Source organism: Vulpes lagopus, chromosome 17 (genome assembly GCF_018345385.1).
Source record: "Vulpes lagopus strain Blue_001 chromosome 17, ASM1834538v1, whole genome shotgun sequence".
Lineage (NCBI taxonomy): Eukaryota > Metazoa > Chordata > Mammalia > Carnivora > Canidae > Vulpes > Vulpes lagopus.
In genome coordinates, this window is record NC_054840.1 from 31,946,231 (window position 1) to 32,017,236 (window position 71,006).

The window sequence follows — 71,006 nt, forward strand, 5'->3', positions numbered from 1 at the left end:
TCTCTGAACTCCTCCTAGTTAACCACATAACTTGAGCAGCCCATCATAAACTAACCCACAAACCCATAAAGCTTGGTATTGACAGCAACTTGCCATCATGAAATGGAATCAATATATACAAAATCAGGCTCAAGTAGGTGCTGAAGACACACCAGACTGCATGAACAAGTGCCCACTCTTTTTGCACAAATACCACCCTTTAACCCCCACCTCTAGCTTCATAGCTGCCTGAGGAAGCATATGGATCCCATATGTTGTACACTGTATGCTGACCCCACCAGGGGGTAGCAGGCTGTAGCCTTTCAGGGGCACTCAGAAGGCACAGGTAGGGGAAATGTTCTCAGTGGGCAGATAATCAAGCAGTGCATCAGGCTATTACTTTGCTAAGAGGGAGAGAGGTCTCAATGGACTCACAGGCATTGGCTAATGGTTTGGCTATATAGTAAGAGACTTCAAAGGAAATTAAGAAATTGATGAGAAAATCTTAATTGAAAGATAGCATAATTATGCAGAAAATCTTAAGGAATCCTCAAAACAATTACTAGAATTAACAAGTGAATTTGTCAAGGTCATAGGATGTAACAAAATTCAATTATATTTTTCTATACCAGCAGCAATCAACTATAAAATACAATTTAATTTCATTTATAGTACACCTGAAACAAAATGCTTAGGGGTAAAATATGTGCAAGACGTGTGCGTGGAAAACTAGAATACATTGATGGAGAAACTACAAAGGCCTAAATAAGTGGAGAGGTATACTATATTCATGGTTGAAAGGCTCACTATTAAGATGTTATTTCTTCTCAAATTGATATACAGATTCAACTCAATCCTAACTAGAATTCTAACTTGCTTTAAAAAAAAAATTTTTTTTTTTTCTTAGAGAGATAGCAAGTGTGCATGCACGAGTGGGAGGGGCAGAAGGAGAGGGAGAGAGAAAATCTTAGGCAGGTTCCATACCCAGCATGGAGCCCAATGTGGGGCTTGATCTCACAACCCTGAGATCATGACCTGAGCCAAAATCAAGAGTTGGACACCTAACTGGCTGAGCCACCCAAGTGCCCTGATGTGTTCTCTTTTTAAAGATGATTAGTTCATTTATTGAACTATATATATATAATCAGATGATTAGTTCATTTATTGAACTGTAAATGACCTACAACACATATTTCAGGTGTACAGTTTAATGCATTATTTGTGTGGCTGTGGAAACATGTGCATAAACAGGATGATGAATATATTCATCCTTCTCAAACTGCCTCCTGCCCCTTGGTGATCCATCTTTACCCCACCCCATCCCCACGTAGCCATTGATGTGGTAGCTATATATTCATTTATTTTCCTAGAATCTTATATACGTGGAACTATACAGTAAGTATTGTTTTTTTGAATCTGTTCTCTTCCACTCAGCATATCTGAGATGACTATGTCTTTCTGTGAACCATTAGTTAATTCCTTGTATTGCTGAGTAGTGTGCCGGTGTATACTTAGAACATCATCCATTCATCCTTCGCTTGTTGATGGACATTTGGCTGTTACAGATAAAACCACTATGAACATTTGTGAACAAGTCTATGTAGGGACATATGCTTTCATGTCTCTTGGGTAGGTACTTAGTCATGGAATGGCCGAGTCATCTGGTAAATTGTGTTTAACTTTTTAAAAACTGACAGTGTTGAAGTGGTCATACCATTTTATGTTCCCATGAACAGTGTATGAGTTTCAGTTGCTCCACAGCCTTGCAACACTTGGTATAGCCAGTCATTTTCATTTTGGCCATTCTAATAGGTGCGTACTGGCATCTCATATCATTTCTCTAGTGGCGGAGATGCTTTAGCAGTCTTCCCAGGGTGGTTGCCATCAAGGTTCTTGTCTGTGTCTGTTCAAGTATTTTGCATGCTGGATTGTTACATTAGTCTTGAGTTTTGAGAGTTCTTTACATGCTTCAAATGTTCTTTGAGTTCTTTATCGGATGGGTACTTTGCACATACTTCCCCATCTTGGATTGTGTTTTCATTCTCTTTTGTAGGCTTCCAAAGAAGAAGTCATTAATTTTGATGAACCCTGTCATCACTTTTTTCTTTTTAGATCTTGCTCTTTAGTGCTGAGTTTGAGAAATCTTTACTAACCCAAGATCACAAAATTTTCTACCAAGTTCTCCTTTAAAATGTTTATAATTTCAGGTTGTGCATTTGGGAATATGACACATTTTAAGTTAACATGGTCTGAGGTATGGACCGAAGTTCATCATTTTACAGGTGGACACCCAGCTGTTTCTGCTCCATTGTGGAAAAGGCATCTTTTCTCCACTGCACCTTTGTTGAAGAATCAGTTGGCCTATATGTGTGGGTTAATTTCTGGGCTGTTTCCTTGATCTGTTCCTTTATTTTTTTTTTTTTTAAAGATTTATTTATTTGAGAGAGACAGAGAGAAAGCATGAGCAGGGGGAGGGGCAGAGGGAGTAGCAGACTCCTTGCTGAGCAGGGAGCCTAGTGCGGGACTCAGTCCCAGGATCCTGAGATCACGACCTGAGCCGAGGGCAGACACTCCACTGACGGAACCACCCAGGTGACCCTATACCTCTATTTCTTTTTATTATTTATTTATGATAGTCACACACACACACACACAGAGGCAGAGACATAGGCAGAGGGAGAAGCAGGCTCCATGTACCGGGAGCCCGATGTGGGATTCGATCCCGGGTCTTCAGGATCGTGCCCTGGGCCAAAGGCAGGTGCTAAACCGCTGCGCCACCCAGGGATCCTTTTTTTTTTTAAAATATATATTTTTTTATACCTCTATTTTGATGTCGGTTCCACTCTTGCTATGGATGAATTGTGTTGATCCCCCCCCCCCCCCCCCCGCCTGCCAAAAATGCCCTAACTGCAGGGTGACTGTATCAGAGATGGGGTCTTTGGGAGGCAAAGCTAAATGAGGTCATCAGGGTAGGGCCCTAATCTGGTAGGACTGTGGCCTCATGGGAAGGGGATGCTCCCTCTCCCCGCCTGCCATGTGAAGATATGGCCAAATAGCGGCCCTCTGCGAGCCACCAAGAGAGCTCCCACCAGGGACCGAATTGCATGACACTATGGTCTTGGACTTTCCAGCCTCCAGAGCCAGGAGAAGATTATTTGCTGTAGTTTGACCCATGCAGTCTATGGTATTTTTGTTATGGTGGCTCAGCTGATTAGTATAGTGCTATCTTGCTTACTATTGTCCTGTAATGCATTTTTAAGTCAGGTGATGTAAGTCATATAACTTTGTTCTTTTTCAAAGTTGTTTTGTCTATTCTAGGTCCTTTGCATTTTTATATGAATTTTAGAATCAAGTTTCCAATTTCTATAAAAAGCCTGCTGGGGTGCTTTAGGTGGAAGCTGTCATTGATTTGTGGCCTTTATTCCTTTCAAATCTAGGCATTCAGGGCTATAAATTTCCTTCTAGGTTCTACCTTAGTTGAATTTCCTAAAGTTTCACATGTGTTTGTTTACATTCAGTTCACAATATATCCTCATTTCCCTTTTGATTTCCTTTTTGAACCATTATTTTTATACCATGTCCATTAGTTTCTAAATATTTGAGGATTTTCTGTATATGTTTTATTCTTTTCTGGGCATATTTCTTGTATTGGTACCTAATTTACTTGCTTCCTCATTGGAGAACACGCTTGAATCCCAAGTATATTAGGATTTGAATCCCAGTTTATATTCCAGAATATGGTTGACCTTGTGGGTGTTTCACGTGCATTTGAAAAGAGTACGTATTCTGCTATGACTGGGTGATATGTCAACGTCAAATAGGTCAAGTTAGTTGTACTGTTTTCAGGTTGTCTGTATCCTTATGCACTTTGGCGCCCTTGTCTAATCAGGGTTTGGAGACAGGTGCCGAGAATCCCTGGTGTGATAGTGTGAACCGGCCCATTTTTCCTGGGGCTCCATGCGTCTTTGCCGCATGGATTGTGGAGCTCAGTGTGGGGTGCACTCACACATAGGACTGGTCCGTCCTCCTGGAGAGCTGAATCCTAATAACCCATGCTCTGAAATCGACTTTGATGTTAGAACCACCAGTCCACCTTCTCTCGTGTGGAGTTGGCATCCATCCTTTCCCCTCTAACTCGTTATTTCAAGGGTGTTTCTTATAGGCATCATGTTGGGTCACACCTTTGTACCCGATCTGGCGGTCTCTGCTGTTATGGTGGGGAGAGGTGTTTAGATCATTTACATTTAATGTAAATGCTGCTATGGTCCTCTGCTGTCTGTTTTCTATTTTCTTTTTCTTTTTTATTTAAAGATTTTATTTTTTCATGAGAGACACACACAGAGACAGAGAGAGAGGCAGAGACATTGCTAGAGGGAGAAGCAGGCTCCATGCAGGGAGCCCGACGTGGGACTCGATCCCGGGTCTCCAGGATCACACCCTGGGCTAAAGGCGGCACTAAACTGCTGAGCCATCCGGGCTGCCCTGTTTTCTATTTTCCCAGTGTATTCTCTGTTCCCTATTTTTTCCTGGATTGAGTAGTTCTGTGAAATTCAATTTCCCCCTATTTGGTTGGATCATTAGCTACATCTTGCTGCTGTGTCACTTTAGTTGTTGCTTTAGTGCTTGTCGTCTGCACCTTGCACCTGACTTGGTCTGCCCTCAGCGACTTGCTGCCACCGGCCACATCCTATGAGGACTCTACCCTCCTCTTGCTGTGGTGGTGCTGCCTCTGCATGCTGTGAACCCAAGAATCTGGAATCAATTTTGCTTTAGACAGCCAATCACCTTTTACAAAGATTTCAATAATAGGAAGGTATTTCCCATTTCTGGTCCTCCCTCTCTGTGTAGATCGTCTTTCAAAAATGGTAGTTTTTCTTCTGTTGTAAGTACTTATTTTGGGTGCCTGGGAGGCTCAGCGGTTGAGTGTCTGCCTTAAGCTCAGGGCGTGATCCTGGGGTCCTGGGATTGAGTCTTGCGTTGGGCTCCCTGTGAGGAACCTGCTTCTCACTCTGCCTGTGTCTCTGCCCCTCTGTCTCTCATGAATAAATGAAATCTTTTTTAAAAAGTACTTATTTTAATATTTCTTGGAGTTAGGGTCTGCCAGTGATGAATTCTTTCAGCTTTTGTAAACCTAAAGGCATCTTTATTTCTGTTTTGAAGGATATTTTTGCTGAGTAAAGAATTCTAGGTTGGCAGTCTTCTGTTTCTTTCTCTATTTTAAAGATGTTGCTCCACTGTCTTTTAGCTTGTATTGTTTTTAACGAGAAATCTGCTCTTCTGCATATCTTTGCTCTTTTGTATGAAATGTATCTCCCCACCCCTTTGGCTGCTGACTTTCTCTTTATCACTCGTGTTTAGCATTTGATTATGAGGCGCCTGGTATGGTTTCCATCATGGTTCCGGTGCTGAGAGCTCACTGGGCATGTTGGATCTGTAGGTTTATGGTTTGTATCAAATCTGGGAAGTTATTACTTAGAATATTTTTTCTTTGCCATTTCCTTTGGGGACCCCAGGGCATGTATGTCAGGCAGCTTGAGGTCCCACTGCTCACTGATGCAAAGTTCAATTTTTTCTTTTCTATTTCATTTTGAAGAATTTGCACGGTTTTATCTTCAAGATCACTTGCCATGTCTTCTGCCCGTATCAAATCCCCCCTAATCCCAACTTGTGCATTTGCACTTTAAACCCTATAGTTTTCATCTCTAGAGTTCAGATGCGTGTCTTTTAAAAGATCTTTTTCATTTCTCTGCCGGGCACATTGCACGTTGGCTCTGCAGTTTCTGAGCAGGTGATACAGCTGTGTCCTGAAACAAACTGTCAACTCCTGGTCTACAGATTCCCTCACTCCAGTCATGGCCGGGGCTGGTCCTGCTGATCGGAGATCTCTTTCTACCTTCTTGCATCCTGGTGATTTCTGATTGGGTGCCAGGCATTGTGAATTTTACCCTGTTGGGTGCTGGATAGTTTTGCATTCTTGAGACTATTCTGGAACTTTGGGGCTACTGGTAACTAATGTAAACCCATCTGGTCATTCTTCCAGGTCTCAGTTTTGAGCTGTGTTTGGCTGGATAAGAGCAGTTTTTTGTCCAGGGCTGAGATTCCTCACTGCTGAGGCCAAACCCATCAGTGTTTCCTACTTGATGGCCTGTTCCAGGACGGAGGGTAACCCCAGTCTCCGTTTCTTCTGACTAGAAGCAAAATTGTGGACTCATTAACTTCCATTAAGTTTAAAATAATGAGAACCTAACCGGCTGTTGACAGCATCACAGGCAGAGCCTGGCCCGGCTTGTCGTGCAGGAGCTCCTGCTCGGCTCTGCGGTGGACGCTGGTCTCTGGTGCAGGCAGGTGGGCTCCCAAGCCCAGTTCTGCTCCCGCAACGTGGGCAGAGTTCATGTTACGCCGCTTCATTTTGATGAGGGTACAAACTCCGTGCGATTTAAATATTTTGAAGTTTCCTGAGATGTACTCTGTAGCCGAGGGTGTAGTCTATTTTGTTAACTGCTTCTTGTGCACTTGAAAGAGCAATTAAGTCAATTTGGTAAATGGGGTTCAAATTTTCTACATAATTATGTTTCTTTTCCTGCTGGCTCTATTGATTACCCAGAGAACTGTGTTAAAGTCTCCACCTGTAGTTGCTGATTTGTTTATTTCTCCTTTTAATTGTCAGTGCTTGTGAAATACACTTTACGCTGTGTCCTCAGGTTCTTAGACTCTGGGACTCTCTTGTCTTCCAGTGGAACGGAGCCGTCGGTGGTCGTGCGAGGGGATCCCCTTGTCTCTATGTTCATCGGTGGACGTCCTCATGGTCATGTTTGCATGTTGTGTATATGTCCCATTTAAAATATTTTTCAATAGGACTTTAAACAGCATTATAGTTAGTTTTCTAAAAAAATTCGGTCTAGTAACTTATTAAGTTTTTTAGTCTCTATTTGGTGGAATTACTAGGATGGTTGGATTGAAATTTACAATGGGCTACTCATTTTCTGTGATGCCTGTCCTTTGTTGCTTTTTCTCACTTTCCTGCTTACTTTGGATAAATTTTTTATTTTATTTTATTTTATTTTATTTTATTTTATTTTATTTATTTTATTTTATGTTATTTTATTTTATTTTATTTTTTTTAAAAGATTTTATTTATTCATGAGAGAGAGAGAGAGAGAGGATGAGAGAGAGAGAGAGACAGGCAGAGCTCCAAGCAGGCTCCATGCAGGGAACCCAATGTGGGACTGGATTCCGGGACTCCGGGATCACACCCTGAGCTGAAGGCAGATGGGCAACTGCTGAGCTACCCAGGCCTCCCACTTTGGATAAATTATTACCTAAAAAATATCCTATTTTGTTTCTTGTATTGGCTGCTTATTTCGATGTTGTGTTTTCTGTGGGGGGCTTTCTGCACCTGTCAGAGTCTCCTTCACATCCCCCGGACCCTGTGCAGAGCATCTCCATGTGTGCGGTTCTCTGTTCCATGATGATGTTTCCTTTTTCTCTGGCTGCTTATAGAGCCATCTCTTTAGAAGTGGCTCTCAGAGTTTGTGTTTTTTTTTTTTTTTTTTGGAGTTTTTTTTTTTTTTAATTTATTTTTTTATTTTATGATAGTCACAGAGAGAGAGAGAGAGAGAGAGGCAGAGACATAGGCAGAGGGAGAAGCAGGCTCCATGCACCGGGAGCCTGACGTGGGATTCGATCCCGGGTCTCCAGGATCGCGCCCTGGGCCAAAGGCAGGCGCCAAACCGCTGCGCCACCCAGGGATCCCATCAGAGTTTGTGTTTTTATAATGTGCCTTGCTCTCTCTTCGTTATAGTTAATTTGCTTGTGGCTTATTGAGTTCTCGGATGTCTAAGTTTATTAGATTTGTCCTGACCTTACCCTTTCTGGGGCCTGGTCATGTGCGAGGGACACAGAATCTCTCCTCTGGTCAAGTCTCCTTCCGGCCTGGGTTTCACCGGGACCACTCACGGCTGTTTCCTTATGGACACATTCCTTGAAGCGCCTGGTCTCTGGAGCCCGGTCTGGGGCAGGACGCACGGGCTGGAGGTCAGCCGCCTCTGCTTCTAGCCAGCCCAGTGCATGCTGGAGGATGCTCGTTCCCAGGGGCGCTGGAGGGGGGTGTGAGCTGAGGCTCACAGGTCACCACCGCAGGAGTGCCCCAGGCCGGGGGGGTCACCCTGGGTCCCCCCTCGAGAGAAGCAGGTCGGGGACACAGCCCCCTGGGCGGTGCCAATCCCCGGGTGTTGGGATGATTATGCTGGATCCTCCCTCACCGAGGGGGGATGTGTCCTCGTTTTCATTTGCTCCTTCTAGAAATGGACTTGTCTCCTCTGCCCTCAGCAACTCTGCCAGCACCATCTGCAGACTTAATGAGGGGTTCCTTCCCCACTGCCCGTCGTGGATGACACTGCGAAGGGCCGTAACAGGCATGCGCTGGAGTCGGCCGCTCTTAGCGAGCTCCCCCGGCCCCGGGGTGGCACCTGCGCGCGTGGCGTGGCCGAGGGTGGTGCCCGCTGCGGCAGGCTGGGCTTTGAGCTGTGCACCAGCACATGCGTGAGGTCCCACAGCGCAGCGCACGTCTGACACAGGCTGGCTCTGCTGACACCCGGTAGTTACTGCCGGGCGGCCGGTGCTGCTGTCTTTAAAACGTTCCCTGGCTTCCGGGCGGTCCCTCCTCCGCAGGACACATCTCCCTGTCTGTTGAGCCCAGCTGCCCGCGGTCCCCTCGCCAGTGAACCAGGAGCAGGGCTGCTGTTATTTCCGTGGACCCTCAGCCCCTAGCACGCGGTGTCACCACCCTCCCGGGGGCGGAGGAGGGCTGAGCTCTGGGGGCAGCGCCAAGAGGATGCCCCGTGTGGCGCGGCGAGGACCTGCCCCAGGTCGGCCTGCTGCCCCTGCATCTGAGCAGCTCCCCCTCCTCATCAGGAGCCTGTTTCTGCTTCTCTATGAAGCTTCGGGTTTTCCCACATTGTCATGACTCCCAAGGGTGGACCCCACCCATGTGGGGACACAACTGGCCCCTTGTTCTGAAGCCCTGATGGTCAGCGGCTATTTGGGGCTGCCCCTGCTGCTGACCCACAGGACGTGGAGAGAAGGCGGGAAACAATGCTGTTCTCTTTGGAGCCTGGTGAGTCCCCCGGGCATTCCGTCACTAAGGTTGTGGCTCATAAAGACCCAGACTCCTTGGAACGAAAATCCTCCACTAGGTGCAGAGCCCTCAGATCCCAGGGCCTGGCTGGAGCTGCGGACACCTGCAGCGGGGGACAGGGAGGGAAGTTGTACGGGTCCCAGGCCTGTAGGCAGGTGTAAGGGGAGGCCGGTGACACGCACAGGGTGGCTTCCTGGCTTGTGCATGTGGCGTCTGCACACGAGAGTGCACACATCAGCTGTCGACTGTTCACCCGCCTGCCCTGCATCTTGCCTCCCCCTCATCCTGTTCAGGAATACGAGCGGGGGCCAGTGGTGACTGTGGCTTACTCTCCACGTTGGAGAACAGTCAGCAGGGTGTGTGGCCGTAGCGGCATTAACTCTGTCCAGGATGGATGCGAAGATCCATGGGACAGAATGTTCTTGCAGAGGGTGAAGCACATGTTTGGAGCAGGGTGGGAACCAGAGGGGATGGGCGGTGCCCCCTTGTCTGGGGCCCTGCTCAAGAGCCAAGGGTTAGGGACAAGCTCCTACTGGGGCTCCTGGCTCCTGGGTTGCATGAGTGCAGGCAAGGGCGCAGCAGGGCCTGGTCGGGAGGCCAGGGATACCTCTTCTGCCTCCAGCCTCTGAGGGAATCCCAGGAGCACCTGGGGGGCCCTCCTCCTCCCACCTGCACGTGTCCTATGCACGCCTGTTCCCACCCGGATGCAGGGGAGCTGAGCAGGCCCAGAAGCCACGGCCGCGGGGTTGGTAGGCACATACCTCGTACCTCGTTACTGCACAGTGTGGCTGCAGTCCCCACACCGCCCCAAGCCCTTGGTGGCCGCCACCGCCTCCAGCTCCACTGGGAAGCAGGTCCAGCTCTGAATGTCCCTGCGACCCCTGCAGAGGCGATGCACATTTAGGGCATCAAACAGCCAATATAAGCACAAAGCAAGAAGTAAAAAACCGCTGTGACGGTGGAACGTCCTTCGGGGGGCACCCTCCTCTCTGAGCAGCCGGCCAGGCCGTGCTCACAGGGCCTCTGCTCTCTCCGCGCTTCCCAACCAGCCAGTGGTGCTCCATCCTTGGAGGGAGCAGCTACCTCACTGCTTTGTTTCCTTTTGTTTGGGGGATTGTAATACTTCAACCCTATTTCTTCTAATTCTGAGCCTTTTACTGTCCTGTTGAGAGAAGTGCATGCAAGACCCTGTCTCATCTCTGCTTCACAAAGTGTGTTAAGGTGTGTTTGATAGAGAAATTCTAGAAATCAGCCCACCAGGCAGGCAAACAGCCACACATGTCTGAGCTCCTTAATGTCAGCCACTGTCCTGATAATGCGGAACTGCTCCAGACCTTCCCTGAGATCAAGGAAGCCTTTTTTTTTTGTTTTTTTTTTTTTAAGGAAGCCTTTTCTATAGAATTACAATTATTGCGTTTCCCAGACAAGCTGGACAAGTGCTGAAAACCGAATATATTTTTTTAAGATTTTATTTATTAATAAGAGACACAGAGAGGCAGAGACACAGGCAGAGGGAGAAGCAGGCTCCTTGTGGAGAGCCCGATGTGGGACTCGATCCCAGGACCTGGGATCACACCTGTGCTGAAGGCAGACTCTGCTCAACCCCTGAGCCACCAGGGACCCCCAAGAAACTCCATCCTGACTGGTTCTGTGTCACGGCCTAAGAGAGGTCTGCTGCTGTCTTTCCTTTTCTTTTTGATTTTATTTGTATTTTATTACTTATTTTGTATATTTATATATATATATTTTAAAAATTTTTATTTATTTATGATAGTCACAGAGAGAGAGAGAGAGAGAGAGAGAGGCAGACAGAGACACAGGCAGAGGGAGAAGCAGGCTCCATGCACCGGGAGCCAGATGTGGGATTCAATCCCGGGTCTCCAGGATCGCGCCCTGGGCCAAAGGCAGGCGCCAAACCGCTGCGCCACCCAGAGATCCCTATATTTATATCTTTTAAAGCCCCAACATGCGGCTGAACTCATGACCCTGAGATCTCAAGATTGGAGCTGAGACCGAGTCAGGTGATTACCCAACTGAACCTCCCAGACGTGCTTGCTGTTGTCGTTCTAATAAAAAGCCACACATAACAGAACACGCGTGTGAGACGGTAAGGTGTGTAAGACTATGTTTTATTCATTCCACTGAAAATCCAAAGCTGTTTCACGGCGCGCAGCCTGGACCCTCAGTCCCCGTGGGGCCCTCCCGTCCCACCTCACACAAAGGGGACTGAATCTAAGTCTATGTACATTCACAGTTCTGAGTGCCGCTGATGCTACATCACGACGCAGAGAAGAGGGTCAGGAGGAACAAACATCCATTCCAAGTCTGCTTATCAGAGATTTTTTTTCCTGAAAATGCACAGCAGCATTTCATTCAAAAAGCCCTTCATCCACAGACACAGAGGGCGGGAGCCGTGTGCCCAGGGCCCCTCCCTCAGAATATCTTAGTTTATTTACCTCCTTCATTGGTCACTTGTATGTTTTCTCTTTTAAAAATGAATCTTTACGCATTCTGCAGTGAAGAGCCGATCACGGTGAGCTACAAGGCTGCATCTGGGCTGCACGTCTGCCAACCCCGAGCCGAGAGGCCATTGAAATGGAGGCCATTGGAATGGAGGCCAGGGCTGGCCTTTACTACCGGCCATCGGCGGAGACGCACAGCGAGAACACCAGGAAGTTAGTAAACATTTTATCCCTGGACTTCTGGCCCTGGCGGTCACCTTTTATGGAGATGCCCAAGTATAAAATCAAATTCATTTAGAAATTCCCAAGAATTTCTTTCCCAAGCAAACCTGGAGGCCTTGCTTCAGGATGCACGAGAGCCTGTGCTTGTTGTGCTTTAGCAGCAGACAGACCTCTAACCATGTGGCAAGGACGCACTGATGCAGGCTGAGCTCGGGCCAGGGGGCAACAGCACAGTGTCCCTTCCCTGGGCTCGGAGGCCCCACTCCTCACCCGGCTCGGTGGCCTGGATACCTTCCTGGATGCCAGGCGGGTGCCATGCTTGTACTGGGGCGCGGGGAGGCCACAGGGCCGGCGGGGGTCCGTACACGTGGCCCCGGAGCCCTTCGCAGCCGTTCCCCTCTGTCTGCATTGTAGGTCTGGGTTACCCGGTTCCGCGCCCCGCAGGTGCAGGTCAGAGAAGGGCTATGCCGGCCTCTCCGGGCGTCCGCCTCCTGGAGGCTCAGCACACCAGCCAGGGCCTCCCTGCTTCCACCTCCTGCCTGACTTACCCACCTCACCTACACTCAGCGCTTCGGCTGGAGTTTGAGCTGCAGGGAAGGAGATCATGTCACGTTAAACAAATACCAAGCCGGTAACGTTTATAAAAGAGGGGGATTTGAAAAGGATTAATGAAGCAGAAAAGGCGCTCTGGGCCGGGTGCGTGTGGCGGACCCAGACGGAGGAATGTACCTGGTAGAGAGGCTGGGAAGAGATGTCAGTCAAAGCCCCAGACAGCCTCGGATTCTATCAAAAAAGGGCCTGTAAATAAATATCCTCTGGCCCTCAAAGGAAAGATGAAGTAGAAAAGAATTTTTTGTTTTTTTAAAAAAATGCTGAATGCTTCCTGGAGTATCTAAATGAAGTTTATAAAATACTTATGAGTTCCCACAAATATAGAAATGTTTAAAAATCAGACAGCGCTCTATCACGCCGTGACTCCACAGAGGTCGGCAGAGAATTTGTGCTGGAATCAGAACACCCGTGACACATCTCCGTCTCACGCGTGTGTGGTGTGTGTGCGTGTGGAGGCTGGTCCACCGTGCGAGCTGCCGAGAGCAGACCCACAGAAGGGGACTCGGGGAAAGACCACGGGGGAAAGTGAGCCCAGGGCAGTGCAGGTGGCCCTGGCCGGAGCGCCATGGGAGGGACAGCCCCCACCCCCTGCCCATGCGGTGTGGGTGCAAGCGTCACCCCCTCTACACACACACACACACACACACACACACACACACACACACAGGGCTCTCCACAAAGGAACAGAGTGAAACGACCCCGGGTGTTCAGGACTCGGCCTGAGGCCGGTGCATGCACAGCACACGCGGGAGCGAGGCCCAGGAGTGCCACAGCAAACAGGCTTGCAGCCCCGTGGAGGTGGGTGGCAGCAGGGCCACAGGGAGGCTGCGTCTCTCCCGCACCGCCTGTCCTAGTCCAGTTTCTTACGAAACGGTTTCCTTCCAATGTCCGAGTTTTCAGGGCTGAAGTCGGCACAGAAGCCGTTGGGGGTCAGGGTGGGCGGCGTCTGTGCGCAGGTGTCCGGGTGTGTCTGCTTGGGGTACAGATACTCCTCTGCGAAGTTGGGGAATGCTTCTGCAAACCTGCAGAAGTCAGCTGGAAAGACAGAGGCACCTGGGTTACCAGGGGGCAGATGTCTGGAATGTGGGGGCTCCTGTCCCTGGGCCTGTGTGGGGGACCCTGGATACCACCTGGACAGAGGGAAGGAGAGGAGAGGAGGGGGGAGGGGAGAAGGAAGAGAGAGGGATGGGAAGGGAGAGGTGGGGAGGAGGGGAGATGGGAAGGTGGCAGGGGGAGAGGAGAGAGGAGGGAGGGGAGGGGGGAGAGAAGAGGGCAGCAGGGAGGAGGGGGAGAGGAGAGGGAAGAGGGATGAGGAGAGGGGGAGGGGAGAAGGGAGGAGGAGAGAGTGATGGGGAGGAGGAGAGGAAGGGAAGGAGAAGGGAGAGTGAGCCTGGAGGGGAGAGAGAAGGAAAGGGGAAGGGGAGGAAGGGGGAGGGGAGAGCCAGCCTGGAGGGGAGATGGGAGGGTGGTAGGGGGAGGAGGAAGGGAGAGGAGGAGGGGGAAGGGAGAGGAGGAGGGGGAAGGGAAGAGTGACTGGGGAGGAGGAGAGGAGAGGGAGGAGGGATGAGGAGAGGGGGAAAGAAGGATGGGAGGGTGAGAGGTGGGGGTGGGTGAGGACGAGGGGAGGGGGAAAGAGTAGGGGGAGGGGAGAGAGCCTGGAGAAGAGATGGGAGGGGGAGGGGAGAGGGTGGCAGGGGACAGGGGCCACCCTCCTGTGTTCTCTCTTGTGCATAAACCACTCTGGGCGCACAGAGCTGAGTCCTCTCAGCTATCCTTGTTTTGGGGAAATCTACGGAAAACAGGATTCTGAATTCAGTGGTGCACTCTGGGTACACATCCTGTGGGAAGGAGATGCTGTTCATCAGGGGTCAAAGCCCCAGACAGCTTTGGATTCTGGTTTGGGGACCGGACAGAGCGTCCAGGTGGGGACCTGATGTCAGCCAGGGAGGTGCTGTCCAGGGATGCGTCCATGCTCTGGAGAGACCAGGTGTGCACACGGGAGGCAGGGCCACCCTCCGACTGGTCACAGGCCCTGAGTGGCTGCGAGCCCTGCATCTCCCAACGGCCCTGCGACAAGGTCCTGGGGCAGAGAGCGCCCTCCAAAAGCCCGGCAGCACCTATGGGCCGGGGTGCAGGAGGCCATGCTCCTCTGTGGTGCTCCTCTGCGGGACACAGAGCAACCATGTGTGCAGTTGGTCCCTGCTCACCGTGAGCATCCCCGCCCTCCTGGACGCACAGTCTCCTCTGAGCGTGGGCGGACACACACACACATACACTAAACCAACACACACACTCGTGTCTGACATTTGGATGCAATTTTAAAAATACATCCAAACAAGACATGAACAATGACCTTTCCTGAGCAAATGTCTACTGTTTTTTAGCGATAATACATTCATTTCCCGATGTGCCCGCTGGCTGGCCCCCGAGGGGGCTGGCCATCCTGGGATCCCACTGCCCCAACCCCCTCACCTCAGCCTGCAGGGGCTGCAGGTCTGAGTCCCTGAGCATCTGGGCTGTCCCACACTGCCTGGAGGTGAGGAGCCGCCCCCACCCTGCACCCCCAGGAGGACACACCCACGGAGGCCGGCCCTGGTGGGGCAGGCTTCACGCTTCCAGGGGCACCTGAATCATGGACCCATGGGGTCCTGTCCAGTTGCAGCACACACTGCCCACAGCCCCGGGGGACAGCACTGAACCAGGGCTCCAAGGTCGGCTTGGGAACTGGCTCGACGAATTAATTCCCTGTTCAAATCAGGTTCAAAATCCCCTAACCTGTCCCTGCCCAGCCTGGGGAAGAATCTTCCTCCCGAGAACTTCATGTTGTAGGAGACAACAGGGTGCCCTGGGGGTCATGGATGGCAGGGCTCCTGCCGGAGTCCCCGTGCCCATCTCCTGGGCACATCCCTGCTCACCGGGGCCCTCCGTCCCCCTGCCCCCAGGCCACTCACCAAACGTGATCTTCCCTGTCCCCTCCTGGTCAATGGCCCGGAAGAGGCTGGTCACACTGAGCTCTGTCACCCCCAAGGCAGTCTTGAGGATGCTGGACAGGGTTCCCTCGTGGATGTAGCCATCGTGTGACCCATACATCTGCAAGCAGAGGCCGGTGTCACCCCATGACCCCCTGGCTGTGCAGCCGTCCCCTCTCCTGCTCACTGGGTCCCGGGCGTCTGAGCATGCCCTGACCCCTCCGGTTTAGGACGGCCAGATCTCAGCTCACAAATGGACCCCCGAGGCCTACTGAGGTCTGAGCACACACCCTGCTCTCCCATGGGAGGGGCTCCAGGCAGCAGAAGTGTGTCCCTACATCAGGGAGGGAGCCCTTATCCTGGGCCTTGCCTGGCACATGGGGGTGCATCAACGAAATGATGAGCCACCACCTCATTCGGCCTTTAGGAGGTGGCTGACCCACTGACCCTCTTCCTAACAGCTTATGCTTAGGTTCTGGCAAGTGACTGAGTCACTGAAGAGTTGGTGAGTGCTGTTACCCTTGGTGTGAGTCCACGTAAGGCACTGTGCACCAACAGGGGTTCCCATGGTTGCTACGGAGAGGGTCTGCTGGGGTCATAAACAAGAAAAGGGAGATTCTCCAAGCAGTGAGAGAAAAGCAGCTGACTGGCTTATCCATGATGTTCTCAATGAGTCCAGCCAATGTAAGTTGCACCTGCAGGAAGGACCCCTTCTGAGACCCTGACAAAATTGTGTTTCTAGGTGAATAGAGCCAGCCCGGCTCTATCCTAGCTGAAATGTCATAGTGAGGCCGGCCAGGTGAATCTGCAGGTGAGTGAGGGTACTATTATGGGCACCCTGGACCTCACAACGACTCTACTCTGCCCTTGTGAGTGTGGATCTGAACTACAGGCAGAAATTGGTCCAAGGAGGTTCTGGAGCATTTATACAAATGATAGCTGATAGAAGCTTGCGAGGAGATAGGCACAAAGGAAGTCTGACCGTATGATAATGTCTGACGGGCCTGATGTGACCCGGTGCCTCCTGGATCCTACAGATTAAACTCCTGTAAATGCCACACTTGCCTTGAACGCCAGCTGGATGGTATCCAGAGTCTGGGACGGCCGGCAGACAACAGACAGGGCGACCACATACTCCCGAGGGTCCATCTTGCCGTCTCCACCCTGGGAAAGAGATAAGCCCTCAGGGGACTGCTCAGCCCCACAGACGGCAATGGGAGCTGGCTTTTAACGCCAATCGCTGGGTGGCATCTGCCTCCGTGAAATGAGTATCGTGAAACAACACTTTTAACCAACTGGCTTATGCAAGGGGACCACGCCACACCCCTTTGTAGGCCATTACGACCAATTTTCAAAGTCAATGAGAGCAGCGCAGCACGACGCTTCTCAAGAAAGTTCATGCCCCGCGAGGGTGGTCACCGGCTACGGCCTTACTTCGAGAAAACCCCTGGCAAACGGCAAGGTTCACATTGTGGTGAGAACCTAGTCGGCCTGTGGCAGAGCAGCGTGCTCAGCACGGAGGTGCATCCTGAGCTCCCATGTGGTGGGCACGCACGCCCAGCCCTCCGCACCCTCCCCGCGGCATTTCCTCAGGGATGCTGGGTTCGCCACGGGGCACCACAGTGAGCGGGACAAGCCAGGGGGCCGACTGGGAGGCGGGGAGATTTCTGGCACAGGGGGCGCCTGGGCATCGTCTGAGAGCAAGTGACAGGTGTCCCGCAGTCGCGCCTAGCCGGCCGTCGAGGTATCCAGTGCACATGGTGGTCTCTGGAGGGAAGGTGAGCGCTGGGCAGGTGGGTTCTCATCAGGCCCCTGCACCTACGTGCTCCTGGCTCTGGGAGGGTGTGTGGCCTCGGGGTCCAAGGCTGTGTGTGTGAACGGGGAGTATCTGCCTCGTGCACTTCAAGTGGTAAACCGACCCTAACGACCCACGTGCGGCAGTGAGAGGTCTGGTGCCCATGAGTACTGCCTGGTTATGCCCAGGCCATGCTCGCTGTTCCCCATCTCACACTTGTCAAACACCTATGTGAAGACACAGCGGCGCCAGGGCTCTGACAACAGGACCGTGCGGCCTAGACACAGGCTCAAGCAGCCTCTACAAAGGGCTTGTCTCCGGGTCAGCCCACCCGGTTTGAGCGGGAAGCACACGTGTCACTTGCAGAACACAAGATCCACGAGTCCACAAACGCACAGTCTCTCGTGCGTCTCAGTCACTTGGTTCTCCCTGGTTCTTCCACTCGCCAGACCATGACTACCCTGTTGCCACACAGGACACGCCACACTGTCACAGGAAACATGAACATGCTATGTTCACGCACAACATGCACGTCTGACAGAGCCCTTTGAGCCGCAGCCTGCCAGGTGCACACAGGCGTCCACGCTGCTGCATGAACATCCAGGGAACGGCAGGTATGGTGCGCGGTCTCCTGCCTCCCACGCCCCCCATAGGGCCATCCGTTTCCAGGCTGCCCAGGAGCAAACATGACCCCTCGTCCCGCCATGGCGGGTGACCGATTCTAACGCATGGTTGGCGCTGCGCGGGGAGAAGGCTGGTGGTGACCCTGCATGCCGACCGTTGGGAAAGAGGCCACGGGTCAGGAATTCTGTATTTCACTGGTATCACTAGGCTCTTTAGTGATCCCATTTTAAAACCCTAAACTACAGCTACGTTTATTAGCAAATGTTAACTTAAATGTCAAATTTCTATGTGCATTTGAAAGCACGGGAGAAGGCACTCAAGAGACAAGGGGGGCAGGGTGGAGCTGTTTTCTGTCTCTCCTTCCCAAATCCCCAAATGATGCTTGTAACGAGAATATACACTGAAAAGCTGGAGGTTCTGCTGCGGAGGCCACACCTCATCAAACAGGGAGAACATGTCCTCCAGCGTGTCCGAGACGGGGATGCCCAGGTACTCCGCGAACTCTGGGAGGCCCATCCTTCCTCCCCTCTGCATCCTAGCGCTCTCGGAGTACTTATCCAGATCTTTCTCAAGTGTTTCTGGCTTTAACCTACACAAAAAGAGGAAAAGATATTTTTCATTGAAATTACAGAAGGCTAGAAACCGGGTACCTGCTGTTTTAAGACTCAAGTTCTCAAGTTACTTACATAACAAGGAGCAAGTTCATTTTCAAAAAAAGGTGTTCTAATAATTTGAAGGCACACCACGTACTTTGCCTGAGCACCTACACAGGAGGAATGTGCTGTGTGCCCCTTGGGCTGGACCCACCCCTGGGGTGGCACCTACAGAGACTGCAGTGCTGAGCACTGAGGGTCATGAGACAGAGAACTGTGGACTCAAGCTGATACTTGGAAAAGTCTCAGAAAAACCTAAGAACAAGCACTTTGATTGGCCAGATAGCCCCCGCTGGCCCTCGGTACCCACTGCCATCTCCAGCTTGGTCACCGACAACTGCGGGGGTGGGGGCCCTGCGAGGGCCTGATGGAAGTTTCCAGAAGCTCCCTATTTTAGAAGCAGCATCTCAGCAGTGCTCTTCGGAATTCCCTGTTCCTGAGCAGACCATTAGAGTGCGAGAGGCCCCAGGAAGAAGCCTAGAACTCACCCCAGTGCCCTCACCAGCCTGGCAAATTCTAGAAGGCAGGTATCTGCGGGGAGGCGGAGCTGTCCTTCCGCCAGGGCCAGCTGGCAGTCCTCAAACGTATAGTCGGTGACAGAGATGCCCAAGGCCCTGCAAGGAGAGGAGGGTACCAGGTCAGTGTCCCTGGGGCAGCAGAGCGAGGAGGATGGCTCAGGATAACCAGGGAACGGCGAGGCCCCCTCACCCAGCCCCGCCCCTCGGAGTCCTGAGCTGGTCCACACAGTGGTGGCACCAGCCCACCTACCCGCCCACGTCCCATGGAGACCCCATCATCTGGGGGTTACGGTGGCCGTATGCATGCCGTATGCATGGGGACATGCACTGTGGTCGGCAAACCCCACCCCCACTGCCACCTCCGGGGTCCACAAGGCTCATCTCAAGTCATGCTGTTGCTGATGTGTCTGCATGTTCATTCTGTGGCCCCCGTAAAACGCATTTTAGTTAAAGAGGAAGAAGAAATCACTATGAATACAGGGGTGTCCAAGACACGCGGATGGCCGGCGGCAAAGCAGGACAGCCCCAGGGTGCGGCCAGAGCTCCAGGAAGCAAGGTGGACCGGCCAGCACCAAGGGAACCCAACATTTAAAACCTTTAAAACTGGATGAAAGCCCATGAATCTGGGACAGGGTCTGCAGAGGAGACCCTTCTCGAGCCGGTGTTCAGGGGCTTGTCAGGAGATGCGGCCTGTCCCTTCGGCTCCCGTGGGCACAGCAAGGCCACCCCAGCCATTCCAGCAGAGACGGCACCAGGTGATGGCACAGGCCCGCGCCACAGCCCGTGTTCTGGGACGTGAAGCCAGGGAAGGCCCCGTGGGACAGACACGCTGAGAACATTGGTGTAAACCTGACTCCAAACTTCCCCTGGGTCCCAACATGAGGAGGACGGGCTTCATCTCCCCAGGCTGCCTACAGACAGGAAAAGCCCCGTCCACTCCCACGTGTCCCTCCTGCGTGTCCCGTGCAAGACAGAATGACTGCCAGGGACCTGGAGAATGGCAGGGCAGGCGACGGGGGTGGAAGCAGGGGTGGGGTGGCCCCTATGGCTATGGCCCTTGCCCTGGGTGCTTGCCCAGCACCCTCCCACAAGCCCATAGGCACCCTGCTGCACAGAAGCCCAGAACCACAGCCACTGGATGGTGAGGGCTCTGAAAGCAGATGTGCAGAGGAAGGCGACGTTTCAGGTCCACTCTGGCACCAAACAGAAAGGCTTCCTAGTGGACCCCAAATCCCAGTGATGTGTAACCTGGGCTGCCCCAAGCTGGGCAGTTAGCTGAGCATTACAGAGGTTTGCAACCTGCGAGAATGTGAGCACGCAGCCTTGAGAACACCGCCTCACCAGGTGCCTCATCCACAAGCTCAACTTGTCCTACGGGGCCAGGGTGGCTTTCGTCAGGGTGGGCAGCGCCCTCGGATCCCACGGTCAGGGCTCAGCCATGATGCAGAGCTGCATCACATTTCATGTAGGGTGACCTTCTTCTATTAAAGGAAACTCACATGTGACGGGCTGAGCACTGGCTGTTATACTACATGATGGATAACTGAATTTAAATTTAAAAAATGTAAAAAAAAAAATAAGGAAACTTGGTAGAATTTGCCACATATTTCAAATGAAGCCCTCTCCCCTCCCCACCCCTCCATAACTGAAGGGAATTCCTTGTTGCCACGACGACACAGCATGCAAAGGTGGACAGGAAACAGGGGCTTCCGAGTCTGTCTCCTATAGCGATGACAATCCCCATGGCAAACATGGGCACAGTCGTGTGGGGACAGAGCGAGGTTGTCCCAGGAGCGCCCAGGGTTACCCCACAGGGAAGCGGGAGGAGGCATGCTCAGGGGCCGTGGGTGACACTCTCCGTGGGTCCAAGGACCCACGTCCATGGTTCTGGCCTCTCCTGCGGCTGATGGGGCAGGGGCTGCCCAAGGGTGTATCTGTCGTTTTCTGTTCGGTGTGTGATGCTTCTCCTCCACTAACAGAAGTTCACGATACGTATGTTCTTAAATGTTATTAGCTAATTTATTTGACCGTGCACTAAAAAAACCCCTTACACCTAACCTGTTAAGCCCTTGATTCTGTGATTGTTCTGTATGGAAAGGTTGAACAAGGAGTCACTGAACACCTCGACTTCTCCAAAATTAGGAGTCAGCCACGTCCTGATGGCCGAGTGCGGGATGCTGAGGGCAAGCAGGTGCCCTAGGAGGTGGCAGTGACCCACTGGACTGTGTCCCTAGTGCCTCCTTGCCTAAGGGCCATGTGTGCACGGTGTGAACACCTTGCAGGCTTCTAACTGACGTAATGAGGTTATGGTTTTGCTTAGTTTGGTCTCCCAGAGGACACGAATGTGGGGGGTCTGATCCGCCATGGCAAGGGGATGGGGTCTGTGTCACACCTTGGTCATGTGAGCCCTGCCACAGTGCCTGGGAAAACCGCTCCGAAGCCACACGAGCCACCCACAGGGGATGCCTCAGAGCCACAGGGCTGCCCAGACCCCTCCCACCACAGCAGCCGAAGCCCCTGCTGCCTGGGAGCAGAAGACAGGAGAGAAGATGGGACAGAGCGGGTGAGGGCACGGGCTGACATCACCGCATCCAAGACAGCCGACACACCACCCAAGTGCTCCCATGCTTGTCATAGAGTCGTGCCCATTATCTTAGAAGATCAGGTGTGTGGTTCCCACAGTGAACTGGAAAGAGGACAGAAACACTAGCAAACACCACACAAGCACTCCAACAGGGTGAGGAAGAAGAGCGAACGGTCCGCTAGCTGGATCCCATGGGTGGCCTGGCGCAGCCGCCCCACCACTGGACCACAGGTCCCACACCGTGGTCACTGGTTCCTACCTACACGTGGGCGATGTATAAAGTGAAGCAGTGATGAAGCAGGTCCAGAAGTACGACCCAATAGAGACAGCGCATGCAGAGTGTGTGGCCACACACAATCCTGCCCACATGCTGTCAACACTTACTCATCATTTCCACAAAGCCCTGTTTCCTGAATGCTGGTGACTATGTTTTGTGTGATGCTAAGGAGGAACCAGCAGGTGCACAGGAGCCCTGAGTAACACTTGGGGGATCACAGAGGGTCGGGAGTCCCAGCAAATACCTCTGACTCCCTTATGGCAAGACGAAGGGTACTCACTCTGCCATGACGCGCCGTACGTTGCTGGCGTACAACGCAGGGTCCTTCTTCTCCTCTTCCGAAGGGCTGTACACGGGGAGGAACTGAGAGTAGAGAAAGAGCTGCGTTACTTCCACACGTATTACCAGGCCCCACAGTGACAGCGACACGTCCGACACAATTAACAACTGTCAGAGCACTTTCCGTTAGAACCACCTTCGATGTCGCAGCGCACATGCACACGCACACACACGTCCGTGTGTGACTACAACCCACGATGCCCGGCGGGAATAACCACTCTCCTGACACAGAGCTCCTGCTGTAAGTGCATCGTATTTCCCACAGATGCTTATTCTTTGTATACTTCCCTTTCTAAAGGTCTCAGCCTGCATTGGGGATAATACATCACTTCCATGTGACGGAGAGGCTGCTAGATGTGACACTCACTGCTGTGAGATCATAATAAGTTGTCCTGTGACCGTGTGTCTTTGCATGTGTGACACTTATGCAGCATTTTAAGTCCTGCAAGTCCCACACCCTGCTGCCAACTTGGCTGTGCAGATGAGGTAAAGACAGCTGAGCTTTCTCTCAGTACAGACACGTAATACACAGGCACACCCTGGAGCCGTATGAGTGCCCATCACGTGCTTTCACTTACCCACTACCCTATTCTGAACACTACGGAAACCACAATGACGGCACCTGTTGGCACAGCACACGCAAAGACGTTCCGAGTGACTTCAAAAAGTCAGGGTTTCTTTTCAACCCTTACAACGGGGAATGAGGCCCAAGATAGAGCAGTGCAGCCTGGAGGCGTCCTCCCCTAAGCCCCACTACACAACTGCTTCCTGGCCGCCCGCAGGCGAGCCACATGCAACATTGTGCGTGGACAGCCTGCCACCCTTGGACCCCGGCCAGGGACCTCTTGGCTCAGTGTGTTGTAATTAAGCGGCTTATGTTCTACTGAAGTGAAAAACCTGGAACCTGGCTGATGGCCAGGCTCATTTGTAAATTCAGTGCAACTCGGCAACTTTCATCGGAAGGTAGCGAATTGCCTCATTAAATGCTTTGTATGTTGTGTTTGGGCTCACTCTACTTTTCAGGTGCCGGACCAGCCAACTGATTCCCTTTTTTAAGGAAAGGAACTCTATTCCTCGTCCACTTGGATAAAATGTACACGCTGCACGAATGTGGATGATCCAGCTGAGAGAATGGGTGTCCTGACTTTGACACGTCCAGGGGGCCAAGCTGGAGGCTGGTTATGTGATCTGACCATGGATTAAACAGAAAGTCGGGATGACAGATCTGCCATCCAATTTCAGCAGCACTGGTACCATGGAAAGATGCCAAAAACGAATTCACTGCAGAGGTGCCAATTATAAATGCCTTTAAGCTACGCTGACCCTAATAAAAGAAAGGTTTAACTTCCCTGTAGATTTCTAAAAACCCATCTGAATCTTGCAAAATCACGCAAGACACGCATGCCTGGTGAAAAACCATGGGGAGGAACCTCTAAAGAGCAGAGGAGGAGGAAAGACTTCAAAGCAAGGCAGATGACATATTGTATCTGCAGACACCAATGTGACATTGTATGACACGTGCCTGCGGACAGCAGCGTGACACTGTGGAGGTCATGTGTGCAGATACCAACATGGCATCTCTATGGACACCAACTACCTAACGACGCACCTGCAGACACCAGTACCATATCATGTCTGCACAGATAACATTATGCTGCACTCGTACAGTGCATCCTGGGGACAAGGCAACACTGCAACCTGCTTGGTGTAGACACCAGCACAATATCCTATAACGTGTCTGTGCAGACCCCAGGGAAGGCAGCCTAACACTGTGCTGCTCAGTCCATAACACACTAGGTCACATCATATCTACAGAGACCCCGTATGACCTGCATCACACAGAGACCCCCATACGACCTGCATCACATCGAGACCCCGGATGACCTGCATCACATTGAGACTCCCAGATGACCTGCATCACACCGAGACCTCCAATGACCTGCATCACACCGAGACCCCCTGTGACCTGCATCACACTGAGACCCCCCGATGACCTGCATCACATTGAGACCCCTGATGACCTGCATCACGTCGAGACCCTATATGACCTGCATCACATCAAGACCCCCGTAGGACTCCGCAGCACGTGGCATCTATGCACTCACACCACACCCACATACTCGGATAGGACACTGTTACGCTGCATCCATACAAACCTCAATTTCCACTCGGTTGTGAAACTGACACAGCGTGAGCCACAAAATTTTCAACCTTAAAAACAGATTTAAGACATTTAGGTTAAAAGATTCTCAATGTCTTTAATTAAATGACTTCTAATTTGGGAGCCAACGCTGCAGACGCCCTTCCCCTGCAGAGGGCACTACAGGCAGTTATTTCTCACGGGGATGCTGTGCCTCCCTCAACCTACAGCGGAACCCAACACCACAGTGAAGAGGACAGGGCTACCTTTACCACATGGGGTTCTTCACTGTCCCTCCCCTGCTCCCACAGCCTTCCTCTGTCCTGTGGTTGCCCCTATTTCCTCATTGTATCCTCCATGCTGGAAACCTCACCCACGGGACACTGCCTGTGACCCAGCCGTCCCCAGTGATGCAGACTCAACAGACCCTAAGTCATGCCAACCCCGAGGCCGGCCCCAGCACTCCTGACCTCAGAACCAGCATCACCACCCTTCTATTTGCAGAAGTTGGAGATAGGGTGCCACCTAGAGTCCCTGGTCCTTGGTCCATCGCTCCTCTCGGCCAGGGATAACTGCCTGCTTAACTGTACACTGGACACTGCTTAACTGTACCTGGTTTCTGCTCCGTGATGGCCACCCCGAGCCTGGCCACCATGCCCTGCAGGCTCCAGCCTCAGCCACGCTAACACCACACCCACACATGCTGCCCTCAGGGCCCCTCCCCAGCATCCACTCCCTATGCCTGGCCCAGGAGCCTTGGGAAGGACATCCAGCCCCACCAGCCACCCTCTGCTGTGAACGCCAGGTGCCCAGAGCCCCCGAGCCATCCCCGCAGCCCTTTCTCTCCCAGGAGCTGTGGCTGTAGATGTGACAGTGGTCACTGAGCTGACAACAGCTCCAGGTCACCCTCCCACTGGAGCTGACGATAACTGACTTAGTCCTGGAATCCGGGAGCATGAGAACAGGCTGGGTTTGTACACGTGGTTCTCAAAGGGGGTGGAACTTGACTGTGGGAGGAATCAGTGTGTAGGGCAGTCACCCAAGTGGCCCCTGAGCTTTCCAGGAGGATGGGACACACAAGACAGCGCAGTGTATGACTTACGCCCCAGGTCCTTGCCACGTCCATGTGATAGTGTCCTGGGGATAGAAAAGGAGCAAAATGAGTCACAACCAGATGTGGGGCGTCCTTCCCTCCACAGCTGTGCCCACCCTCAGGCCGGCCCTGGGCCTGGTCCACCTCCGACCCCAGACATGCCATTACCACCCCCTCAAGTCCACTGTGGGACAAGGAGGCAGGTGGGTGCCTGCTGCCTACAGGCCATCCAGACACACTCACCTCCTCCCTCTGCTCCAAGTCAGCAATTCTGGCACTGCCTGAGAGGACACCCCAGGCCCATTTCCTGGCCCGCCTCCACCCCCAACCCCATTCAAGGGGCCACTGGCAACTTCAGTCTACAACACAGGAGCCTGCTCAGTGCAAGCGTTGTGAGCAGTCCCGTGACACCAGCCCTGCTGTCAGCATCACTTGCACGTGAGGCTTGTCCCCCACCCACACCCACCTGCACCCCTGGGGCTCTGACCTCAACGCCTGGCCACAGATGCCCAGCAGACGAGCCCAGGCTTGGAAGGGGGCAGCAGGACCCCTGGAGGCCCTGTGTGTGCCCCGAGCCCTGAGCGCAGGGGACGCTCCCATTCGCAGTTCTGGCAGCTGCGCCAGTCCCCCAAGTGTGGACGCCAGAGGACACATGACCTGTTTCTGCCCTGAGCTGGTCCCCTGAGGGAGTTTCTTTCTTCTGCACCCACCTGCTTGCTTCCACGGGCCCCTGGGAATCCCCCCACCCGGCCCCACCCACTCCTCCTCCGCACAGGCCTGCACGCGGAGCCGTCAGCGGCAGTTCTTCCTGGAACGAGGCAGCCGACGGTTGCAACAGACCCGGGAAGAGAGCCCAGAGCAGCCGCTCTGCTTCTCTGACAATGAAGCTGAACGCTTCTGGAACCCACTAAGGGCAACTTGATTAAGGTAAGTTGATGAGTCAAATTTAAAAAATGGAGAAGCTAGAATGCCACAGACGACAGACTCTCTCATCCCCAGACACTGGCTAACGAATGCACGTCTTCAGATGGACTTATGTGCTGAGAGGATAATTCCACCCGTCAGTTTGTGTGGCTACTGGTTCTGACTGACATTCGTTTCCTGACTGTCCTGAGGGGTCTGCACCTGTAGGTACAGGGTCCGGCATGTGGGCCTGGCCCAGAAACAGGGGGCCAGCCCCTCAGGACCACAGACGTCACACAGAATCTGCTGCGTCTATATGAGCAACTCCAGACCCACTGTGTGTGACCATGGAGCTTCTGTCTTGCCGTCACAGACATGCTGTGACAGGGAGAAAGCTCAGCACAACGAGCAAATCCAACCCATGTCCTGACCAAGGAACAGTGCTGTGCACCCAGCGCCCACGGACACGAGTGCCTGGACCAGTCTTGGCTGCCCAACACCCGTCAAGGTGCAAGGACATCCACCCCGAGTGGCTTCCAGCAGAAATGAGATGCAGCCGGCACCGAAGAGCACCCACGGGAGCTCGGTGTGGCCCCGAGGAAGGCGGCTGACCACGGCTGCTTCTACAGACACATATGCAGAGGCCACAGCAGGGATCCGACCAGACCCTGCAGTGTCTTCATCTGGGCTTCCCGCCTCCCCCGAGCGGGGGTCTGTCAAGATCACCCAGGTGCTCGGGCCCCAAATGCCCTTCCCTACTTTGCTTGGTTACCACAGGTGAAGAGCCCCGCGCAGAGCAGGTGTACAGTGAAGGCACATTAAACAGTCACCCAATCCCTCTCACTGCCTCCAGCCTCAGACCCTCAACACTCTTGACATCTCCCAGGTAGATGGGTGGCTGAGGACACGGGGGACGTCTTGCGTCGACACGTCAGGACTGATCGGCCAGGAGGAAGGGCTGATGCTCCATGACCCATGATGATGGGGCTTTGTGCACAAACACTGAGCTGCTCTGAACAGTGGGACCGACCAGAAGCTGCCCGCTGAAACAACTGGAAATCCTCATGCCCAGGCAATTCGCAGAATCCCAGGAAAACACTCTTACCAGTTTATTTGGGTATCGTAAAACCACAGGCTGGACGGGAACCCCGGGGATGAAGGCACCTGCATGGAAAGGGGCATCAGGTTATTTTAGGGCCACGGGTCGTCCACTGGCAGTTCCCACACTGGCCCTAGGGCAGGACAAGCTTTCCTGCCATGCCCTCCAGGCCCAGGGTCACTGGGTACCCGGGAGGCTTCCTCACATGGACGCTGGCTGTGCCATCTCAGGGAAACCACAGGCCCCGCCTGCCCCACAGTGGACGGACCAGGACCATCTCTAGCCTGAGTGGCACTTGTGTGGGAATCCGGCCTTGCCACTGGAGCAATGGTCTCCACCGCTTGCTCATGGAGAAAAAACAAAGAATTTAAGAAAAGCACATACCGGGCTTGAAGGTAATTAGGCAGGTCCTGTTGGTACATGTTCCTTCTGGAAAAATCATCATCTTGGAATGAAAAGAAAAAAAAAAAGTCAGCCTTAAACAAACGAAATCCTGAATAAGTCTATTTTCTGCACTGCTGACGTGCTTAAGCTGCTTTAATCACATTCGATTGAAACAGTTACGGCACCTGATGGAAGCATGAACGGATTTCGTCTCTAACTACAGGTTCTATCAAATTCTGGAAGCAACGCAAAGATGCAAACAGCACGCACCTCAGAGTGCAAGGGGTGCCCACGGCCCCACAAGGCCAGCCACAGCTGCATGGGCGCAGCATTAGCTCAGGGCAGCCACCACGGGGGGGGGGGGCGCGGAGTGGACAGTGGACGCCCCTCACTGAAGGCATCGGGACCAGGGCTAGAGCCTGGCACAGATGCACCAGCAGCCAGAAACACCACAGGACCTGTGGAGAAATGCTCCCCTGGAACTTCCAAACTGCTCTGACTCACACTGACCTCCAGCAACATAATGTAAAATGAACATTCCCTCACGTGTTGGAAAATACAGCCCACGCTTTTGCTCCCAGCTGTGGGGCAGCAGCCAGGGTACTGTAGATGTCCCAGCCGCCAAGGGGCTGCCCACAGGCAGGGTGCCTGGGAGTCAGGCCTTACACTGTCCCTGAACCAGAACCGATGGTCCATGGGTCTCCTCTTTTCAATGTTGCCTCAAAGAAACAGAGCTGACGTTGGCTGAGGGGTCCTGGCAATCCCTCAGGAGCTAGACAGTCGTGGGTGATGCCCATCCAGGGCTCTCAGGAGCAAATGGCTACACTGTAGGCGCTGGCATGCGATTCAGGTGGGACACTGCACCAACCCCAAGGGCAGGTTAGCCAACTTCCGCCCGGGGAGAACTCGAGATACATAGGAGGATTCTTTCCTCATTTCTTTCCATTTTAGAACTTTAGGGCCAGACGTACCTGACACTTAGTGTAATCCTGAATTCATGCTCATCACAGAATGAAGGAAAAGGACCCAGCCCTCAGGGAAGGAAAGCCAGCTCTGGCCCCCTGGGTCCCTGCGGCCCGGCCCCCACCTCTAGGTCCCCACCACGGCTCCCAGCATCAGTCTGCTCAGAGTGCGAGCTGGACTGCATTACCTGTGGCCACTTCCCATTTGACTGCGCCCGCCTTCTGATCTGCTCCACGGTCTTCCTGCGGGAATCCTGGTCCGACCGCGACACAAACACTGGCCGTATGTACTTTATCAGTGCTGGAAAGGAAGGAGAGGCATTTGTGTGGGGCAGCAGGATGAGGGGAGCCCCCTGAGATGCATGGGAGCCCCACACATGCAGGGAGGAGGCCTCGGGATGACAGAGGCCAAGATTGCAGTGCTGTGCCCACAGCCTGGGGACACGTCCTCTCCAGGAGTTGGGGACCCGCCAGAGGCTGCAGTCGCCTGCACTGACTCCCTCTGAGCCTGCCCTGCTCACACCTCAATCCCAACGTCCGGCCCCAGCAGAGAGTATCAGCATCTGTGGTCTTCAGCCACCCAGGTCGCGGCCTTCGGTCACAGGGGCCCCAGGACACACACAGGACACACACGGCGGTAGTCCCAACCAGCATGGCACACATGCCACGCACAGCACATGGCACATGCCCCTGAGACCAAAGCTGATGGCAACAGCAGCCCGGTTCTCTCGCAAGAGCATCTAAAGGTGGGAAAGTACTTCTTAGAGGAGAAACCCCAAACTGACACGACGACTCTCTTCTCCTGGGGAGGACGTGTGAGGGAACGAGACAGCCGGGCACATCCCCGGGGGGTCCAGGTTCAGCTCCAGGCTTCTCTTCTGAGCATTTTTATCACTCATAAGGAATAATATGTCATGACTTTTCTTTCCGGGAGGTCTTCCAAAAGGGAAAAGAAAATTCACTTAAAAGAACGGAACAAAATTCTATGCAGTCAGGTCCACGGAGGCTTATAAAATCTAAGCTGCGTGTGGCCTCAGTGATGTTTCTTTTCCCCAGCATGTGGAAACTTCTCTCCCTGTTCCCTCATTCCTCGCCAACTCCTCCTGACTCTGCTGTGATGATGCACGGTGGGGAAGGATGAGGGGGTCACCCGCAGGGCCCCCGCAGTGAAGCTGGCAGGTCCCATGTCTGCACCAGCCCTGCCATCTTCTCAGGGTTGGGAGGGAAGGCTGGTGTCACAAAGCACAGTCGGGCTCACAGGTCCCTCTTCCGGTGACAGTGGACGAGGATGGCTCTTCATGACTTCCAGTTTGGAAGTTCCAGGGGAGCATTTCCAGGATGACTCTTCATGAACCTGACACAGAAGCTGGGGGGAAGCTCCCCAGACTCCAAGGATGACAGGGCTTCGTCCTCTGCGTGAAATCTCAGACCCCACCTCCTCTGGGGGACCTCCAGGTGAACCCCACAGTGGAGACCCCAGAACTGAACAGCCCACTCTCAAGGACACAGGAGACATGGCTGTGTGTCCAGCAAGCCTGGTGCGAGGTTTGCAAAAAGGCCCAGGCTGCCCATCCCGCCAGAATGTGAGAAGGCCCTGTCCTCTCATAGTCCATGCAGGTTCATAAACGCCCAGGTGTCCACATCAAGGATGCAGAATGTAAACCGACAATGTAAGAATGAAGAATCACTGGGCTCATCACCCCCACTGGTGTTTGTAAATCCAAAGGTGAAAATATTTTGAATATTTTTAACAATCATCTCTTCACCAAAGCTGTGAGCTGTCAAAGGGTCCAAAAGCATCGTGTTTCAAACCACATATATGAGAGGAGCCAGAAGTCAGGGCCAGCGACAGCCCACTGGCCATGTGCTGCTCTCGGGAATCCAGATTTACCTTCAAAATCAGGGAGTAGGGGATGCAATTTGGGATGTGCCATGTTTGAGTTTTAATTAAAATCTGTAATAAATTAATTAAAATCTGTAATAAAATCTGTAAGGTCCATCATCCCTCCACATGTATCTCTGTAAGGCATCTCTGAAATGACTGTGAATGTACAGTCTATGTGAAGGCCCCTGCACAAGGAGGGCATGTTGGTCGTCCTCCCTCCGACACCCCGAGGTGGAGGTCAGGGGTGGAGGGTATGGTATGGGGCTCAGCTCCCTGACCTTGGGAGGTGGATGAGCAGCTGCAACCATGAGCCTCTACAACTGACTTGTGACGTGAGCCATAATTGAAGGCAAGACTTGGAGAGGCGGCTTCATGTAATCTGTGCGTGAATGAGGGGAGATGACATGCCCCCAACCCCAGAACTTCCCCAGAATGCTGACATTCCACAGCCTGAAGCTTAAAAGTGAAAAGAAGAAATCAGAACATGTGACATTTCCACAAAACTGAAAGTTTCCTGCACCCTTCACCAGGGACCACACCGCCTCACACTCAGGAGCCTGTGAGGACCCTTCGGCATTATTTAAGTGGACTCCCTATCTGCTAATTACCAGTCTCTGCCTGGGCTTCAGAAAATACTCAGTTTAACTCCACTCTCCACACAGGGCGTATAGTCCTTTATTTGGACGAGGCTCACAGTTACTAGCCCAACATGCCCAGGGCCGGCCTCCCCAAGCACCTGCACGGCTTCCTGCAGGAAGTTCCTGTAAGAGGAGGGTTGTCCCACTTCCTCTAGAGGAGCTGTGCCTTCATTTCATTTTTGTTCTGTAACCACCTTGGATGACACGGTTCTGTCTTCACAGAGGACCTGCGTCACCGTTCCCAGGGGCAAGACCACGGAGGGTCCTAACCAATGGCTCAGCACCTCTCTTGGCTTTGTACCGTGTGAGCACACAGCGAGCAGGTGGCTGTCTGCAACCCAGCAGAGGCCCTTGCCGGGACCCTGGCCTGCTGGTACCCTGATCCCAGACTTCTAGCTTCCAGGGGTGTGAGAAATACACGTGTTGTTTAAAAGACAGTCTGTGGTGCTTTGTGGCAGTGGCCTAAGCAGAAGCCATCTGATCCGCAATCAAGTAAATGCCAGTTAGCAGCTATTTTGCCAAAGCACACAACATGTTAGACCCTCTCAAAATGCCCCACTTGCTAGAAAAACGACATAACATGTACACAATGTTCTCTCATCAGCGTCACCTGAACACTAATACTCATTCATGAGGATTCAGAGAATTCTCTAGAATTCAGAGAAGTCAGGTGGAGTGAGGACCCTGGGGCCCCAGCACCATGCACCTCCCACCAGACCAGCCCTGCTCCATCCATCACAGACATGCTCAGCACGACACACACGTGGTCTGAACACTGAGAGGCGGGCAGAGCGCAGCAGGAACGGTGGGGTGGAGCAGTGTGAGGAGGAGCAGAGCCGGGCTGTGGTCCCTGGAGAAGACACCAGGGGGACAAGAGCAAGGAATGGGTGCTCTGGCCCTGCAGGGCCCCCCTGGCAGCTCCAGGCTGGACCGGGCATAGGAAGGCACCTTCCTCTCTAAAGGGACAGCCCCCCCATTCCCATTCCCTAAGATTCCCACAGGAATGGTACAGAGCCCCCAAAAGATGTAACCCCTAGAACCTGCGGACAAAACCCTCTTTGGGAAAAGTCTTTGCACATATAATTAGTTAGGGATCTGGAAACAACCCTAGAGTATCCAAGGACCAGGGTCCTTGTAAAAAAAACCCATAGAGACACATGGGGGAGGCCTGAGATGAGGGAGGCAGAGGTTGGAGGGACAAGGCCATGAGCCCAGGATGACCTGGCATCAGGAATAGGAAGGGGCAGGAAGGAGCTTCCCTGAAGGACCCTCAGAGGACCACGGCCCCGGACGCTCTGGCTTGGCCTTGGAGCTCCAGAACCGTGTCAGAACACATTCCTGCTCTTTGAAGCCGCCAGCCTGGGAATCTGTCACAAGGCCTCAGGACACCTGGGCGCTGGGGCTTTGGGTCCAGTAAGCAGCGTACTGAGCTATCCCTGGACTTGGAGGATGTTGTTGTAATACAGGCCCTGCATTCTGGATGGACAAACTCAAGGAAGCACTTCAGCACCTCAGGACGTCTGGGGCACGTGTGTGAGCCAAAAATAAAACCCACAGCGATTAACATTCCAGAAGAAACCACAACAAAGGATACAGAACAGACTCCAGGACAAGTGTATATTTCACGTGGGTGTGACCTGAACTGACCCAAAGGATAGGGGTCTCATCCACACCTGAGGGGGATGTGGAGGGGGGATGTGGGTGTGACCTGCACTGACCTGCAGGATAGGGTCTCGTCCACACCTGGGGGGGGATGTGGAAGGGAGGATGTGGGTGTGACCTGCAGGATGGGGTCTTGTCCGTGCCTGGGGGGAATGTGGAGGGGGGGGGACATGGGTATGACCTGCATTGACCCGCAGGATGAGGTCTGGTCCACGCACAGGAGGGGGACAGTGGCGGGGAGCTCCTTGCTTACTCCTGGGGTGGGGAGAAATCTCATTCACTCCCTGGGTGGGGGGCTCATTCACTCCCTGGGTGGGGGGGCTCACTCCTTCTCGGGGGAGGTGCTCACTCACTTCCCCATATTGGGATGTCTCTGCTCTCTGCCTTCATCACGATGGACGACATCGTCAGGGTGACAGCAATGGCGTCGAAGTAGGAAGAGTGTGGTGCCAGGGTGAGGATGGCTGCCTCTGGTGGCGAGGCCTGCTGCCCCTTCACAACAACCCAGTGGAAGCCGCCGGCAAACCACATGGTACGCATGATGGCCTTGAGCAGGATGTCCACAACCCTGCAAAAGAAGGTGCTGCAGTCAAACTGGGCACAAGCAGGGGCGTCAGGGGCTCTGTGCTGGCGCAACTCACTGGCACCAGGCTGACGGCTGGGAGAGGGTGCTGGAAGCTCAGTGCTGACCTCTGGGGGTCATCCAGGCCACACTCCAGGCCCTTCCAAACCCTGCAAGAGCCGCGACTGTGTCATCTGGAAGAGAGGAGGCAAAAACCATGCTGTGCCCCCCGAAGCCCCATATTAAACGTGGACCGAGATGCCTTTTTGTTAATTTATTCAAGAAAACAGAAGTGTGGTCTCTGCTCCATGACGCAGCAGCACAAACACTGACTCCTGAGTGCAGTAAGTAGAGCAAGGACACAGGTGCTGTTGAAGACACAGGTACCTTATGTGCTAGAAGGTGATTTAGTAGCATTCTAAATATGTAGATTTTAAACGAATAAAAAAACACCAACTCACTAAAATATCTAAATGCAATTAATATTGGAAGTGAAGTCAGGCTGAGACCAGGAGCAGAGACCTATGGAGACGGTCTCCCATCTCATGGCCCTCAGGCTGCCGAGCTCCCAGAATCAGAAGTCACGCTATTAACAAAAGCCTCTTCTGGATGAAACTAGATGGACGATAAATTTGGAAAAGAAAGTAATAATCAGCTGAATTGGTTTCCTATTTGTTTTTTAAACATACGAGAATTTGGACGTTTAAATTTGCACATCCCCTCCAGCGTTGCCCGTGACCAGCTTCAGCTAGATGAAGACCTACATCGCTGAAACTGCTTGGGAGTGGAGGGCTCAGCATGCAAGTGGCCAAGGGCTGCATGCACCGTGGTCCACGGGGAGAAGGTGTCACCTCTCACTTGGCTGCTGGATACGCAGATGATCAGACTACATAACAGAACCCTAACAGCCTGAAACCTCACTGGACAGATCCCTAAGGGGGTTGGAAACCCCTAAAGAGAATTCTGGAAGGTGAGGCCCAGAGCTCCGAGCGGCAGCCAGTCCCTGGGAGAGAACTGGGCCTCCTGGAGCCACCCTGAGAAGACCCTTGCTGGATGATGAACATCAGCACGTGGCTGCATACCAAGGTGCTGGGGCCGGGCCACCACGGAACCGAGTGGGCAAGATGGGCACCTGTTCTTACTTGTCCAACTGTGTGCTTTAAATGCACTTGTCTGCATGTGTGCCATGTATCACCAGGACACATGCACATACGTGAGGGGATGGATCAAATCGAGGCTTGGGGGAGGCTGCTGTGGGAGCAGGAGCCAGCCCCAGGAAGTGGGGACCAAACCCCCACCACCCCTCAGGTCAAAGGGCCAAACATCTCTAAGCAGAAACGGTGGGAGTGGATGCACCACAGCTAAGGATTCCCTCAAGATCCCGGACAGATTCCTGCCCCAGCAAGGCTGCCCACAGGGAAGAGCCAGCCTGTGGGGTGGATGCAGTCTCTTAGCAAAGCCCTGCATGTGAATCGCAGCCCTGTGGAACCCTAAGGCCTTTCACCCTTGGACAGGCCACCCGCGATGAGCCTGAGGTGCCTATGGAGCGCCTCTCGGGAGCGGTGAGCTGGGCGCCAGGGCAGGGATGCCCTCCTTTGCTGTGTCCTGGCATTCAGTGCCCAGGTGGGAACCGAAGAACCTAGGTCGTGAGCAGAAGCAGCCACTTGGCAGAGAAGGGACTCTGACCCCAGGACACACACAGCACGGGTGTCAGAGTCCCCGCAGGCAGGGAGTCTGCACTCATCAGGCTGCCCTGGGACAAGGCAGGGCACTGTGAAGGCAGCAAGAATGAGTGTGCGCCCTCGGAAATCCCGGCTCTCCCGGCACAGACTGGTTCCCTGGGACGCAGGAGGAGGAGAGGTGTGTCCCGAGCACACACTACATGCGGGAGGAGACTCGTTTCTCAGGGTGGCAGGAAGACCTAGATCTTCAGAACCAGGGCACGGGGCACAGTGAATGTAAGACTCCTACAATTTCTTTCTAGAATTTTTAAATTCCTGAGGACACAGAGAAGAGCCCACAAGTCAGAGAAGCACATGCAGGCTCCTTGAGCTCCGAGGCTGAAGTGCTAGGGCTATAGATCTGAGGCCTATGGCTCTGAGCCCCCAACTGCTAGCCATCAACGGTAAGGGCAGAACCAAGGCACTTTCAGACGTGAAATGCACCCGTTTTCTTTTTGAGAAAAACCTACACGCCAGAAAATCTGGGAGGAAAAAATAAGGAAAAAGAAAAACCCCAAAACCAGGCCCAGGAGACAGACTGTGCCCAGAAGATTTGCACAAAAGCACTGCACCCAGCAGACGAGCCACTCGTTGTGGGGACCCGGGGCTCTGGGACCCTCTGGGAAGCATAATCCCAGTAGGCAGCGAGACCATGAGAGAGCAGAATCGGAAGGCTATGCTCAGGGCTCATTCTTCTTTTAGTAACAGGCAACATTAGAGTCTGGCTGTGACTCGAAATAAGGTTAAACGAAGTCATGAGGGCAGGGCTGTGATGTGACGGGACTGGTGTCCTGGCAGGAGAGAGACCAGAGCTCTCCACTGGGGAGCACAGCAGAGGGCACTGTCTGCAGGCCAGGAACCCAATCAGCTGGTGCGCTGATTCCTGACTTCCAGCTTCCGGAACTTTCTGTGTTTAAGCCCCCAGTTGCACGTGGTTACAGCAGTTGGAGCCGACTATGACACCCTGTCTAACCAGGTGAGCTGGCTGAGGGTAGGCCCCTGAGGACCAACCATCACTGTTAGCCTGCCCGGAGGTTTCGCAAGAAGATGCTCCAGTTTTTATGTAACTTTGTGGTTTGAAAGTAACTTTAAGTAAAATGTCTTCTGTGAAATTCTGTCCTTCCTCTTTTTATTTATTTATTTATTTATTTATTTATTTATTTATTTATTTATTTATTTATTTTTTATTTATGATAGTCAGAGAGAGAGAGAGAGAGAGAGGCAGAGACACAGGCGGAGGGAGAAGCAGGCTCCATGCACCGGGAGCCTGATGTGGGATTCGATCCCGGGTCTCCAGGATCGCGCCCTGGGCCAAAGGCAGGAGCCAAACCGCTGCGCCACCCAGGGATCCCTGTCCTTCCTCTTTTCATTGAAAACCCAAGGCTTTTATTTTATGAAGTTTCAAGGACACTAATGTATATTTAGCAAAAATCCTCCCTGACGAAACATCCATTTACTGGAATCCGCATAGTTCTGCACAGTGTGGAACTCTGCACCTGCCAGCTGACTCTTGAGCCCTCAATCAGGCACTTTGTCACCGTGCTCTCCTGTAGGGAGCTGAGTGGTGACTGTTCTTAGTCTCCCCCTGAGCACCAGACCCAGCCCAGGGCTGTGCATGGAGTTCCTGAAAAATACTGCTGCGTGGAGACCCTGAGGGCTGTGTATGGCTCATACACACACATGCGTGCACACATGCACATGCGTGTGCATGCATATACATGCACAAATACGTGCATACTCATGCACATGCTCACACATGCCCATACTCATACACATGCACACACGTGCATATGCTCACATAGACACAGACACATGCCCCCACAGACATATGTGCATATACGTGGTTGTATACACAGTGCACATATATATGCACGCAATGCTCACATACACATGCCTGCACACATGCATATATGCATGCACATATTTAGACACACATCCTTGCCCACATGTACATACATACATATGTGCATGCTCACAGTGCATATATATATACACATGCATTACACACGTGTACATGCTCACACATATTCATACATGTACATATATGCATGCTCACACAATGCACATATACTCACATATGCACATTAATCTACACATATACACATAAGCACATGCTTGGACACAAATACACACATGTACACATGCACATGTCTGCACACCCTAATAGGCACATATACATGATTGCACAACATACACACGTACACACTCATACAGATATGCACACAGTGATGTGCAGTCTCCATGGACACAGACACCCAGAGCTCTCACGAAACCTCAGACATCTACATCTTGCCGCCGAGGGCCACTTCTCAGACACGCTACAGACACACGAGGCACCTGGGAGCAGTGCTGCTGGGGCCAGGCTGCTGTGGCCCATGTGTCATCCAACGAGCCAAGCAGAGCTGCATGGAGCTGGCACGGGGAAACGCAGAACAGCTCAGAGTCCTGCACTTTGGAAAGATGGAATCTGCAGTTGGGTGAGTGAACAGAAGAGGGGAGCCCAGCTCAAGAAGAGAGCAGAATAAGGAATTAAGAGAAAAAGTGCCAGGAGGCAGTGCTACCCTATGGCTAAACCCCAAACTTTTAATCAAATCACTTGCCACTTGTTAAAAACTGTAAAATCTGCTTTTATAGCTATGGATTCTCAACCTAACAAAATTGAAATTCTGATTCCTATCTGCTCTAGATTTAATTTTGTATGATTATATATTTGATATTAAATTCATATTTTAAGGTTAAAACATTAAAAAAAAAACGCTTACAGTAAAACATGCTCTTCAAAGAGAGTTAAGATAAGAAATTCATAAAGGCAGAAGGAGGACTGGAACACCAGTGATGACCTCAGTGCCTGCAGGTGACCACGGCCGACAGGATGCCAAGCAGCCTTCCCCAGGTCCTCCTACACTCACTCCCTCACCCCCCCACTCAGGGCCTATGTCCTAGCACCCCCAGGCCATGCACTGTGCTGGGGACAGAACGGGAACAGATCATGGCCTGTCTTCGGGTCTTGGGAGGAAGAGGACTATGGTTCCTCTGACACTGACAGTGGTCCAGGAACGTGAACACTGTAAACAGCACACATGGAGACCTCACGTGAGGGGTCCCTGGTTACCTGGACTGTCCCCAAGCATGGCCACATCACACTCCCATGGGCTCAGCAAACCCATGAATGGACATGCCCTGCATGCCCATCATGTATGCCTGTGGCAGGCACACATCCGGAGATTCCCACCTGTCTCTCGTGGGCATTGTGTTCCTGCAGGTCAGGGACTTCCTAGGGGAAGGAGGACTGAGCTGGTCTGCTAAACCCATAAAGGGCCAGGAGCAAAAATTTTAGGCTTTGTGGGCCACACAGCCTTGGCCATAAACTACCCCACCCTCCATGAAAGCCGTCCTGGACGGTACCTAAATGAGTGGGTGTAGCTCAGTTCCAGTAAAACTATTTATAAAAACAGGTAGTGGCTGGATTTGGCCTGGGTTTAGCAGACCCCCCTGCACTAGCCTGACGATATTTCTGCTGCTGCATCAACTGTCCAAGGACCCTGTCGTTGAGGACAGGTGTTAAGGTGTGGACAACCACAGAACTCTTGGTTTACAACAGAAACGACAGCTTCGAGACGCTGCAAGTACTTCTTAAAGTCCTCACAGTATCTCGGCATTCTCGTTTACTAATGGTACATACTTTAAGAACAGCTTTCGGAAGAAATAAGAAACTATTCTGATTTAACTTTTTGAGGTCCACGTTGGGTCTCTAGTTAAGATATATTCGTAACATGGGGCACCTGAGTGACTCTGGATTCGGGCTCAGGTCATGATCTCTGGATCCTGGGATTGAGCCCATATCCGGCTCTGGGCTCTGAGGGAAGTCTGCTTGGGATTCTTTCTCTCCCCCTCCCTCCTTCCTCCCCCCTCCCCCTGCTTGTGTGCAATCTCTCTTTCTCAAATAAATTTTCAGAAAAACATATTCAAAACACATCTGTCTGTAGATGGCTATGCTTTATGAATATTCAACAAGTAGATGCAAGGGAATTTCTAGATCTATGAAGCAAGGAGAGACATTCGACCCTGCAGAGAGTAGACCAGCAAACAGAACAGATGCTGGCTGACACGCAGCCTTGCAGGGCTGGGGTGGTGCAAACACGTGGGGAGCCTCTGTGCTGAGGTCATGCCCACAGTGGCCACAGGGCTTGCAGGACCAGGACAGAGGTGTGCAGGGAATGGAAGCAACCATCCCAGTGTCCTGGCCAGGGGAGGACACCTTGGGGTGCTCTGGGCCCAGGAAGGGGAAGATGGACGGGACAAGCCATGGGCATGAGCAAGAGCAAGGGGCTCCATGACCCTGCATGTCAGAGCACCTGCACACAGGGACTTACTTCCGCCACATGGCCGGGGGCTGATCCGGTTCCCTCTCTGAGGATCCCAGCGTAGCGAAGAACGTGAAGGGCCACGCAAGCAGCATCATTGTAACAGCGAGCAGCAGCCGGATGGGGAAGAGCGTCAGAGTCATGAAGGCAATCTGGGAAGAAAGAGGTGAGGTCGTCATTAGATCAGTCTCCAGGGCACCAGTCCTCTGGACTCTGCATGCAAGGCCAGCCCCAGGTCCTTGTGTGGAATGCCGCGCCCACCCCAGGTCCAGGGCACTGCCCTCCCACGATGGTGGGGTGAGTGGCCAGATGTCCCACTGAGGGTCTGAGGCCATGCTGCTGGGACCCTTCCTTCCCACTCAGCCTCAAGTCCCCTGTGTGGGGATGGCAAACGGATGGTGGAACTTGCCCTGATCCCAGCGCCTGCTTCCCATACCCGAGCTCCTCTGGCACGAGCTCCCTGCTCCTGGCTTCTGAGTCTCCACAGAGCACAGGGCTGCCATGCAGTGAGGTAGCAGGTACAGAGCTGGCGAGATGGGACTTTGGACCCCAGAGATGACCAGGGACTCCAGGTGACTCCGCAGCCCCAGGAAGTCATGGGCAGAAGCCCAGCAGAGAAGATGGTATACAGCCCCCATGGGTCTGGTTGGGAAGGGGCCATGGGAGGGCCTCTGTGGGGATTGGGTGGGCCTACAGTGAGGGTGGCGGCTCCAAACATGGGGTGGGGGCAGGATGGACATGTGGGTCTACCAGCGGGGCCATGGCAGGGAGCGTCGTGGGGGACAGATGGCTGAGTCTTATGCACAAAGCCACGTTCTGGCCCTGACCTGGGAGCACATGCTCAGGAACGGTGCTTCTCAGATGAACTCAATCTCAGGTAGTCAATGAGGAAATGGGGCAGGGGGCGGACGACAAAACTTAAAACTTACAAGGGATTTATGACCAATAGATGCAATTTATAACTATTTGCAGTAATACATACTTCAAATATGCAGGTTTCGGTGCAGAGAAGACAGAAAAGATAGGCTGGGAGATGGTGCATGGTGAGTCTCCCAGTGGCTTGGCTGACCAGGCCATGGCGCCCCATGGCCGCTCACCTGGCTGCGTCCCTGTTACCCATACCTGAGCCGTGCTGACTGGCCCCACAGAGCCTCTGCAGCTTCTCCTGCTCCTCTACCAAGACCAGCACTGCCCAAGAGGTACACGATGAGAGTCATGGACCTAATTTTAAGCTAACGGCCACATTTAAAACATAGAAAGCTGATTAAATTAATGTAAGATCGTTTGTGTATCTGAAATACTACCATTTCAGCATGACTCAATACAAAAATGATGAATGAACATGCCACACTTTTTCCCAACATCTTGTAAACCCGGCGTTCACCTTGTGCTCCAGCTCATCCCAAGTCCCAACCGCTCCCCACAGCGGGCAGCTGCCCAGGGCCCCTCGCAGCTCTGCATAACCACAGGTCCTGTGGGCGACGGCATACAGAGCAGCCCTGGTGCCGGCCTTGTCCTCCCAGCCCCCATCCCAGGCATCGCCCTGGCCAGAACCTGCAGGCAGAGCAGGAACAGCCTCATCAGATCTGCATGTGGTGGCTGACGCTGGTCACGGTGTTTCTTAATAGGGGCCTGCTCACTAGAGGTCATAGCAAATATTCTCTGATGGCAACGACCCTTCCCGCCCCTGGGGTTCTGAGAGCTGCATGCGTCCAAGTCACAGATGTGCCAAATCTCACCGCCATCCTTCCTGCACCAAGGGGGGAGATGAGGGAGATAACGTGTTTGTGCTCACTCAGCCCACGTATGCGATGCACTGCTCCCATGGCCTTTCCAACACGAAAACCTCAGTGCCCATGCTGGGTGGCCTTCGCTGGCGTTTGTTTTCTCCGGAGCGGCTGAGTCTGCTGGCTGGCATGTGTCTGGGGCTGGGCCGGGGCGTCCTGACCCACAGCTTCTGGGCGTGCCTCGTGCTCACGTCCACACACCAGCCAGCAGCTCTTTAGGGGAATTGCAACTAAGATAAACATCTCATCATTGTTTGAAATATACATATATATATACACACACACACATATATGTATATATGTAGATTTTTAATTTAAAATTTTTAACGTATATATATATTTAAATATATATATTTTTACTGTTTATCTAGATTCTCTACTTTTGCTTGAACTCACTTCAGGGGTTTCATCAGAGAAAATCTCTGAAAGTCCCCAGCAGATTTGTTTCTCTCCCAATTACTTCCCCAGCATGTGTGTGTTTACAGGATGAATGAAGCCGCCCCTGCGCACGTAATGCGGTTTGTGCCTCTGCAAGTCTTCAGCCTGTTGACAGATGTTCTTCTAGCTCATGCCTCTGTTTACTGAGCCCATTCTGGGTGTGTTTACAACTCCTACTGTGACCACTCAGTCACGTTCATTTCAGCTCCTACAGACTTCTCTCTCTCTCTCTCTCTGAAAACTCCATTACCGTTAACTTCCTGAGGTCAAAACCCCACAGTTATCTTCAGGTATGTTGTCTTTCTCAATATTCACACCTAGAACACAGCTTTGTCCACGTGACATTTTAACCCCACAGTGAAGTCACCAGATGGTTCGCTGCTTATGGCCATGGACGGCTAGTAGGGCCTTGGGCCCACGCCCTCAGAGAACATGGACAGGTGGCAAATATGCTAACAGAGCACCTCAGAAAGCCCATCATGTGCAACAGGTGTGGCCACGAGGCTGCTCACCGTGTGTTGTGACCCCACACACCCGCTTTGCAGCCGACTTCACTCCCAGGCAGTTCCTATGACACAGAACATATCTCCAGGGTTCCAGGGGAGCACATGATGTCCAGCCCAACCCCACGTATCGGAGAACCACAGATGGTGACGGGGCTCAAGGGGTCCCAGAGGGGGGGCAGCGCCAGAAGTGCTGATGGGCCACACAGTGTGACCCGGCCCTGCCCAGTGCCCTGAGTGCTGCTCTTTACACTGCTTACTTAGCAGCATGGGTTCCTGCGGCTGGCCAGCAGCTGCGGGGTTCGCTTGGCTACTCCACCTGGGACACAGCAGGCGACGCATTCACACACCTGCTCATCTCTACTCCTGGGAGAGCACACTCTGGTTTCTGAGCCTCACAGTAAGTGGGAAAAGGACCTGTGAGCGACCAACACAGCCTTCCACCCTCTGCAAATGGACAAGCCTCCCAGGATGTGATGAGCAGGCGGGTGGAGACAACGTGGACGTGGCCTGAGAAGGAGCCACAGAGCTGCAGTGGCTCGGCCTGGCATGCAGGCACGCACCCACGGACTGGGACTGGACGCGTGAACTAATGGGGGGAGGCAAGCGTGCCCAGGAGCCCACAGAGGATGGGAGGGACCGGCTGCCAGGGCTAAGACCCCATGTGTTTCAGGGCTGCTCCCTGGGACCCCAGGACTTTGCCATCACCTTGCCCAGCCAGGGGGCCTGCGTGCTTTCCACCAGGCTCGGCCCTACCCTGGAGCGGAGAGAAACTGTCCCTAGGAGGACAGAACTTGGAAGGCTTCTTGCAGCTCCTTCCAGAACCTTCTTGGGTTCTGGCCCCTTGTCCTGGGCTCTAGGCTGCTCTCCACTCAGACCCTCCTGTTCTCCTCACCTTCTGGCCCACTTGTCTTCACAGGCTCTGTTGCCTGTGTCCACCCCTGCCGGGCCTCTGGCCTCCCAGCATCCACACTTCCACCATGTTCAGTGCAAACCGGCCCAAGTGCCTCAGCCTGTCCGAGCACTCAGTGCTTCCAGCCACAGGACAACAACCAGGGCAGCTGGGTCCGCTGCATGGGCGTTCTCATATGTGCTGGGACCACAGGAAAGACCACGATCACCGAAGAGATGTTTGTACAAAGTCTTGGCTGGACTGGAAAACAAAGCAGATGAAAGGGAGTGTTGTGCTGTCTCCAGGCCGCTGTGGCTGGGAGCTCGGAAGGCATGGTAACCGGCAGCAAGGCTGGACATGCTGTCTTTTGTCCCTCTGGGAAGCTCCGATGGCTGCGGCTTGATGGTCCCTGTCAGGAACCCCATCTCCCTCAAAAGCACCAGGTCACATAAACTGTGTGGCTGCCCCTCCTGTGAGCCGAAGGTTTATAACCTGCTTCCAGGAGAACCTGTATCTCACCCAGCTGAGTGAGGTTTCATGCTCCTTGAAGTTGGCTACGACACACTGTCCCTCAGGAAGGGGTTACCGTGAACAGATGTGGACACACAACCTCACGGTTCCTGAGTTGTGGAGCAGACCTCCTAAGTTGTGGAGCAGACCTCCTAACTTGGCACATGCCATCTAGGGTCTCTGGTGCAGCAGGCCAGAGTGGTGAACCACCCAAGTGCAGGGGGAACGTCACAACCGCCCAGTGTCTCTAAACATTGTTTCCTGCCTGAAGGAACCAGGGCTCTTGAGCAAAACCAATACCAGGCGGTGGGCAGAAAATGGGGAAGAGAGCCTGGGACAGTTGTGGTACAGCTAAGCCCAGGAAAAGGCGGCAGAGGCCCCTGGGCTCAGGAGCCCCCACGGCGGACAGCAATCTGAGTGCCAACAAGAACAATGAATGCACAGGTGGGAACTTCACATGAGCTCCCACCATGCGTCCACCATCCCGACCACACATCCAGCATCCCAACCACGTGTCCATTATCCTGACCATGTGTCCATCATCTCAGGCAAACCACGCATCCATCATCCCGACCATGCGTCCATCATCCTGGGCACACAATGTGTCTACCATCCCAACCATGCGTCTTTCATCCCGACAATGCATCTGTCAACTTAACCATGTGTCCCATGTCCTCATCATCCCAATGATGAGTCCATCATCCCAGGCACACCACGTGTCCATCATCCCAACCATGCATCCATCATCCCAACAATGAGTCCATCGTCCCAGACATACCACGTGTCCATCATCCCAACCATGTGTCCACCATCTCAGGCACATGCACACATCTGCACGCACCTACCTCACTGGTCACCTTTAGAGGTATGTAGGCTCCTGAGTGTGACACTGGCCAATGGGGAAATCAGGCATCATGCTGTCCTATAAGACTGTCCTTGGGGCAGCCAAGGGGTGGACATAGGAGCATTCCCACAGGCCCCCAGAACCTCACCACTCACGCACACCCACATGATGAGGGGCCTGCGCACTTGGGAACACACACACATGCTGGGCCCTGTATGGAGGTGCTGCACGACAACCCAATAAATGGAAGCTCTTGAGTTCTGGGTCAAGGACCACCTTCCAGAAAACATGGAAGACAGTGGAGGGTGGGGGAGCAATTAGCAAAATGCAGACCAGAAGCCTCTCCAGGACAAACACCCCAAATACATTGTAAGGAAAAGTAAATAATCAAGAGCTGGAAGGGGCCCTGCAGCGGAGCATGTGAGGGTGTGTGGCTCGCTGGGATCGATGCAGATGCATATGGCTAAGAGCCCGTGTAGAAGCTCCAGCGGGTGTGGGGCAAGCATGCTCCGTGGCCGCCCACAGTCCTCCACCTTGGGATGCAGACACCCTCTGGAGCGTTTCAGTGTGAAATGGTGAAGCTTGGGCTTCACTTCCACATGACCGGGGGTGGGAGGGGCGTGGGTGTCTATGAGACCAGGGTGGCCTCGCCAAAGCTGGTGACTGCTGCGGCGGTGGGGGGCAGGCACAGTCATTACAGCTTCTCTGCTTTGGTATTAGGGGCCAACCTGTGTGTCCCCCAGGACTTCAGAATGTGGCTGTATTTGAAAGCAGGCCCTTTAAAAGGTGATTAAAGTAAAGTAAGTCTGTAGAGTGGACCCTAATTCCCCACAGCAGGTGTCTTCTTAAGAAGAGATTAGGTTGGGGGGGGGGTGCGCGCGCGCATGTGTGAGGGCTCAGGGCTCAGGTGTCCCCACACCGAAGTGGGAGGACTGGGTAGAGGGAGGCGCCTGGGTCTCCAATGTTCAGCCTCGGGGTCTGGGAGAAATAAATGCCTGTGGCTAAAGCTGCCGCCTGTGGTATCAGTAAGCCCGTCAGATACACGGTGTGTCTCCGCTCTGCCATGACAAGATGTGTGAAAGACAATTCCAGTTCTTGTGGGAAACATTCACCGACTCGCAGGTGTGCACATGGGCCCTAATGCACCATCTGCAACACTCCACAGAAGGCACCTCTGGTCACAGTGCCCAGCCTACACTCACCTGGCAGCTGCTCCTCTCCACCAAGGCCACTGACATCATCGTCACACAAGCTGGTCCAGGACCTTGTTTCACAACAACACGCAACTGCTGACATGCCATTTAAGAGACAAAGGACCTAAGTGCACCTGCACTCATGCTGTTCCCGAGCCTGGCTGGTCACTGTGGTGGAATGTGGCCTCGCTGGGAGTAGATGGGCTGGCCATGCACTGAGATGCCCTGCATGCCAGGATGCACACTGGAGAGGTGATGTGCAAGGGACCCCAGGCAGCCATATGAGCTGCTGACACAGCACCTGCAGGCAGGAGATGCACACAGGAAGCTTGAGGGGGTCAGTGTGATAGCTCTGAAAGAAAAGGTGTCCATGGCCTGAAGGACACAGGGGCCGAGTGACAGCGCACAGTGAGCACTGGGCTGCGCAGTGGGTGCCGTCATCACTGCATGTGGCACAGTGGCGGACAGGCTGCAGGGACAATGCTCCCGAGGCTGGGTTCCAATGCCAGTGCGCTTTAATTGTGGAAAAGAATAATTATCACGATTCCAAAGGCTATGGAAACACTGACAGACACATTGAAGAGAAATGCACTCCCCGTGCAACTAGAGAAAACAGGAGCGCATAGGGAGCACCTTCTGCCGTGGATGCAGGTGCACAAAGCCCAGGCCAGCCTCTGAAAACCACGCTCACAGGAACAGAGACACATCATGCTCACATATGTGGAGCACCCAGTCGACCCTCAGTCTGCAAACCACTCCTGGCGCTCGGGGAGGAGACAGTGGACAGCCAGAGGCACCAGCCCTGTGTGTCTGTGGCCAGTGCTTGGCCCCATTGCCACAAGGAGGCAGAAAGCCAAGCCCAGGATCCCCCCGGTTCTGGCAGAGGCCAGGTCTCCCAAGACTCTGGGGAGGCACTGCAGCTCGGGGCTGGCCCCACAAAGCTGTGTGACAACAGTGCTATACGCTACGCACTGTGGTGACACCTCAATTTCGGCCCGTGTGTGCCTGGCCAGCTGGCAGGCCCAGGTCCAGCTCCCCGGGGAGCTGCTTGCGCGGGCGTTGCTGGTAGCAGCCAAGCTGGATGTCACCCAGGGGTGACACCAGGGAACAGTGAGCCAAAGGTCGCCTGTGTGACAGGTGCCAGCAGCCAGCCAGAGGGAGGAGCCTTCAGGGCCTCGGGGCATGGAGATAGATCCCAAGGTGACCATCACTCAGAGAGAGAAGACACAAAACAAGACAAAACTCTTATCTTCCCGTCAGATTTCTATGTTGTAAAGGAACAATTTTCAAGGATGGCTGGCCTGACTGCGTGCATGCAAGGTTGACAGTCACTTGGGGCTGGGGGCAAGTGGACCCTGGTTAACAGGGGGCTATGGAGGAAGCACAGGCACCAAGTGTGAGGACAAGTGTCTGCACGCTGGCCTGCAGGTCTGCCCGCTGCCACCAGGACGGGCTCCCAGGGCCGAGGAGCACAAGTGCCAGACCCGGCGGTGCTCCCAGCCTGACACCCAAAGCAGCTGAAGGGACGCCCCAGGATCGCAGTCCTCCAGGGCTGTTGTTCTGGGGGAGACATGACAAGGGAATCCACGTGTCCCAATCAGCCCACGCAGACCCTGTGGGAGCCCCATGGCAGGCCCAGCCGAGCAAGATGCAGATGGGGCTGTAGGGCCTCGTCTCCTGAGACCAGCCTACACTGCAGCTCAGGGGTGGATGGAGGGCACCTTGTTTCCAGGGCTGGGTGATTTCCTCCAACAGTACCCTAGAAGCCTGGTCTGGTCCTCCCTGGATCCCCCCATGAGGAGAGGAGAGATGGGACGCACAGGTCCTGCAGAAAGACGGCCAGGGCAACGAGGGGTAAATGGACGAAAACCTGACCTGGGGAATCCTCTCTTCTCTTGCAACTTATTTTAAAAACCTAAAGCAAATTCTTTTGGAGAATCCTGATTTAGAACAGGTAGAAATATCCTGAAGCTGGGAAGTGAAGGCCCCTGACCCTCAGCCTGGCTCGAGCGAGATGCGGCCACATGGTGCAGATTCAAGCTACTGGGGCCACTTCCTGACATGGCGACAAAATAGGTACATGTACTTGTTTCCTTTCTAGAGAACTTAGAAAATGAACAGCAGCTGTCCCAGGAGTGCTGTCGGCCAGCACAGACCCTGGCCTCGGAGCCTGGGAAGGGCCCCGGGAGCACCTGCACTGGACCCAACACTTCTCAGGTGCAAACCCCACCAACCAACCCGTGAACACGTCCCCACTGCTCCCCCCAACCTGTGCTAAACGTGGAGCACATAGAGACCCAAACCACACGCTGCCTGGGACGTGGGACATAGGAGAGCCGTGTTCTGAACTGTGGTGGTCGGCTTTACTGGTGGTCACTCGCGGCCGCTCCAAAACAAGATGGAGCAGAGCGAGGCTAGAGCTCTGGTGCAGGTGGCGCGGGGAGGGGATAAGCACGGTCACGTCCCCGGGGCAGCCCCACCTTCACTGGTACCCGCCTTCCTCTGTGTGATCTGTCCTTCTAATTGATCCTGTGCCAAAGGATCCACACCGGGCTCCCTTGTCTTTCTCTCACTCACAGGTGAACATCGAGGGGCATCCTGCTCCTGGGTTGCCAGCATTCCCCGCGTTCCCCGCTCTGAAGTCGCATGTGCCCCTGTGCCCTGTGGGACTGAGGACCCTGTCCTGCTAGGACCAGGCTCACTGCAACATACTGGCTATTTCTTCTTGGCTCTCTCCTCAAATCTAAAATTAAATACAGTGTTGCTAAAACAGCTATTTTTTCTTTCAGCCCACAAGCGGCCCACCTTCCCCAGCACCCTGGGCCCCTCTGCTAAGGAGCTCTCAGACCCTACCTCGGCTCACCCGGCCCGGGCTCTTGTGCAGAAGGAGAACGTCTCTCAGTAACTCGCTCTGAATTTATGAATCTGCCGTGCAGTCCAACAGCAGTTGCTCCAGACATCCGCACTTAGTGTTTGTCACACGCCTGGTGGCACGGTCTGGTTGGGCAGCCACCAACACCTACACAGCTCCATCTGGGGTCAGAACTGCCTGGTCAGAGGCGGCCCGATGCCAGCACCCTACATCCAAGGATCCCCAGTGACAGCCCTTCCCGCCTGCTAGCTGGCCAGCATCTGAGCGTCCACTGGCTCGGGCCCAAGTCCAGGCCTGTCTTCCAGCCCCTAGGCTTTCATGGGCCCCACAGGCACATGGTCACAAGCACACACAGGGGTCAGTGTGGAGGGCAGCTCAGGACCCCAGGTGAATCTAGCAGAGATCTTGGCCCTGGGGACCTGGGGCTGGGCAGGGCCCTCCGTCAACGCTTACAGGCATCATCAGACAAGTGAAGGAGCCTCCATGTGGGGGCCAGGGAAGTGCAACACCTGCCATATAGACTCTGGGTCTCCAGGCAGGACTGCCGGTAGCATACTGACCACCAGAGGCTGGGCCCCAAGGCAGGGAAGGGGCAGGGGTGTGAGGCTGCTGGCAGGTGCTGTGGGCCAGGCATAGAAAAGGCTCAGGGAAGCACCGGGCCTAGTGAGCACCAAGTCCCTGCTGCTCAGACAAGTGCATGAGGTAGTGGACAGGCCTGGGGGCAGAGAGGAGGCTTCCCGAATGCCTGCTGCATCCATCCCTGTCACCACTGCAACCCTTCAGCCATCCTGGCTCCGCTGTAGGAGCTCAGCCCTAGCACATGGCTGGCCGGGGCAGGGTGGGGGACACGATGCTCTGTCCACTGAACACCTTGCTCCACCCGAGCACCTCGGCTTCCAGGGCCGCCCCAGAGCCCTGTGCTCCTAGGACAAGAACGCAGGTCCCCCAGCAGCTGGCCTGTGCTTCCCCAACCTGCCACGTTAGGGTCTCAGGCTTCTGCATCATGGGAAACAGTTCTGGGCTCACGCAGGGCTGTCTGTAAGCAGCTGAACAAAACCCGCAGGATAGAAAACAAGTTTACTAGGTCAGCGAACGTGTGCCAAGTGCCTATCACCAGCCAAAGCCGGCACTGCTCCAGATGTGGGGACAGGACACCATGGACCCATGGGGACCTGCAGCACTGTCTGGCTCAGAGCCCCAGCGGGCAGGGCTGTGGGATAGGAGCCGGCCTGCCTGAGGCCGGGGGGGGGGGGGGGGGGGGGGAATCCTTCCTCCAGGGAGCTGAGAAAGATCCCTGCTACCTGCTGAGATTTCAGCGAAGATAAGGACATGCCTATGGGGTGCTGGAGGAGGCGTTGAGGGCGCCCACAGCTGATGCCCTTCTCAGCTGGTGGCCAGCACACACCAGCCCACCTCAGGGCTCTCCTCACCCCTCCTGCCCACTCAGTTTCACACAAAATCGCATTTCCTCAGGGTTTTCAGGACCCTCTGGCGGGAGACTAGAGCTCTGTCCCGTGGTCTCTGTGATTCCAGGCGGCCACTCCTGCAGCCTCCAGAAGTGGAATCCACAGTAAAGCAAACCGCAGGCCAGAGGCCCTTCCGTGGCTGCCCACTCACCCCTGAGAGCTTAGAGCCCAGCAGGGCAGGTGCTGAGAACGCGCGGATAGGCAGAAACACTGCAGAGTGAGTTCTGGCCTGGATGTTCCACTCCAGGGACGAGGCTTAGATCCAAAGCAGGAGCTGCCTCCAAACCCTCATTCACAGGCTGCAGGAACTCAGCAACCCCAGACCCGTTCCTCCAGGCATCTCACCTGTGAGCCAGGAGATCCAGGAATTGCAGCTGCCCAGAAAGGGAGCTTTCCAGGCACAGACCTCCCACGTGCAGAGACCCAGGAGCCGGAGGGCCCCACAAACAGGAAGAGAAGCTTGGGTGCTGAGCAAGGCCAGAGGGCAGCTCTGGGGGCGGTGTGGGGGGGCAGGTACAGGGCTCACAGCATAAGCACCCAGCTGAGGGGCTGGGACAGGAGGCACTGACTTTTTCTTGAGAACATCCCCACCTCAGGGGGTAAGAAATGGAAGAAGTGAGAGCAGGGAAAGGTCATAGACCACGCAGAGGCTGCCCCATCCTGGTCCGCTGAGCAAATCATGCCCAGTAGCAGCACCAGGCTCAGAAGGCCAGGGGTGCCAGCTCCGCACGTGGAGGGACCCACACCTGGACGTGGAGGGGCCTGGACCTGGAGGGACCCACACCTGGAGGGATGCCCGGAGTCACTGTGCTCAGGGGAGTGCCAGAGGGCTGTGAGCTCCTCTGTTTGCTCCTGGGCTGCTAGGAGCCCCTGGCCACGGCCCAGGACAGAGCAGGTCCCTGCCCCTGGGGCTCAGGGCTTGTTCCCTCCTCCAAATGGCACATTGCTTCACATTTTAATCGTCTCAGGTTGGACTGTGTTCTAGCACAGAAAGTGGGCGCAGGGTCAGCGGGCAGCAGTTTACTTTCATTGACCTCTTTGGCAGGGGATTGGAGAACTCCAACAAGAACTTCCTCCCCTCCTCAGACAGACCTGAGAAGCATGGGCCCTCCCCCACCCCCCTGCCTTGTGGCCCTAGGAAATCCCTTAACTCCAGGGCCTTTGGCTGCAGAGTAGAAGAATCTTGAAATTCAAGTGCCTTAGCATTTCCAGCTGTTTCCATTTGTTGAGCAAATACAGCAAAGCGCCTGTGGGGTCCAGCGGGGTGGGGGAGGGGGGGCTCTCCAGCTGCAGACACTCCCACCTGCACACCTCCTACTCCACTCCGCTCTCAGATGGAGCACCTCTGGAGCATCCTGGCCCAACCCCACCAACTGCTGGCTTCACTAAAACTCTGGCTCCAGACCCCCACCTGTGGGAAGCTCCAGGGAACATCCAGGTCCTGCCCCCCAACTATAGGGAGCCCCCTAACCATTTCCTGTCTCTAGCACCCAGCTGAGAGTCCCCTCCAGCTGCAGGAGGATCCAAAAGTATATTCTGTACTTCCCCAGGTGCAGGGGGCTCCCCGGAGCATCCTGGCTCCATCCCCCCAGGTGCAGGGGGCTCCCTGGAGCATCCTTCCTACTGGTAGAAAAGACCTACCACTCCAGGGAGGCGTTCTGTTCAGCTGTTGGCCCTGTACGCAGCACCATTCAGGGCCTGACCCAAATCAGACCCTCAGCCACGGCCTCCTGGCTGTTGTCAACACCAAGGTCGCTCCTGGGTGTGCTCTGCATGAAGCAGCAGGGCCTCAGGAACCCAAACCTCCAGACCTCAGGAATCCCGTGTGAGCCACCTCTGCGTCCCCTTCCTCAGGGTTTGCAATAGTGAAAGATGTTTTTAAAAAAGATTTCACATCACAAGAAGTTTTTTTTTAGAGAAAAATCAATCAAAATATGACTGAGAGTAAAGTACAGACATCTGCAGCACATCCCTGACATAAGCATGGAGGATGCCAGGGGTTCCACCCAGGACCCTCTGTGGCAGCTTTGGGGAGCGTCAGCAAATCCAAGAGGCTGGCGGCGTAGCGCCTGGCCTGAGAGCCTCTGGGAGCGTTGCCGTGTGCATGTTTAGGGACGGCATTTAACAAGCTTGAAAACGCCTAAGCTTGTGAGGCTGGAGCGTGGGGCAAACACCAGGAATGAGCCAATTAGTTATAATACTGCAAAACGTGACACACAGGGCTGCAGCATGGAGACCGGGCTTGAGAAGGACAACACTGCAATCACACGTAGACACACGCTCTACTCTGGCTCATCTTCAAAATATTCACAACCTTCCTCCAGGTTTATCAAACACTAGAAATGTGAGAAACAAGAACCCAAGAAGGGTCAGGGTCACCCTGACACATCATGGCAAACCCATGAGACCTGGCATTTTGTTCTCCTGGGCTGGGTGAAGGCCCCAGGGCAGGAAGGTGACAGCAAAGTGGTCAGCAAGGCACGGGTCTCTGGTCGGGCGGGCATGAGGCTCTGTGAATCATGATGTGTGGGAGCCTTGATCAGATCCATAGGAGCAGAAAGAGCCCAGGGTGCCTCCGTGGACTTTCTCCAACATGTGTGCCGTGCCCGCGGTGCATGGATGCCTGTGGGGACAAGAGCAGGGCAAATGCCCGGCTCCTGCAACAGGGCTGGAGTGGCCACTTCCAGGGACAAAATCCTGATTTTGTAAAATAAGACTGGCACTGCTTTGCTCCATACCAAGGAAAATCAAAAGAAATAAAACACAAGAATGTGTGTAGAGACACACATACACCAGACCTGTGTAGAGATGTACCCATTAAAAATCTATATTCCAGGACGTAAGAGCACAGAGTATGTAAAGTCAAGTCTTTCCAACCCTGACCCCCTTTCCCTACTCCTTGACATCAGCCACATGTAAGTTTTATGTGTGTACCTGAACACAGGATGTTCTTGGTGTGTTAGAGGAAAAAGCTAGTCCCCTGAAGTCTCACCTGCCCCGAGCCTGCCTGGGCGCCTGGGCTCACCTGCCCCGAGCCCACCCAGGGACCTGAGTTCACCTGCCCTGAGCCTGCCCAGGGACCTGGGGGCTGCAGAGTCCCTGGACCTAAGTCTCCTCACCTCATGACATGACCTTGAACCCACTGGGCTACAGGCGCACCAACAGAAGTGGTACCGGCAGGCTCCCAGGTTGTCTTGTTGAAAGGTGGCCCTGCTGCAGCCAGCCCTGTCTTTCCGTGGGACACATGATCTCCTGGAAATCCTCCCCACATCCCCCACCCCCGGTTTTTACTGCCACCAGACCCTTCCAGTCATCTCCCCATGTACCCCTCCCTCACACCCCTTCGCAGCGTGCCAGGCTTGATCATCATGCATGAAGTACCCTATCCGAGGAGCAGCAGGAGGGTCGGGGTGGGAGCCCAGGAGCTGGCAGGTCAGAGGAGTGGGGACAGCGGGGAGGGGTGGGTGGGTGGAAGCATGCAGGTGTGGGAGTCCCAGTTCTAGAAGGGCCACACCTGACTCAGCATCCAGGCTGAAACTGGGGGCGCCCTCACTGTTTTTTTTTTTCAATCAAAACTCACACATTTGGACAGAAACTCAGAGAAAAAGATCATTTACTTCTGGGTGATTACACCGCACAGAGGCCACTTTGCAGGTCTGCTGGGCTGGAGCCTGTCCCTGCATTCAACCTTCACAGTAATCCTCTCTGTGGGCTTAACCAGGAAAGGGGAGCACTTAGCAGTGTCTCCCACGGAGGACTCACTTCCAACGTGTGCAGGAAGCTAGACTACTTTCCAGGAAGGAAATTCTCTCTGGCACTAGTCACTGGGAGTTCAGGAATGGGGAACTATCTGAGCTGGAGGTGGGATGTATTCATACCCGGGATTCCAACCGAAATACCCAAAAAGCCCCGGTGACAGGAACCACTTTATGACTCCAAGAACAGCAAACTACCACATGACTACCCAATGTTATACTCTTCCGTTTTTCAGATCTTCACAAGTTATCTTCTGGCCAAAGAGATGCTTAAGCTCCTTGCTAAATCTGCAGTTAAATGACAGATGGAACGGTCATTAATCTGTGGACACAAGGCAGCTCCTCCCCAGCAGCAGAAGCTAACAGGTGAACGTAGGCACCCTCACTGGCGTATCCCAACTCGGAATTCAGGTGAGCTTCTGCACAGCCCTTGGGAGTCTCAGTCATCGCTGGACCCGTTTGTTTGTGGATCTGGGGAAGAAGGCGAGCTCCCTCAGTGGAAACCTTAACGGAGTGTAGTAAAGAGCTTCACAGAGGACTGCTTGTGAAAAGCCAAACTTTCCTGCAGAGCGGAACTTGGAACTTAGTGTTTACAAGCTACATATCCCGGACCACACACTGCAGGTTTCTGAGCAGAAACCACAGGTCCGTTAGGAGCATATAAATACATCACAATTAGTCTGATGAGTATCTGACAGGCCTCTGAAAGAGGCAACAAGGTGTACACAAAGTATTCTTCCCCTTCTGGGAGGCTAAAACATTCCACCCACCTGTTCTTTTTCTGAATGTCTTCCAGAAGCTGCCCTCAAACATCTAAAACCAGAATCTCCGCCTCCCGCCGAAGAACAGCCCACAGGAGCTGCTCCAAACCCCTAATCTATAACCCTGTGTCTCCTGCCCAAGGAGGTGCTGGGGATTTCTGGCTCTGCTCGGACATTGGTCCCTTTTGCACGTTTATTCACTCAACAACTAGCTAAGTCTCTACAGTGGACCCCACTCGGACAATGAGCACACAGTTTGGGGCAGGTCAGATCTGGCCTCCATCCATCCACAGTAATGCGGTAGGGGAGCTGCAAATGTGACAGGGATGCAGAGGTGGCCCTCCAGGGAGGAGGAGGCTTCCTCCTGGAGGTGATAATTCACCCAAGACCTGAGTGAGGGGTAGAGAGGCCAAGAGCAAGAAGGCAGAGGCAGGAAGACAGCACTGCAGCAGCCAGTGCCAAGGGTGACAAGCCTGGAGGTGGGGTGGGGCCTTGGAAGCCGCCTGGAAGAGTCTGGGCTTGGCCACAGGGTCAGCCTCAGAGGGTTCAGAGCAGTGAGTAGACCACAGGAGTGACGGGGTGGGGGCCGGTGGGGGCCCATTCAGGAGCCCAGAGGCAGTGCTCCTAGCCCCTCACAGCTGGATACAGCACCTGGTAGGAACACAGCAGGGGGAGGTGCCGGCCAACCACACAGGTGGGCACATGATGGTATCTGTCTCCAGACAGGGACGGGGACAACACTCTTCCCCTCTCTCCCCCCATCCTCAGTCTGGTGCCCCCCCTTTCCCACAATGACAACCAAGCCAACCTACAAGATGTTTCAAGAAAAAGCACAAAACCCAGGACAACAACATCAGACTTCAAGAACTTTTCACTGTAATATTATTTCAGAAAGATAACTTTATGCATTAAAGAAAAATCTCAGTGTCACCCCAAAATGTTTTGTCGCACTTGGAAATATGTTCTCCACCAACTGGACAACTGTTAAAGTCCTAAAATTGTACCTGCTTTTATTACAGTTCTGGAGTTAAAAGAAAGGCTGTGTTGTGAGCAATCATACAGAAATGCAAACACAATGTACAACCAGAGAGCAGGAATATCCCCAGCACTGCTGGGGATTTACTTGAATGCCAGGGAATGGATCCCACCAGGCCAGGGAATGGGTCCCACCGGCTCAGGGAATGGATCCCACCAGGCCAGGGAATGGATCCCACGAGCTCAGGGAATGGGTCCCATCAGCTCAGGGAACGGGTCCCATCAGATCAGGGAATGGGTCCCACCAGGCCAGGGAATGGATCCCACCAGCTCAGGGAATGGATCCCACCAGCTCAGGGAATGGATCCTACTAGGCCAGGGAATGGGTCCCACAAGCTCAGGGAATGGATCCCACCAGCTCAGGGAATGGGTCCCACCAGCTCAGGGAACGGGTCCCACCAGGCCAGGGAATGGATCCCACCAGCTCAGGGAATGGATCCCACCAGGCCAGGGAATGGATCCCACCAGCTCAGGGAATGGATTCCACCAGCTCAGGGAATGGATCCTAGTAGGCCAGGGAATGGATCCCACCAGCTCAGGGAACGGGTCCCACCAGCTCAGGGAATGGATCCCACCAGGCCAGGGAATGGATCCCACCAGCTCAGGGAATGGGTCCCACCAGGCCAGGGAATGGATCCCACCAGCTCAGGGAATGGATCCCACCAGCTCAGGGAATGGATCCCACCAGCTCAGGGAATGGGTCCCACCAGGTCAGGGAATGGATCCCACCAGCTCAGGGAATGGATCCCACCAGCTCAGGGAACGGGTCCCACCAGCTCAGGGAATGGGTCCCATCAGCTCAGGGAATGGATCCCACCAGCTCAGGGAATGGATCCCACCAGCTCAGGGAATGGATCCCACCAGCTCAGGGAACGGGTCCCACCAGCTCAGGGAACGGGTCCCACCAGGCCAGGGAATGGATCCCACCAGCTCAGGGAATGGATCCTACTAGGCCAGGGAATGGGTCCCACAAGCTCAGGGAATGGATCCTACTAGGCCAGGGAATGGATCCCACCAGCTCAGGGAATGGGTCCCACCAGCTCAGGGAATGGGTCCCACCAGCTCAGGGAATGGATCCCACCAGCTCAGGGAATGGATCCCACCAGCTCAGGGAATGGATCCCACCAGGCCAGGGAATGGATCCCACCAGCTCAGGGAACGGGTCCCACCAGCTCAGGGAATGGATCCCACCAGCTCAGGGAATGGATCCCACCAGCTCAGGGAATGGGTCCCACCAGCTCAGGGAACGGGTCCCACCAGCTCAGGGAACGGGTCCCACCAGCTCAGGGAATGGATCCTACTAGGCCAGGCAATGGGTCCCCCCCTGGAAGCACTAGAAGCTGTGTAAAGGGAAAGGACGAGCGTGGGGCCCCGCTGCTTCCCGCAGGCGTCCATCCCTCAGCCCGCCCAGGACCAGGGGACTCCACAGACAGGACGTGACGGAAGCCAAGTGCACAGCGTCGCCTCTCGCTGGAGCCAGGGATGCGTAAAATCGATTCCGTTACACCCGGACCCCGAGGGAGCCTCCCCTGCACGCTCCCCAGAACACAACTTGCAAAGAGGCGGAAATCCTGCCGCCCCCTCCCGAGGACCTCGCAGGGCTCGCACCCGCCGCCGGCCCCGCCTCAGGCGCCCAACGAGGTCCCACGCAGGAAGCTCAAGTGTCCCGGCCACATCCAGGGGGGCCGCGCCGGCACCTCGCGGCGGGAACCGGGAAGCGGGTGCGGAGATCCGGGGATCGGGGCGGGAACAGGGGGCGGGACCGGGACCGGGACCGGGACCGGGACCGGGACCGGGACGGGGCGGGAGCAGCCAGCGGCAGGGCTGGGGCGGCGGGGGCGCGGGGCGGCGGGGGCGGCCGGGCCCGCGAGGTCCCTCCCCGGACGCGCATCCCCCCCCGGCGGCCCGGGCTCGGGCGGGCACCCACCTGGGCCTTCCGCAGGGCGCTGAGGCGCAGCTCGTGCACGAAGGGGTTCCGCCCCGGGGGCGCCCGTCGCCGCGCGTCGCCGGCCCCCACGCTGGCCGCGGCGCTGGAGGCGGGGAAGGCCCGGGGACCGCGCGCCCGCAGCCTCATGGCCGCCGCCCGCCGCAGGGAGCGCAGAGCGGTGCGGAGCGGGGCGCGGGGCGCGGGGCGCGGGGCGCGGGGAGCGGGGCGCGGGGCGCGGGGCGCGGAGCCGGCGCGGGGCGCGGGGCGCGGGCGGAGGATGCGCGGCGGCCGGGCGGGGGGCGGGGGGCGGGCGGGCGCGCAGGCGCGGGCCGGCGGCGTGACGCGAGGGGCGGGGCGGGGCGGCCGGGCGGGGGGCGCCGCGGGGCGAGGCCGGGGCGGCCGGGGGCGGGGCTCTCGGGGCGGGGCTCTCGGGGCGGGGCGTCGGCGGAGCCCCGCCCCCCGCGCCCCGCGCCCCGCCCCGCGCCCCGCCCCCCGCGCCCCGCGCCCCGCCCCCGCGCCCCGCGCGGCTCACCCGCCCCCGCCCCGCCCCGCGCCTGACCTCGGCCCCCGGGGGCGCCGGCCGCCGGCCCGCAGCGGCGGGAGCGCGGGGACCCTCCGGCCAGGTGGCCCCCCCAGCGGCTCAGGGGCCCGGATCCCGAGGGACACGAGGCGCCAGGCCGCACGAGCGGGGGCTCCCCCGAAAGGCCGCGTTTCCTCCGTGCCTGTTCCGGCGGGGACCGCGCCTTGAGCGAGCGGCGGGCAGGGCGGCCGGGGGTGGGGGGGAAGGAGGTGCTCCCTGGGCGCTGCTGGCTGCGAGCTCCGCCGGGAGCCCCGAGAGCCGGCGTCCTCCGGGCCGGGCCCGCTGCGATGCGATTCCCGGGGCCGCCCAGGTGCTGGGCAGGCGGGCGGGGGTGCACCGAGCCAGCTGCGCCTGGGACCCGGTGTTCTCGCCGGGCGGGAGTCGGAGGATCCCCGGGGCTCGTTACTCTGGCTCATGGACTTACTCCCCTGCATCAAGGGGAGACATTGGAGGATGGCTAAGGTGTGGCGCAGCATTAACTTGGACAAAAGTGAAATAGTACCCTTATCAACATTTATGGATTTCAAACATTTGCCACCAGCTGTATGTAGTGAGAACAGCTAGATTTTGTGGCCCTGACAGGCAGGAAGTGGGGCCACCAGTAGGCAGTGGGCATGGGTGAGGAAGGACGGCTTGGACACAATCCAGCAGGCCCTTGGCTCACCCGCGGTTGCCTGAGATCATGAGGAAGTAGCCCAAGCTCTTTGTGCATTGCTCTGGGGTTAGGGGAAGGCCAGACGGTGCTGTGGGACTGCCTGGTCCTGGGGTCCTGAGGACATCCGTGCCCTGTGAGGCTCCCCTGCCTTGTCCCTGCTTGGGCAGCTGGTCAGGAGGTGGTCGACCCTCTGATAACCTGGCTGATGTGAAGTGTCACCTTGCTGAGGGCCCTTCTGTGTTTTGATGGGAAGGGAAGGGCTGGGGAACCAGAGGGGAGGCCGGTGTTTCAGCAGTGGTCCACATCATCTTACACAGCCTCATCGATACAGAAAGGGAAAGAGCAGGGTTTGGTCCCAAAGCCCTTTCTAAGCCTCATGGTGGCCTGGGGCGGGGACGTCTCCTCTGAACCTGGGTTATGAAATCTAGAAGGCAACTAGCCCAGTGCCTACACTCAGCTGTGCGTGATGACAAGATAGACCTTGGGGACTACCGTGGATCTTATTTGCTGGTAGACAGAGGTGGGGGCTGCCTCCATTGCCGGCGTGGCCATCAATACACTGCTGATCTCTGAACATTCAGTTGCCAATTGCTCTGAAGAACCCAGCGAGGACAGTGGGACAGTGTGAAGAGCTATTCAGGGTGAGAGCAAAGAAGTATGGGCTGCAAGGGGAGGGGTTCCCCACTCCTTCTCAACAAGCACTGCTGTGGAGAACCCAAAAGACCGACAAAGGCAGAGAGCAGCCAGGAGAGCAGGAGTGAGGAGTGGAGGGCCTGGACAGTGGATCCAGGGGAAGTTGGTTGGCTTGCACTGCTTCACACTTTCTTCACTTCAATTTTAGTGCTGTGATGGAATATTCTAGAAGTCATAGAGTGTTCTGGAAGCTTCCCTAGGAGAAGTTGGTCTTGGGCAAGGAGTTATAAGCAGTTGTCTTTCAGCAACAGGAAGAAGACTTTCATTTGTCTCTAGGAGTTAGTGCCTTGCTTTAGGGAAAGTACCAGCTGGGCCCTTAAACCTCTAAGGCAAACCCCCATGGTTCTCCAGGAATCTTCTGGAATGCAGACGCTGGTGCACAGCGTGGCTGGCCAGGCTCTGGGAAACACTTCTGCATGGCTCCTTGTTCTCACTCCGGACGGCGGAGTGTCTGCTTTTCCGGGGGGCTGAGAACACAAGGTGCCTGCTTGCTGGTGTGGGGCTGTGTGTTTTGGTGTTTGTTGAATTTTAGCTATCTACAGATTCACAAAGAAGGCCAGGGCTCCATTTTTCTCCTAATCCTTATTTTTCGTCCTGCCTTACCTGTTGTATTTAATCTGTGCATTTTTCTTCTCTACACTGTGACCCCGTATTCTCAACACCATCTATCACCCCCTCCCCAGCTTGTGGCTTTGCTTCAGGCATGAGCACAAGGATTTATGAAGCTATTTCTGGATGCTCTATTTTATCCCATTGGTTTATTTCTTCCTGCTGGCCCTGCACTGTTCTAACTGTTGTACCTTTGGAATCATGTGCCTTAGTAACCAGTGGGGCGAATTCCTATTGCTGCTTCTCTTTAAGAATTGTCTTCATGAGGGACACCTGGGTGGCTCAGCGGTTGAGCATCTGCCTTTGGCTCAGGGTGTGGTCCTGGAGTCCCACATCGGGCTCCCTGCATGGAGCCTGCCTCTCCCTCTGCCTGTGTCTCTGCCTCTCTCTCTCTGTGTGTCTCTCATGAATAAATAAATAAAATGTTTAAAAAAAGAGAATCATCTTCATGATTCATGGAAGTTTACTTGCCTGTCAGAACTATGGAATGAGTTTTTCCTATTGCTAAAAATTCCAGTGGGAGTTTTGCTTTGGAGTGTGTTAAGTGTACACTTTCCTACGAGTGTGTTGTAAGGGTGCCTGGAATTAGTTTTCACGTGGTGCAGTAAGCACATACACATGTGGACATGTCACAAAGGACGCAATTTTGCTCACAGTTCCCTAGGAACAGGAGGCATGTGCGCCGTGGGCTTGGGGGTGTACATGGGAACAACTAGGGTCTGTCAGGAGGCAGCAGGAGCGGGTGGAAAATGTGGCAAGACCCTTTACTGTGGTTTCCACGGGAGGAGCAGAGGAAGCAGGTGAGCAGGCTTAGAATTGGCTAATGTGAGTAATTTCAGTGGCTGGTGGGTGTGGGGCTGTCCCTGGTTGTCTGGTACCCGCCGGGGTGCTTAGGGCTGGTGAGTAGTGGTTGCAGAGAAGAGGGGTGGGCGTAGGCTCTGGATGGGGTGCTTTGCATGGGAGAGGTGAGTTAGCTAGCTCGGGGGCGGTGGGGGGCATCGCTGCAGGATTAGCAGGCCCCAGTGTGAAAGCTAGAATAAAATGACTTGCTTAAGGTGGACCTTCAGAGCCTTGCAGCCAGGGGGTCCCTCCCCCAGGTCACCAGGCTGGACCAGGCCCCTGGCTCTCTGGCAACACCCACCCCATCAAAGGGAAAGCTGGAGCCCTTCCAGCACCCCTCCCCAAGCGGCCTCCCAACCTGTGGGCAGGTGGTCTCAGGTCTCTAGCATCTGCTGTTCCCTCTGCCTGGACATCTGCATTTCTGCCTCCTCGTCTTCTTCAGTTTTGACCCAAAAGTCAGGGTGGTAAGGCCTGGGGTATCCTGTTACCCTCACCCCTGGCACGTGCATGGTTCTCAGGGTGCTGTGTGTTCTGTATGCATTCTGTGTGAAGTTTAATTTGTCAGGAACTTCACCCTACGTGAGTGAAATAGGGCCGTTTTATAAATAGGGACATCAAGGCACAAGACACTGACTGACTGACCCAGATCATCTCTGGGGCCGGTGAAAGCTTTGACCTCCTTGCAGAGAGTCTTTCTTTCTGCATCGGTTCGGGACTGATGGACGTTGCCCCATGACCATCCACTCCTGCAGGCTGCCTTCCCCACAGAGGTCCTATTTTTATAGCACTTGGGTTCCAGATAAAACCACTTCCTTCAAATACGCAGACATTTGCCATCAAATAAGGATCTGAATACCTGATGGCATTTTATAGAGATTTTATGTAGATTTTGACTACCCTGGAAGTACAGGTTGGAAAGGCCCTGGACGTGGAAAGCCTCAGCACCCAGCACATCTCTCAGCTATGTTGTCTGTTCCATCTTCCTCGACATCAAAAAAATGATCCTCAGTCAAGAATGAGCTCTGAGATGGTGACCTCTTCCATGGGTCTTTATTAAAATTTAAGAGAATTTTGAAGTTCAGAGGTGTGGAAGCACAATTTTAGTATGTTAGTACATCTTTCTTCACACTTTGGGGTTGCAGAACAAATGTTTATATGTAATTTTGCTTCCCAAAATATCGAAACCCCCAAAATAGGAAAACAATGATTTTCAAAGGAGTGATCTTTTATGAAAAACAATTGCTTACCATTGTTCTTTCTGGTTGGCTTTGAAAAATGCTGTGTCAAATTATTTCTGCCAATTTGCAAAGGCAGAGATCTTGCTTAGTCGGAAGGCGGGCAAGTTCCTAAAGCAGGAGAGTCCCTGTGAGGAGACTCGGTGGCCAGGCTGTGCAAGCCTCCTGCATCGTCACCTCCTGACGGGTAGAGAAACACATGGCTCCCCAAGTAAAGACAGCCTTCCCAGCCTGCCTGGCAGGCTTCCCATACCCCCTAGCTGTGGCCATGGGATGGTGTCCGGGGGGGCATGTCTCACCAGCCCAGAGCCAGACCCATCTGGGTTTGCAGGAAGTGGTGCACACATGGAGGTCGATGTGTGAGGCTACTCCCTGCCCCCTGTCCCTGCGCCCTCCCCTGGTGCCCTTCCTTCCTCACCCCTCCTGGTGTGGTGGGCTGCAGGCTCCTGGGCAGAGCATCTCACACAGCCAGGGGGTATCACATGCCTCACCCTCAGAGGTGAGTGGGCACAGCAGGTGTGGATTGGGTGGGCTGTGGAGCGCTGGATGCTCGGCTTTCACCTGCACACTCAACTGTCCATGAGTGCAGAACCGCACCGGTGCGCCTACCTGCTCCCCCATCGCACCTGAACCCACACACGCGGACTGGTACCCGCACACATACCTGTCCTCTTAGCATCACGTCACGTGTGCTCTGATGCCCCAGTTGCGGTGGCCCAGGACCCAAGGGGGATCTGCTTTGCACAAGTGGTTCTTGCTTTTGCAAACACGGAAGCCATTCTGAACAAGAGCACTTGGTCTCTCCCAACAGATGCTGGAAATCACCTGATTTGGCTTCTTCACTTCAGGGTGTTGGTCATGAGAGGATCCTTGTACATATTTTCAACACTTAAATGGATGAGACCAAGAACTCTTACTGGATCAGAGGCCTTTTATCAGCTCCTTGACCAGAGCCTCGGTGGAGAGGGTGTGTCCCTAGAGCAAGGAGGGGAGGCTAGCATCTGTGTTTGGGGAAGGACACGACCGGATGAGCGGTCCTTGACCCCTGCAGTGTTTGGTTAAAACGGAAATGGTATATATTTTGTTCATCATGAGTTTTTAGAATGATCCCTATTTGGAACATGGGTTGATAACCTCAAATGAGCCTCATTTCTTGTGCAGCAGCATTCTTGGTGAGCTGTTCGGTTGTGCAATCCCATCCCACTGACAAAATGTCTCACCACAGCACGGCTCCGTTGGCCTTTTAGACAAAACTTCTCATAGGTGATGTTTTCTGACCATGTTTATTTTCCTTTCCCCTTTGCTCAGAATTTACAGGATTACCCTAGAAAGCTACTGTGACCAGCACCGTCCCCACAGCTGGGACAAGCTGGCCCAGGCCACGAATTTTCTTCACCACATGACTTCCATCCCATGACACGAAGGGCAGTAGACCGGCGCCGTGGGAAAGAGGCTCTGCTCTGACCCTGAAGGGGTTCCGCTCCTCTGCCTCCTGTCCCCTCCTTGGCTGTAAAGTGGGGTGGGACCTGTCAGGAGGGTCCTCGCGAGGTTGGGAGAGTGAACGCAGGTGGAGCACCCACGATGGCGTTGGGCACATGACGGCACCTCGCTGAGCACTAGCTGCCTTAGCAAGGGCATGGCATTTGTTTCCGGAACCAGCAGCCTTCCTGCCAACAGGGGGGCTGGGGCGCGCCAGTGCACCTCCCGAGTTCTCTGCAGTCTGACCTTGACGTGGATGATGAATATGAAGGTTAGGGAGTTGGCTTCACTGCTTGGAGAACTGCATCCTCGGTTGCAAATGGGATTTTGTGAAATGCTGGCAGTAGTTTCAGCTACAGGTCACGGGTGGTGGGGGGGTGGGGGGGACTGCTGATGTTGTGTCCTCCACAGGGCGTCCAGGTGCAGGTACTTCCCCAGGACAGAGGGAGCACCCTGTTGGGCAGTTTGCCCCCTCTCTTTGAACCAGTGGCTTCTTCCACATTCACAGATAGTTATGTGGGTCCAACTGGGATGGCATGTCCTCCGGGCATCATTGTGACTGTGAGTTTGCTACTACGTGAAACACAGTGTGCTTCTCTGGATGCACATCTGTGGTGTGTGTGCACAGGGACATGACTTCAGTGCACGAAGTTAGTGGGGAGGTGGGCAAGTTCCCAAAGTGGGAGAGTCCCTGTGAGGAGGAGGCCCCGGGGTGGCCTGTGTGTTGGGGGTGGGGCACAGGCACCCTCATCTCCCAAAATAGGAACTCTGGACAAGGTCTTTCCCCTTCTCAGCCTGGGTTTGTCGCCTGGATAAAGGGGTTAATGAGACAGTCTGCCTGGAGAGCCACCATGAACGGCATCCTGATGATGGGTCTTGGCCAGAGCTGGGCTGGAGAGGCTGCGGGTAAGGTGGTGTCAGTGCCCGCATGGGAAGGGCGAACCCTTTCACTCCCCTGAACATGACATCTGGGCATCGCTCGTGCACCGTGCCTACAGAGCGGCCCCCTCCGTCTTCCTTGGGTGTGACTCATGGCCTTTGTTTGGTTTGGGAGACTCCTCAGGGTCTGTTGCTGGGGCTTGCAGGGTGGTGCACGCCCACCCCACTGGGCTCTTCATGGTGCTGTTATTCTGTCAGAGGACGTCTTCATGGTCCATTTCATGTCTCCAAAGGCGAGACTTACCCTCCTTAGTACACGTGAGCTCACATATCTCACAGCCGCAGGGATGCTGTGCTTCTGTGGACGGGGAGCCCGGCAGCCCGGAGCCAATTCAGTTCTGAGTCCAAATTCATCCCTCGCTCCCTGGAGTCTATGGGAGGGCTTACTCCAGGCCTTGTTCCTTCTTTCATTGTCGTCTGAAGGGATTTATGGAGAAAATGACGGAGTGAGTGGTCCTGGGCTTGTATCTTGAGTAAATAAGTGGGGGCGGGTGGGGACGTGATGCAGACCGTGGGGACACAGGGTCCCCCCGGCAGACCAGCTGACCCCAAGTCAGACTTCAGGAGGCAGCAAGATCTATGAAACTTTGTCTTTTCATCTTTAAATGAGAAATATGGGGGAAATGCTGGATGTCATTTGAGGATAAAAGCAGTGTCATTTGAGGATAACTCATCTGGTTTTTTTTTTTTTTTTTTAAGATTTTATTTGTTTATTCATGAGAGACACAGAGTGAGAGAGAGGCAGAGACACAGGCAGAGGGAGAAGCAGGCTCCATGCAGGGAGCCTGATGTGGGACTCGATCCTGGGACTCCAGGAACACGAGCTGGGCTGAAGACAGACACTAAACCACTGAGCCCCCCGGGCTTCCCTCGTCCGGTGTTTATAGCATTGCTTCTGGATCTGCGGGGTTCCCGTGATGTACCAGTGTCCTACCTGAGATTGCTTAAGGCGGCTGGCTCAGGGCAGCATCCGGTGGACTCAGCCCCGGGGGTCCTTCACAGACATACCTGCCACTTCTGTAAGTGCTCACAAAGAACTGGTGCTGGCCCCCTACCATGCGGGACGATGACAAGGGACCCCCCCCCTTGTGTGGCTTCTGGGGTTCCTGCAGCCGCTTTGTGCTTAAGAGGTGTGAGTGCAAAGGTGGGTTCCTTGGTAGAAACCCACACTGGGCAGTTGGGATAAGGGTGCCGAGTAAATTCAAAAGGCCCTGACGTAGAGCAGGTGTCTGCTTGTCAGGGACCCTGACTTCAGGGTTGGGGCTCAGAGGGGCCAGCTGCCTGGGGGCCTGGGGTGGAGGGGGTGACTTTTTCCACTTGGCTGGGTCCAGAGGTGTAACCTCCCATCACGGGGATCCTGAGGAGCACAGTCTGCTAAACCGAGTATCACCCGCTTTATCCAGCATCGAACACGGAACTGCAACCTGACAGAGGGTGAGGCCAATGCTTCTCAGAAGGTGTGTCTGGAAATAACTTCTCTCAGAATTGTGTTCCATCCGAAGACATCAAACCCTCGTAAGGTCTGTGGGCAAATACACTTGCACATTGACGCCTGTCAAGTTTTTGCAAATACCTCTTCTTTCGTTGTCAGTCCCTCAAGCTGTACGTAACGGCTTCCTTATGGTTCAACATAAACCCTTTTCTCTGGATCCTTTAATTTACTTATATTTTTAGCTCAGTAGTAAAGACAGATTCTAAAAGTAGGAGATTCAAAAAAAATAAAATCTGTGGACGTGCTATGGTTTGATTGATGCTGCAAATTCTTACTTGTTTGTCCTTCAAATGGTTTCTCCCTGTGGGACAGGCTGCATAAGGCCCCCAGGGACCTGCTTGCCCTAGCCAAGGCTCTGGGAATGTGTCCCAAGGTCCGAGGTAGCTTGTCCCTGGGGGGAGGGCTTGGCAAAGATGGTGCTGATGACTGGTGGCCTTGAGAAACCTGGGTCAGGACAGGCTAGGCATGGTTGAGGGGCCGGCGGGCGAGACGCTTATGGGGATGCTGGTGAGCCTGTGCTGTCCTGGCTCCGCCCAGGGTGGGCCAGGGCTGGCCCTGCCAGTGGACTCTTCTCTTGGTGCCTGAGACATCCCACGGGGGCTGTGCAGAGTGCCTGCAATGCTGGCTGTCCCACCTGCCCCTCCAGTGTGCCGTCTGAGCCAGGGTTTCCCTGTCACAAACTGCAGGGGAGCCGGGCTGCATGGCCACTCCTGGGGAGCGGCTGCCAGGGGACCTGCCTGCTGAGGCCCCAATGGACCAAAGTCAAGGATGTCCTCAGAGCCACCCTCCTGCCGCCTGACCCCGTCTGTACTTCTGCAAGCACCTCTCTGAGAGGCCATCTGCCTCCCACAGACAGATACCCCCTGTCTATAACTGGGCAGTTTGCTTCTGCCACCAGCTGCCTTTCCTTGAGGAATTGGCTTAAAGCTGCAGCAGCGTCCACTTAGAACCAGGGCCCACATGTGGCTGGTGTGTAAGCCTCACACCATCACCTCCATTGGTGGTGGGTTGTGGCAGAAGGGACAAATTCTGTGCATCTTCCTGCAGTCTCAGCTTACGTGTGATGCTGTCAGGCTGGGAGCCTCCGCTGTGGGAGGGTCAGCCCCCTGGGGACGGGGTTGGGGTGGGGGTGGTATTTATTCTGTTTATCAATGTGTTCCAGCACCTAGAAGATGCTCGGTAAGGATCTGGGGAATAAAAGAATTAAAGACTGAATGTGTCAGCATGAGGAGGAGAGAGAGTTTTGATGGTGGTCACAGTCTTATGTCTTTTTTACCCAATAAGAGAACCCTGCAAGAGGGTGAGTGATTAAATGTAGAAAGTGTGATCATAAAGTTCAAAAAAAGAGTGATTATCTTTATGACTTTGGGATGGATAAGGATTTCTTGTGAAGCCCACTAAAAGCACAAGTCGTACAGAAAAGAATTGATACACGTCAGTCAGACAATGCTGTAAAAAGTCTTGCGGTAAACCACGGATGATGCAAGCCACAAATTGGGCAAAATATAGTCACAAAGCATATTGTCATGCATACGATATAAAGAACGTGCTCATGGCTTATAGGAAAGCAAACAAAGACCGGGCACAGCGTGTGAACAGGAGAGGAAGCTGTGTGCAGAGAATGCGGATGAGAAGAAAGGCGGAGACGCTCCTAGAGGCTTCCCGACCCCATGCACCTCAGTCCTGGGGGGCTGACGAGGCCAAATATTGGGGCTACAGGTGACACAGGTCATGGAGGCAAGCACCCCCGGGGCAACTTTCAGATCTCCAGGAAGTGAGGACACACATGCCCCGGGATCTGGGAATGATGTTCCTGGAACGCATCGGAGAAATCTCAGGGAGGAGAACTTTTGTTTTGGGTTTGGGAGAAATTGGAAAGTCCATCAATGAGGGAGGTGATAAGGCACCTGGGTGGCTCAGTGGTTGAGCATCTGCCTTCAGCTCAGGGCATGATCCTGGGGTCCTGGGATGGAGTCCCGTATTGGGGTCCCCACGTGGAGCCTGCTTCTCCCTCTGCCTGTGTCTCTGCTTCTCTCTCTGTCTCATGAATAAATAAATATATTAAAGAAAAAAAGAATAGAGGTGATAACCTAGGTTTGCATGGTCACCTGCGAGGCCCGACCATCGTCACACTGATAACCAAGAATGCAGTGCACCTGTGAGTGATAGTGCCAAGGACACCAACGATGGGGATATTGTTCAGAAGCATTGAAATACAGCGTGAGACCCGACAGAAGGCAGAGCGCGGGGCTCCAGGGTGGCACTCTGAACCGGGCTCCGGATGTCGCTAAGCCGCAGAGTGGATGGGCTTTGACAGTCGGAGATGGTGGAGCATCCTTCGGAGAGTTTCTGTGCTGGTGCTGAGCCAAGTGCAGCCAGGATCCGGGCCCGGCGAGGAGCGGGCGGCCCTGAGAGTGGGCACCAGGCCTTTCTTACAAACTGAAATTTTTGGTGTTTAATTTTATTTTATTTGATAATGAAACTATGGCTTTTATATTTTTAATTTCAGCTTTCCGATTTTATTTCACATTGGAGATCGGAACTGTTACTCTCATGAGAAGTTATTTTGCCGCCAACAGGGTTTACATGAATCTGGTTTCAGATGTGGCTCTGCCTGCAAGCCCTTGAGTTTTCAGAGTGAAGAGAAAGAGAGCTGGCATCTCATGTGCCCTGCTGTGCTTCTGGCAACGTCGGCGCCTCTGTGGGAGACGGTCTTTCATGGGCTGACAATGTCAGCAAAGGGATTATTCCAGGCCGACACTTGGCACAGACCATTCTTAGCCAAATGCGTTTTTGAAAGGTAGGATTTGATCTCAATTATTCCACTCAGCTTCATTAAAGGAGGGTAAGAGAAAAAAGAATTTATCCTGGCTTCTGATTCTGTCATAATTTCATCTTAAATCTCAACACTGTGACCCTGGCAGGTGGTGGGCTCTCAGCACGGACCCACACGCTGGCTGCTTTGGAAAAAGAGACCTCATTCACACAAGACCGAGTTTTATGAACGGCCGTCCCACTTTCCCGCCGTGGCTGGGCTGTGACGTTGACCCAGCACGACACACAGATCCCTCTGTCCCCCACTGGACACCGGCCAGGCGTCTTCGGTCTATGGGGCAAGATCACTCGGCGCTGGAAAGCCCAGAGCAACAAAAAGCCTCTGTTCCATTGATGACAGGCTTGAGCAGAAAGGGTCCCTGCCCAGCCAGGCTGCGGGCGACGCATCACAGATGGGCGCCCGGGGAGAGAAGGCTCCTTAACGAGGCCATCCTGGTGGCGGGTGGGCGGAGGGCCGAGTCTGGCTTGGTGGGTGAACCTGGAGGGAGCCCTGTCCCACGACTTTCTCAGGCACTCAGGGTCCCGCGGGCTCTCCCAGCCTCCTCTTCCTCCTCCTCCTGGCCCCCATGCATCTTGGTTTTGGCATTTGCGGGGTGGGCGTGGGTCAGTTCTCTTCTGCGGTCGGGGGCGGGGGGTGGGAGCTTGCTTCTGGGAAGGAGACGTCCTCTGAGGCCCATCTGTGGCATCGCTGGCTTCAGTTCCCAGTCCTTTCGGTTTCTTTGGCTTTGAACCCAGAGCTGTTTGGATGGTTCCCTGGAAGGAAGGGGGAGGGATCCCAATGCCCAGGGCCCCAGGAGACAGCACGTCCAAGAGGCCCTCTGCTGGGCCAGGCACTGGAGCTGCTCTGGTCATCGGCTCTTCACCCCGTTGGGGGGGTGGTCCCACCCTAAGATGTGCCAGACGGCCCAACCCCTGACCCCGACTCCCAACCCCAGATGGGTGAGATGGACAGCAGGAGGACCCTGCCTGCCGCATGGGGCCACACAGGCTGCCCTGAGGGACGTGACCCGGCAGTGGCTGCAGGAGGAGGCTTGGCAGTGACAGGAGCATGGGGCCTGGCAGGTGGGGGCGTGGGCTGGGCTCATCTGAATATTCTACATCCTGGCAACACCCTGACAGCCGTTACCATCAGCCTCGGGGAGCTGCCTGGGGCAGAGACCCACACTCAGGGCCTGGAGGTGTCAAGGTGGCACTTGACATCGTAGCACATCTTTAGACGTTTATTCTTGCCACCAGGGCATGATGTTCCCATCAATGCACTCAGGGACCCCCCGAGGGAGGGACAGCCAGACCCCGGTGTTGGGAGCTGCTGGGCTCCATTTCAGGAATCAGCAGAGCTGAAGCAGAGCAGGGGACACCCTCCTGGGGGCAGCCGGGGGTTCATGAGGGCACCCGTCTACCACGGACTGGGGGCCGCAGGGAGGCCCAGCACCACTCAGCCTGGTTTTCCCATGTGGGTCTGGAAGCAGGTGGGGTGGCGGGTGGGGTTGAATTCAGCATCGTGAGGTAGGGAAATGGTGGGAGATTTCGGGGGCGGGTGACAGATGAAGATCAGTGTGCCAGAAATTCTGCAGCCCCAGCCCAGTGAGACGCAGGCTGCTGTCCACATCCTGGTGCCCTTGGGTCCCCCCCTGCTGTCCACGCCACTTGTACCCACGGGGCTTTGCCTGCCAGCCACACCCTGGGTCAGTGTGATGTCCAGCCACACTCAGGAGAAAGAAATGTCCTCATCTTCGTGGGGCCTCCCAGAGGGTCTGTGCCTCCTGGAGCCGGGGGCAGCCTGTAATGCTCTCTTCGGGGGAGGCGCCACTTGGGGGTGTTTGGATATTTCTGAATGGAGCCCCCAGAGTTCGTGCCTTCATAGCTCCTTTCCTGGTGAAGCTCCTTGTAACTCAGGGGGACCCAAGCTGGGCAGGGGATGGTGCCCAGGCTGCTGTGGCCTGTCGGTTCAGCTTGTGGGTGCCCGTGGGCAGTGGGAGGAAGGCGTCCTTCCCAAGAGCGTCCCTCGAGTGTCTGTGGGCAGTGAGCACTGCTGGTTGCTGCAAACAGGAGCTTCTCCTTGACAAAGCCAGCTGACTCTTCA

The 71,006-nt window shown here is 54.4% G+C and overlaps 1 protein-coding gene across 1 annotated transcript; it reads right to left on the reverse strand.

Moving 5' to 3' along the window:
- Positions 1 to 11,228: 11,228 nt before the first annotated feature.
- LPCAT1 (lysophosphatidylcholine acyltransferase 1) lies at positions 11,229 to 57,827 on the reverse strand. The gene is made up of 14 exons (XM_041731929.1): positions 57,567 to 57,827; positions 39,593 to 39,735; positions 33,290 to 33,504; positions 28,940 to 29,052; positions 27,790 to 27,850; positions 27,412 to 27,470; positions 25,413 to 25,447; positions 24,327 to 24,381; positions 22,112 to 22,194; positions 18,941 to 19,066; positions 18,235 to 18,388; positions 16,446 to 16,544; positions 15,363 to 15,501; positions 11,229 to 13,446 (listed from the first exon to the last, which is right to left on the reverse strand). Exons 1-14 carry the CDS (start codon positions 57,711 to 57,713, stop codon positions 13,262 to 13,264), a joined length of 1,614 nt encoding a protein of 537 aa, XP_041587863.1. The 5' UTR covers positions 57,714 to 57,827; the 3' UTR covers positions 11,229 to 13,261.
- Positions 57,828 to 71,006: the final 13,179 nt, after the last annotated feature.

Coding starts and splice junctions, on each gene's coding strand:
- LPCAT1 (XM_041731929.1), bottom strand. CDS start 57,713: ATGAGGCTGCGGGCGCGCGGTCCCCGGGCCTTCCCCGCCTCCAGCGCC. Junction 29,053..33,289: donor AGACATCCCAATATGGGGAA/GTGAGTGAGCAC, acceptor CTTCCTTTCCAG/CACTGATAAAGTACATACGG. Junction 16,545..18,234: donor TGTTCTCCCTGTTTGATGAG/GTGTGGCCTCCG, acceptor TCTCTTTCCCAG/GGTGGAGACGGCAAGATGGA.